The sequence below is a fragment of the Ambystoma mexicanum genome, chromosome 9 (assembly GCF_040938575.1).
Source record: "Ambystoma mexicanum isolate Mex_15411 chromosome 9, UKY_AmexF1_1, whole genome shotgun sequence".
Classification (NCBI taxonomy): domain Eukaryota; kingdom Metazoa; phylum Chordata; class Amphibia; order Caudata; family Ambystomatidae; genus Ambystoma; species Ambystoma mexicanum.
The window spans coordinates 724,823,587-724,895,675 of NC_090931.1; positions in this window are offsets into that span (position 1 = coordinate 724,823,587).

A 72,089-nucleotide genomic window follows, 5' to 3' on the forward strand; every position below is an offset into this window, starting at 1 on the left:
CACAATCAGCAATAGAAAAGAGAGTAAGTCCCTTTTTACTTCTATTGCGACGACCCTGGGGATGGAGCGCAGGCATTCAGAGGGAAGGATGCCCCAATCAGAAGCAGGTAACCATAACCAAATGAGGCAAATATGGCTGGGATGGGGGAGATGCAAGGGTCACCATTGGTGTTATGGGGCAGTGGGAGGGGGCTACAAGGAAAAAAGTGTGGTGCTTGCGTGGCTGTAAAAATGCAGGCAGTCACTGGCAGATTACTCCTGTGTTTCTAGCCCCCTGACTGCCTGATATCTGTTCCGCGGATGTAAATAAAAGAAGAGATGGGAGTCCTTGTGTTCATATGCCATGAAGCGATATCTCTCAGTCAAAATGCTCTTGGTTCCAAAAACCCTTAACTCATGGGAAATTAGATGAATTCAATATAAGTCACACCCATGATCTGCCACTCCAAGATTCTTCTTACATGCATAGTGCTGCACACTATGTAAATATTTGGAGTAGATTGGACAGAGGGGGTGGAAATGGAAGCTCTCTGCAGAAAGGAGTGGGGAATGGGCTGTGATCAACAACACAAGAGCTGTTAAGAGCAGAGGAACTCAGTTATCCAGGTCCCCTAAACATGTTTACATTTTTCAAAATGCTAGCTGTTTTGAGGTGTTCAATTCAATCTGATGTTTGTAGTTTACTTGGTGAGTTCTCACACATAGAAAACATCCTAAGTGGGGTACTTCGAAGAATGCACTTATTCCCTTTGTGCAGAGATTGGCTCCCATAACCTAGGAAGCAATTCCTGCCCCTTCCTCTGTCTCATTTTACCTGCAATATATAGTGTATTTCATGTAACAGTGGGTTGATTGTTGTTCTCACAAAACGCATCCACTGTATGTTTTGGCTGGACCCATATAAGCTTCTCTTGTATAAGTCCACTCCTTGTCTTTCCTTAGTACAGAAGCCACTCTTGCTGGCCTCTTATATGGGCTTGAAGGTTGAGTATATTTAAAAGTGTTATTTCTTCCTGGTTATGTACGTTCTGTACTCTTGCAGATTAATCTTATTTGTACTTAAACAGCATGAATATCGTAATTAATCAATACTCATTGATATAAAAAAAAATGAATGTGGATCACACCTTGATTTCACCTTGTTGTTCCAGAAGTGACATACTTTGAATTCCCACCATATTGAAATATTTCCCAGCAAAAAGCAACTCATTCATAGAGCTTGGGCTGATGGTGGACCTCATTGGTCTAATGTATAAAGACTAGCTTACTGTACGTTTTGCCAGCTGGTTTGTTTCAGCTTTCCAGTGACATTTTGTCTTCCATGTTTAAGGTATGTTAAAAGAAAATCAGTAGCAAGCAAATTCATTGAAAATCATTTCATGCAAGCATTTGTCAAATGCTGCACTCTGAAATTTGATTAAAAGGGACATATTGGGGGTCATTACGAGGTTGGAGGTAGCATGGCGCTATTAGTGCCAGGGCTACCCCCATACTGCATACCGGGTCCGGGGTCCCTGAATGGGGAAATACCGGGCCATTCCAACCTTGGAGGACCCAGTATTTCCCCATTCAGGGAACCCATCTCCATTCCCATTCGAGCCCACATAGGGCTCAATGGCGAAGGGGAGGGAGCTAACAAGGGGCCTGTTAATAACGGGCCCGTTGTTAGCTCCCTGCTCTGCTAGCGGGACATGCTAAAGGCACCTGGTTTTACCAGGCGCCCTTTGCGGTTCCCGCGAGCAGACTCGTAATAGGGCGGTAAGGGGTTAACCCCTTACCGCCCAGCTTGTAATGACCCCCATTGTGTTGTTGAACTTCTCACAGAAAACAGAAAACAGGATAAGTTTCTAATGTAGACATCTTCCACATTATTGGCCTCATTGCCAATAGCACAATGTTGTTTATTACATGTTCAGACGTGTTCAGGAGAGACAACGCTAACATCAAATGCACAGGAAGGGGATGTTCCCCCTGATCCATTTTAGAACAATGTAGTCCAAATCACTGCCTCTAATTACAAGCCTTAGCGGCAAAGAAGCAGCATTTGTTTGCAAAGCCAGCACATGTTTGTTCAAACCCAAAAATATGATTACACACTCACAATGTAAATATCATAGGGCGTCTCGCCACAATTTCATACAGATATCCTCTGTTCAACATTCAAACGGAGGCCTGTAAAGCTTCTTCATCAGTAACTATGATTTTATTATGATGGTTGATACTCATTCTTGAAAATAACTACCTCACACTTAGGATACACATGCAACTTCGGAATGAGAAAACGCAGTTACATTTGAGTGTGATTGCGAAGACATGAAAATCATCCTCGACTACCCTCAGAAAAACACAAGAAATAGGTAAACACCAATGAAAGGAAATTAACTCCAGGCAGCATAAGATAACTACCAGTGAATGCTGAACTTATTTCTAAACAACACAACACATATGCCTATGTGGCACACCTACCAGCATGCCTCCCTGAATAGGTCATGCAATAAAGCACCTCTGTGGCAAATTATCTATATTTGAGCAATGACGCTGCAACATGACAACTTCTGCAAGCTGAATAACTACAATTTACACAGATCTGTAACAAAAAAAAAAACACAAGCCACACACACAAAACATGAAAAACTCTACTAGGAGAAACCACAGCATGCCAACATATGTAGACAGTCAGTGCACACACTACATTTTTGGTGATTTGGAGCTGCTATGCCTGACAGAAACATGGTTTACTGAAGGTTCACAGACCATGTTCCATAATTTGGTCCCAGAAAAATATAACATTCAGTCTATTAATAGAGAAGATAGGAGAGGAGGGAGTATTGCTATAATTTACAAGTCTGCTATGACTATTTCACACCTGGAGAAACTAGACTGGGATGATAACACCCAGTTTGGGTTTATTTTCAATTTTGGTGTCACATACCCAAACTATGAAAGTACTGCTGGGCTACAGACCTCTACTGAACTTTCTAGAATTATTAGATGCCCACCTCAAATTATGGGGGAGCAAATATAAAGATATATTATGTATAGGAGATTGGAATATTTGACTAGAAAATGATAATTTGCATCCACTTCATGCTGCCCTGATGCAACTCTTAGACAATCATGATCTGGAGCTTATTACTAGGGAACCCTCCCACAAGAAGGGACACTGCATAGATCTTGTTGCAGCAAGAGGGGGTGTCGTTCAATTTGGGGAGACTATTCCACTCTTGTGGTCCGATCATTATTTACAACTAGCGACTATTAGAGAAACAGGACATCACAGGGGAAAAGGACAGGAGACTGCACCAATTTGGTGCCGGAAGATGTCCGATTTAGAAAACATTCCAGGGAAGGAAATCGAAGACCAACTGGCATGCCTGGATAACAATATGACATTTGAAGAATTTTTTAGTAAGGGGGAAGATCTGTTGAGGGTAATCTGTGATAAATACGCCCCACTTAGACTTAAGACAGTTAAAAAATCCAAATCTTGGTACACCCCAGCACTGGGCCTTATGCGGAAACAAGTTTGCCAGGCGAATAAACTCTGGAGATCCTCTAAATTAGTTGAAGACGCAGTGAAGGTGAGAGCCCGAATGAAAGATTATAAAAGTTCCCTTTTTGTGGACAAAAAAAACATCCTCCAAGAAGAAATTAAGCTAGCAGGTAATCAGGCAAAAAACTTGTTTAGTGGCAAGGTTCAGGAACCCAGAATGTATGGCAGTACCGACTGCCGACTCAAAGGAACAGGCAAATAAGTTCAATGATTTCTTTGAAAAAATAATCATTGACATTCAGAAAAGCATCACTGAATTTATAACTGTGGAAGAATGGGGAGAATCTGAAGAAGAGGGAGAAGTGGTAGAAAGCCAGGAAACCGAGGAAAACTTTCGCTTCCAACCCATTGACAAGGAAGATATAGAAGCTTTAATACTCAAATTAAAACCCACTAAGGACTTGGCTTTTCCCATACCAGCATGTACCGCCATTCGCTTAGCAGCCAACCTCACGCCTTTTTTAACAACTTTTGTAAATAAATCCCTATCAGAGGGCTATGTTCCTTGCTAACTTAAGCACGTGGTGGTAAAACCGCTATTAAAAAAAGCCCAAGTTGGACCCCATGATACTAAAAATTACCGTCCTGTGGCTAATTTATGCTGGCCCACTAAAACCCTTGAAAAAATTGTGTGTAACCAATTCCAGCAGTTTGTCAACAATAGAGACATCCTGGACGAACACCAATCAGGATTTCGCCAAAATCATGGGACAGAGAATGTTTTACTGGCCGGAGGCATTTGAAAGGATAGACCGGTGTATGCAAGATGTCAAAAAATGAATGGCTTGCAACCAGTTTCAGCTCAATGCAGCCAAAACGGAGGCTGATGTTGGAGGACCGTGTTAAATTCAAGGTGGCGTGTCTTGTCTATAAATGTTACCACAAACTCACACCCAGATACCTGAACACGAGAATCCACCAGTATTACCCTACCAGGGAACTCCGTACAGGAGACAAACCCTTGGATATACAACAACATTTCTATACCTCAGATGTCTGCAGCAGGAATAATGATGTAGCTGAAACAACCTGCAAGGACCCTAATGGGATCAAGAAATATGCAACAACTTAATTGTGCCATGAACCAGTGAAAATGAGCATAGCCACACACCAGGCTTTTATGTGGAAATATCCCCTGAGAACATGTTGCCAGGTAGGTGATGTTTTGCCCTGATTTGAGAAAGACCAACGGCCGAAACACGTGTCACCATTTAAAGGGCACCTTAACAAAAACAAAAAAGTATCATACTATGCAATACATAGTTCTGTGTAACATAAACATATGGCACTGGTCTTTTCTTTGAAGACTTGAAATCAGTATTAACTTTTATGATAAATTGGGGAAAAGACATTTTGGACAGAAATCACGCCAGACTCCTGCCAGAATATATGGACTTGAACCGCCAAAAGCTCCAGATGCACCACCTACAAGGAGTTTGCGAGAATGCTATGCTACAGATGGTACATGACCCCTCAGAGAATACATGCAATATCAACAGAATACTCGGTCCGTTGCTGCCCTGGGTGCACCCAGCAGGGAGACTTCATACATATCTGGTGGCAATACCCCATGATACAAACGTACTGGCAAGAAATAAAATTAATCAAAGATCAAAAACATCACTGGGGTTTCTCTTCCAATGTGCCCACACACTTTATTACTATGTGATGTGTCCAAGGATAGCAGTTGCTACTGGCTGCAAAGCTGAACCAAGCACACTTCTGGAAAACCGATGAGGACCGATCTTAACCTACTGGTGGGTTAATATTTGGGAAATCGTAGTCATGGAAAAACTTACAGCACATATGATGGGGACCATGACACTATTCTCATGCGTCTCATCCCCTTTCTTTGAGTTTGTTCAGGAAAAGGCACATATTTTTAGGCCACAAAATAATATATTGTAATATATTACAGGACTAGAGTTCTGGACAATAAAAGAGACTCTAGGGACATAGGGGGAACATTGATGATGAAGGCAGATCAGATTTATCGAGAAGGAGGCAGTAAGCGGGCCAAGATTGCCATTGGAACCAATCCTTACATTATTTACTATGTTCATTTACCTGTTAATTTGATTTATATTTTAATTTTGGGGGAGTACATGAAAATAAGAAGCACAAAACCAATGTCAGTGCTCTCACTGTAAATAATTGTTGATGTTGATTTAATGCCATGTTCATTGAGATTTCAAGAAAAACAGTATTGGAGAAAAAAAACAGGAAGCAGCACCAAAATGCATCAGCAACCATCTGACCCACCACATGACTCAAGAAAGAGTACTTTATTGAGGAGCTTCTGACTATAGGCTTGTCCAAGAATGTCTTCCTATTTACAGACTCATACTACCTGCAGACATGTGGCACTACAATGGGGGCAGGTTTTGCGCCCCTCTGGCCATTTCATACATGGTGGCATATAAGAAACACGCGTATTTGCCAACACCAATCAGTTCCACCAAAGGATTAAGCAATGAAAATGCTACAAAGACGATGTGGTCTTCATTTGTCAGGGTGAACTCAACACTCTAAAAGATTTTCCTCAGTTGCTGAATGGGAGGATGCCATAAATACAATTCACCATGTGCAGTAGCTTGTGCTCCATCAACTTCTTGGATCTAACCATTGGGGACAAAGATGGTAAACTATCATGCCCTCTCTACAAGAAAGGTATGGATAGTGACAGCTATCACCCAAGAGCCTCAAGGACAACTTGCTGTATGGACAGTATCTAAGGATTTTTCAGAAACTGTTCAGAACTTACAGAATACCAACAACACACAGATAAACTAGAAGGGAATATAAAGTCTAGAGGATTTCCTAAGGAACTCCTTTAAAATGCCAAAACAAGAGGTAAATGCATCCCAAAGGAAACGCTATTCGACCCAAGGATACAATCTAACAAAGAAGACATCCTCACATGTGTGGCAAGCTTTGGCCCAGTCACTGGGGATATAAGAGCAATCATCAAGAAATTCTGGCCACTAGTCCAACTAAGCATGCCCAAGGAAACCATGCCTAGACCTAACACATGCACAAATTGGCAAGAAAGAAACCAGAAGCTCCTTGTGGGACCTGAGAGAAATCACGGGCCACCACCATGTGGAAACTACACAGCATGTTGATTCAACAGGAAAACTAAGTAATTTGAAGTAGCAGGAAAGAATGGAGTTTGAGACACTTTTCGATTTGCAAGAGCTGCAAAGTGATATATGTGATCGAATGCCCCTGTGGTTTATGATATGTGGGGCTGACTGTACACCCAGGTAATAAAAGTTAATAATAAAAGGATTGGTGAGCATCACCCGAGAATCACGTGCAACCTCCAGACGGCACCCCTGGTCACACGTTTTACTGAGTTCCAACATGGCCCAGATGATTTAGTATTGTGGGTGATTGACCTAGTGCGAAACAATACCAAACATACAAAATGCATTAACATACAAGGAGGCATGGTGGATATACAGATTGCAAACTAATCTAAATGGCCTCAACGAGATGACACCCTCTCACTTTCATAGATAAAGGCATGGCAAACAATTGTAAAATGATGGCACTAGCACTGACCATTCCGGCACCTAATGAGAAACTTCCCTGGCTCGTGCTTCATGCAGTACATGGGGCCCACAGATGTAGTTTTAAATTTACAACTGTCTCATGCTCTCATCCTACTATTTTGACGTCCTAACATCCGCCCGTGGACTTTAACATAATCCCTATGGCAAAGGCTATACTTCCAATTAAATATCTTATCATTTGGATGGCCCCCGAAATATCTCCAACATTGTACATATCTTTGTCCACCCACATGAGTAGGGTCCTCCAGTTTTAATATTCTAACTTCACCACTCCTTTGACCCCTGCCCAGGGTTATAACTTTGTGGCTATTCAGAACACCAACATGGCTGCCACGCAGACTACACATCTAGGTCAACACAGTCCTGTCTAATGTGTTTGCACATAAAAACAGTGGCTTGAGGTTCCCTTGGCAACCTCTGTGTCTCCCCACTGAAACTGCATCTGAATTAGACAGAAAGCAACCATTCATCCTGACAGGTAAGAGATGAGCCTACCAGATCATTTAATCCCTGTGGAGATGAGACATGAGTTATGGCCAGCCCACTTTACTGGACTGACCCGCTATCTCCCCCAACGGTTGTATACGAATTGTTCGTTTTACAACTGTTCGAATTACAATTGACCTTTTCACAATTGAGCGAATTGTGAAGGTCAATTGTACCATATATGTGGGGGGAAACCCCTCACAATCCCCCACCTAACGCCAAACCCCCCAAAACCCCTATATATATATATATATATATATATATATATATATATATATATATATATATATATACGGTCAATTGTGAAAAGGTCAATTGTGACCCTATAAATTCGGTCAATTGTGCATTCGAACAATTGTAAATGAACAATTTGGGTAATACCCCCCCAACGGCACACAGTGAAACTTGACCGACCACGGCACTACACACTGACAAACCAGTCGACATGTGCACCAGCCCATTTCAGCCTTAGGACATCAGATGTTCTCAGTGTGCCCTCGATCCAGGTAATATTCCTGTGCACCAGACCGATTATACATCTGGATTGGCAATACAGGTTGGCTCCTAATTCTCCCACATCCTTTGTCCCCTCCAGGGGTCAAGTCCTAAAAATAAAAGTGGGGGGACTCATCAACAAACGCAATGGGATGTGACATCACCAGAAATTAGCAAATGAATGTGAAATATGCACATTTCATTCAATTGGCTTTGCATAACCACCCAAACTGCACAGGACGAATGGCATTTGCCTTTTATAAAATTAACACACACACAAAGGCAAGAGAGGATATTTTCGTCTAATAGTGGTTTTGAAAACATTATAAGGTGTGCATGTGTCAAACACCAAGAACAATTACAAATGTTTTCCCTGGAGCATGCAGTAACAAAATGAGACATTTCACCTTTAGTTGTTTGTTATTTTTCATCCCGTTCTATGGTGAAGTGTCCGGCCTGCCAGCCTGAATGTAGGTTTGATCCCCGAGGTCGGCTTTAATTCTTAAATTCAAGGAAGACTTTCAATGTTTCTCATTTTAGCTGGGGGGGGACTGAGTCCACCCTCTGAAAAAAGTGTGTGGACTCTGTCCCCCACGTGTACCCTCGACTTGAGCCTTGGTCCCCTCTTAGGAAACGGCATTCACTGGACCTTGAAGTGTTGCACTCCTGCAGACCTAAGGGCAGCCCCACCTCTCCAGGACACCCACCACACAAACAGTAACTAAGAGCACCGAATCTACAGGCACACATACTTACAATTCCCCAAGGGGGCACAGTAACACCATGCCCATACCTCCATGTATATGTCCCCTTCTCTACTTGTCTATCTGTATACAGTGAGCATTGGGACCCAATACTTCAGGCAACAGCCGAGCAGGATGGCTTCTCCAGCCGGGACCTTGGGCCCACGAGTCCCTCAACAACTATCAGAGTAATGAGAAGTCCCTCTGTCTCTGTCCCACTGCAATTCCACCATCACGCAGATGGGCTGTTCAGAAGAGGTCAGTGGACACCAGGCCACTACGAGGCCTTTCCTCTCCTATTTCCCGCGCTTTTTATTTTAGCTTGCTGCCGAGCAAGCGCATATGATGAATAAGCACACGTTAAATAATGAAGTGCTTACCTTTCCCACTTTCAGGGGCACCGAATGCAGTCCAGAAGAAAGCAGTAGAACTGTTTATTTCCTGCCAAAATGTCTCCAGAAAGGAACGGTATTTACGGCACCTGGTGCCGGACTCCATCCACGGCTAAACAATAGTGACGTTGACTAAAGGATCGGTGTCACAGATTACGGTAATATATATTAGTCTACAATAAATCCTGGTTTTCTGCCACTATTTAGGAGCACTAGAGGAGGACAGTTCCACCTCAACACTAATAGACCCAGGCTCCATAGGCGCAAGATAGTTGTAGAGGCCCAAAATGAACTGAATACTTTTTAGTGTCATTTATTGTGTGCTTGCATATGCAATTTGATGATGAACGTTTTTCTATGTATGTATTGTCACTACAAATGTGGGTCGCTTTCAATGTATGTGAATTGTATTGTGCCGTTATAAAAAAAAATCTAAAAAAAAAGACAGAAATATAGAGCAATAGAGAAATGAGGAGTGATAAATATTGTACTCCGAAACTCACGCCATGACAAAAAAAAAATATTATAAATAATATTGGCAATATGAAACGCCTCACCTAGCAATGTGTAATGAGCTGCTTTATTAAATTCCTGCAAATTAATTGGAGGGGAAACAAACTCTGAACACCACTTACGGGTGATTAAATTATAGAGAATTTGAATTGTCACGGAAGCTATTAGGACATTTTCATGTTACAGTAGTTTGCCTTACGCATTGACATATCAATACTATAGGATCTCAGTCATGCCCGCCTTCCCATTAGCTCACAGGCCGGGTCTGGCATATATAACAAAAACTGTGTATTTTCCATTTGGGAGCTACTCTTTTGCCACTTTCTGCTAGCTATAAGTCTTCTAGTTCATGTTGGGTGGCAGCCCTTTACACGTTTTGTCTTCCTTTTACAAAAGTTCCCTCTGCTTCTGACAGCATCGGAGCCTACAGGTATTCATTACCCCAAACAGCGGGGGCATAATGTAAAAAGAAGAAATGTCCTGCCACAAATTGAAGATCTGCCAAGCATCGCTGTAGACATGTTAAGTGATACTGAATTATCAGCAATTTATAACCAGGATTCCAGGAATTAATTGGCGTGGAAAGCTGTATTGTTGTTGTGATGGGGACTGGGTAAGCAGGGACTGACAGATGAGTATGTCTCAGCATTGGATATCCATCTGGGCAATGGCTAAACCATTGCCCCAACATATTTCCACAATATATACTTCATATTGGTATGAATCAGGGACCTCTGATTCCCAGTTTTAAACAGATTGGCAGCTAGGGTGTGTGAAGGCATCATGAAGTAAGAAACAGACAACAAATTACATTTTCTAAATAAATGGTTTATTTTTCTTAATTGTCAGGATGGAGTAAGGCCTAATTTGCCCTATGTTAAGTGGGATATTTCCTACCTAAAAGAAAATAATGATAGTCTGTGTCAGTAAATTCAACTCACAAGTCTGTCTGTGTCCAAAATCTATACTTGCCCTCATAACTAAATACGTACAATATGTTGGGATGTCAGCAACCAAAATAAACAGTGTTCCAAATAAATTCCAAGCTTTTTCCAGCTCATGGCTTATTTTCAGCTTCCCCTTTCCCAAGATCAAAACAATTGCAGAAAGGCCTCAGTGTTACCTTCCCCAAGAGTTTAACACAGTTCACAAAGCCTCAGGGTTCCCTTCCCCAAGAGTACAACACACTTTCAAAAAGGCCTCAGGGTTCACTTCCCCAAGAGTTCAACACAGTTCCAAAAAGGTCTTGGGTTTCCCTTCCCCAAGATTTCAGCTCTTCCAGCGTCAAAACTACAATCAATACAAATCTCTTGGCTTTCTAAACAGTTCTAGTTAAATTTCTTAATCATCCAGTCTTTTCAATAGTTCACATAGATGGCTCTCCTTCTCATTCACTTCTGCAACTGTTATACAATACAGCTTCTTTATGTTTTCTTTCCTTGGCTCTATTCAAAGAAGGGTCCCTTGCTCTAGGCGCCGTTGTCGGAACATAAGGTCCACCTATTACTGGTCATGCCACCGATAACCCTTGGCACTTTGTTATGCTTTTGTATTTCGGATTTTCTCTCGCGGAACCTGTGTCATTAGTCCACACTTTTCTCAGAATCTCCTGGGCCATCTGTTGGCTTTGTCATAAATTGATTCCCATACAACTCTACTTGTCTTGGCAGTCGCTTGGTTTTTAAGACACCTCATATCTCATTCAACCAGACTCTTCTTGACAGTGTTTTGGCTTTGCCATGACTGGTATCTTCACACAAATCACTCTGTGTTCACTCATTTCCACCACCTTGCTTTCACATTATTCATAAGTGCCCATCACTTGCTTTCAACTTTATTCATAAGTGCCCATCACTTGCTCTTGTCTTGTGCCGTATTCAAATATGTTTATCATATCTTCCCTTTAGTTCAGTATCAGAATTGCGCATTACACTTTCAAAAGTACATCTTACACTTTGAAGCTTGTTCGGCATTCAAAAACCCCTTTGATTGGGTTTTTAAAAGCCACTGTAATAGTTTTCAGTTTGTTCGGCATTTAGATATGCCTGCTTCTAGCCCCTGGAGTGCCCCGGTGTGAGTGTTTCCTTCCTTACACTCAGTGGTATGCTGAGGCTCCTCAGAGTACCTTGTTCCTCTTCTCCTGTATCCTTTAACTCTACTTCTGCCACGTGGGAGCTCCAGCGAGCAAAGCACACAGCCCTCAAATCTCTCTGCATGTAGTTCCGCTCTTCCTTAGCAGATGCTACCAGCGGCTTGCGGTGATCAGGAAACTTCAGTGTCCCACAGCTCCTGCTGTGGACACAGGGCATGGAGAACTGCAGCGTTCCTGACCATCTCACGGCCCGCTATGGCCTCAGTGTCTCTTTCACCATCTTGTTCAGCACAGCGTCCTGCCAGTCAGTTCCTCTCCAGCCTGCTCAACCTCTGCCAGTTGCATCCTTCTTTCCAGACTGCTTTACCCTCCCTGCTGGGCTGTCTCTCATTGTATACACCTGTGGCCTGATAAATGGTTGCCGGTGCAAGTCTTTTGCTTCTGTTGCCTGACCACAGTTAAGACAATTAGCGAGCCATGCCTGGCCATTACAATGGTAATCCTCCACAGCACTCTTCCTCGTCTCAGTACCAAAGTGGTGTGAATGAATGGAAGTGTGCATACATTTCAGTTGTCTCCTCGTCCCAGTTATAGCGTGAAATGGCTGTGAGGCATTCTGTGTGCAAGAAAAAGACAAAGACTGATATTTCGCTGTTCCAACAAGAGGAGGTTGGTGCGTGTTTAACCTGCCCAAATGAGGAGGTGTCCTCCTAATTGATCTCTTCTTCATCCTAGTTTAATAATGGCCTTTCTGTCGGTCAAATTGAACAGAGGAAAAGGGGAATGATTGACCCTATAAATGTGGTTGGAACTGAAGGTCTGTTGTGAAAAGGCAATTGGCAATATCATGTCTCACCCAAGGACATCCTCTCCCCGCTCCCCAAGTCTCCTCCACCCAGGTGATCCTCTCTTGTATATCCACCCCCATAGTCAGCGTCCAAGAGCGATTGTCTTTTCCTGGTCACCTGGGCAGAGGATGCCATGGGAAAGTAATTGAGGACGCCCTCAGGTTCCTCTCAGGTGGGAGACAGTAATCAGGTTGATGATGATGCCAGAGGTAGGCATTACATTGTCAATTGTAGGGGACAGATGATGATATAAATATTGAATCATTTGAGTACATTACATAGGGCAGATACTGTTTAAAAGATATGTTACCAAGGATGTGGAGGTGGTGGAAGAGGGCAGAGCAACAAAGGACACATTGAGGATTAAGGGAAAACATTTCCGAGCCAAACAGTGTTTACCAATACACTGGTAATATTTGTTTATCTTCCCTGTACAGAGGGAGAGTCTCTCCATTCGACATGATGGAAGGGATTTATTGTATGCACAGAAGACAATTACAGGTGGTTGTGGGTACGGGTGGAGCTAGATACAGGTATCCAGGTGACATTTCCATCCTCTGGGTAGTGAGGTGGAGAATCTGCTGTCTGTAACAGCGGAGTCCATACTCAAGGCCTCAGAGAGTTGGCTCTATGAGGTGTTGGGATATGAAAATGGAGGCTGCACTCAAACATTCAAACGATAAAGAAAAAACATTGGGAGTCATAACATATAGTTAGGCAGCTATTAAGCACAAGTGCAATGTAGCAAAAGGTTTACGCCCATGGAATCACAAGGAATACAACCAAGGGAAATGTCTGCACGAAAACCATTCAGAACGCAACTGTACACTAAATGATGAAAATTTAAAAGAATGTTACTTCAAACATTTGATCCATATTCAAAAAATCATTAGATCATAGACGATTAATTAGTGATAATTAGAACACGATTCAATTGTTCAGAGTCCAATTTAGATAGACATACAGAATTCACAAAAATCTCAATGTGCAAAACAATGTAAAGATAAAACCAGGTGACAAACAGAAATAGTGTCAAAAGAACACCAAGGGGGAAAATATGCAACAAAGTGGTCAGCCTAACAAGCTATTTAACACCTAAATGCAAGATATTTCTTTTAACAGAACGCATTTCAGGAATAAGTCCCATCTTCAGGGTGTACACCTTGCTAAGTTCCTGGAGGCTAGCTCAAAGCCACGCTTCACCAGAGACGCTTCTAAAAGCAATACATATTTGCACATCTACTGAAGTGGCAACGGTTCACACGAGAGATGTCAGTAGTGCATGCCTGCGTTCCAATATTCAGTTGCTCCTGAAATGTGCAATTCCGTAGTTAAACGATGTCCCCATAATATCCCAAATCTAACAAAATCTAACAAAATATAACAAAATCTTTCAAATGTTTGTAGTAACAAGACCTCAGGTAGTATGTGGTCGAAGGCAGTGTGGGCGCAAATCCCAGCTTCACCTCTTATTGTAAACAAAGTGTTTCAGCCTGACCCAATGATATCATTTCATGATTCCTTATCTGCCAAAATTGTGAATTGCTAGAAGTGATTATATTTGCAGCGCACACTATTTGAAAAACCCTTCACTCTTGGGTTACTAGATTACAGTCTTGGTTTACATACAATGATACTATTGAGCACTCACCTGGCAAGACCAATTGAAAACAATGGACCTCAACTGACATCAACATTTTCAGTTTTGTCTTTGTCTTATATGTATCAATACTTACAAATAAACACTATTGGATTTCTTAAGCGTCTTTCCATATTGATTAAGTGCACTTAATTTTGCTTGATTCCTTTTCTGTTATGGAGTCTGGGAGTTACTATCTGTTAGTGGGGGCAGAAGTGGGTAGTATTTTAGATGTGACCCTGGGAGCCTACCATCTTTTGATTATGGACATGGGGCCAAGTGGTAAAAAGGCAGGTGGTCCAATCCCCAGACAGTATGCATGGGAAGCCTTTTGTAATGCAAATCAAAAACAGACATTTGTTTAAGTGTTTCAGTAATAGGCATTACTACCCTAGACATTGATACTTCCTTTATATACCAATTAGAATTGTGACTGCATACTTTCACAGTTTAGTAGCGAGGTATTAGCCAAAAGGTAGCAAGGTGCACACATTTCATTGTTAAGCATCAGATAGTGCAGCAATATTTAATCTTGAAATATATTGTCATAAAGTGCATCTTAACCAATGTTACTGTTGTCCCTTACCATGGTTTCACTTCTTGAACGATCACACCCATTAATGCCCTTGAGAATCACACACCAATGTCACTTGCAGTGATGTCAGTACATATTTCACGCCTAGGAACACTTGTGTACAGGCGTGTTATAAATGACTTATCATATCATATCAAATAAGGCACCCTGCTCATATTTTGCCTCTGAGAGCCTCACAAATACTAGTACCAGGTCCAACAAAAGACATACATGTCTGAGGAGTTGCTGCGGTGGTGTGCTGCCTGGCATCAACCACCTAACCAGCAGAGGCTCATATAACTCAAAAGTGCCTGCAACCTCTGTGGATTTAGAGAGGAAACTCTACTCTTTTCAATATGATTGATTGTGTATATTGACCCATCACATTGGAATGGACAGAGTGTTTATTTAAGCAATAAACCCCTTGCTAGGGGGGCATTACCACTGCAGGTAATGCCCCGGGGGCCCATAGTTAATGAAGGCCCCAAGCATTTCCTGAAGTGGTGATGCCCCCTCCTCCCCAGCAAGGGGCTTAGGGGTACTAAAGAAATATTGTTTCCAAAAAATGGCCACCGGGAAAGGGAAAATTAAGTCCGTTTTCCCTTTCTATGGCAGCCATCGAAAGTTATTGAAAAAAAGTAAACAAATAAAATGGCTGCCTATAAAGGAGAGAAGGGACTATGTGTAGTCCTTTCTTCCTTTCCATGATGCACTGTCATGGATCGGGAGCGGACGCGTTGGGGACAGAAGTGTGCCCAGTGCATCCGCTCCCAAAATGGACAGAGAAGAAGGTAAGTGGGGGTGGGAGGGTGGGAAGGGAATTCTGTGTATGGGCGTATGGGGGGGACTTACCTCATTCCCCAGCGAGGGGAGATGGCAGCCGCCAAGCCTGAGGAGGCTCAGGACGGTGCGATTACCGGCTGGTAATGCCTACGTTCACAGCCCTCCCCAATGGCTGGGAGGCTGCCACACCCCCTCACCAGGTACTAATAGTAAATAAGACATGGTGAGACAATTCTTCTTTCTCAAGTTTCCCTAACTGTATCATCACTTCCTGCCTGCTGCAGCTGATCTTCATCACCGCAACCACTAACAAATGCTTAGATCCGAGGAGTGAGTCAGTGAGTTGTCTTTGGTATCTCTGTTTCACTCTTCCACCCAAGGACTGGTGTGGTGGGGAGCTGAGGGCTTTTGCCTTTTTAAAGAAGAGATATCTCTGCCACCTACTTGTATGAAAACACCCTGTGAGGGGGCCCTGGTTGCTCGGACTGCAGTGCCCATTTTTGTGATAACTGGCTGGGGGTGATAAGCAGGCTTCACCAGGCAGGAATTACAACTCCCAAAATGTATATTCCTCAACACTATCCACAATTGTGCATAGGTCCTGTTGCAGCGCCTTCATAAACCGTAGCTCTGGGAGCAGATGGGTTCAATGTATAAAGTGGAGCACAAGCTGGATAAGGGAATCCACTACTATTAAAATACAACCGTAATTCCTGCATCAGCTGGCTAATGCAAAAGGAAATCGTGCCTCACACTGTGCAGTATTACAGTATTACATTAATTCCTGCATCAAATGGCTAATGCAAAAGGAAATCATTCATCACACTGTGCGATATTACATTAATTCCTGCATCACCTGGCTAATGTAAAAGGAAATCATTTTTCACGCTGTGCAGAATTACATTAATTCCTGCATCACCTGGCTAATGCAAAAGGAAATCATGCTTCACGCTGTGCAGTATTACATTCAGAATTACATTAATTCCTGCATCACCTGGCTAATGAAAAAGGAAATCATGCTTCACGCTGTTCAGGATTACATTAATTCCTGCATCACCTGGCTAATGCAAAAGGAAATCATGCTTCACGCTGTGCAGTATTACATTCAGAATTACATTAATTCCTGCATCACCTGGCTAATGAAAAAGGAAATCATGCTTCACGCTGTTCAGGATTACATTAATTCCTGCATCACCTGGCTAATGCAAAAGGAAATCATGCTTCACGCTGTGCAGTATTACATTCAGAATTACATTAATTCCTGCATCACCTGGCTAATGCAAAAGGAAATCATGCCTCACACTGTGCAGTACTACAGTATTACATTAATTCCTGCATCACCTGGCTAATGCAAAAGGAAATCATGCATCACACTGTGCGATATTACATTAATTCCTGCATCACCTGGCTAATGAAAAAGGAAATCATGCTTCACGCTGTGCAGAATTACATTAATTCCTGCATCACCTAGCTAATGCAAAAGGAAATCATGCTTCACGCTGTGCAGTATTACATTCAAAATTACATTAATTCCTGCATCACCTGGCTAATGCAAAAGGAAATCATGCTTCACGCTGTGCAGTATTACATTTAGAATTACATTAATTCCTGCATCACCTGGCTAATGCAAAAGGAAATCATGCTTCACGCTGTGCAGAATTACATTCATTCCTGCATCACCTGGCTAATTCAAAAGGAAATCCTGCATCACACTGTGCAGCATTACATTAATTTCTGCATCACCTGGCTAATGCAAAAGGATATCATGCTTCACGTGGTGCAGTATTAAATTAATTCCTGCATCACCTGGCTAATGCAAAAGGAAATCAAGCATCACACTGTGCAGCATTACATTAATTCCTGCATCACCTAGCTAATGAAAAATGGAATCATGCATCACACTGTGCAGCATTACATTTAATTTCTGCACCAACTTGCTAAGGCAAAAGGAAATCATGCATCACACTGTGCAGTATTACATTAATTCCTGCATCACCTGGCTAATGCAAAGGAAATCATGCATCACACTGTGCAGTATTACATCATTGACTACATCTTCCCACTTTATGCCCACTAGGTCTCTGTTCTTTATACTCTGTGTCTATACTATTTGGCTAGTCCACGTTAAAAGAGAAAGGAGCCTTCTTAAAATCTAGGGCACGTTTCCTTATCCCTTATTTGATCACCCTACGCATTCTACAGTTCTGCACATGTTCCTGCTGCATAACATTTTTTAGCTCAGCTGTGCTGTTTAGAAGGAATGTTCCACTCTGCACAATAAGGCAGAACACATATTTACTGCTGTCTCGTCCGCAGTCTGTCTGGTCATATGGGATGGTTGTTGTTTTGTCTGTTCCATGAAATCTGTTGGCATGATGAAATTACATTCTGTAATGTCTTGGTCAGGGAAAAGCAATGGTTTGAAGGTTTACACAGAGCAATTTCCAGAAGTTTAAGATTCATTGTAAACCTTCCAGCTGTCACCTCTTTTGCTTTGTCATCCCAAGAGGGACAGTTATGCCCATACGTGGGTCTGGTGGTTGCTGGGCCTAGTGACCCAAACTTCTTCTCGCTGATGACGCCCAATGAGGCTGAAACATGCCTGGGGTTGCTTGTGCTCTCATGCACCAGGGGTGTGATGTAGTAGTTCACACTGGACGGCCCCTTTACGGATGGGAGTGAGCCTGAATTGCATACCAACTTTACCCCTCTTGTAATGGCTCAGCAGGTGAAGAAAGATGGTTTGGAGGGTTGCCCAGAGCAACTGCCAGAGGATTAAGTTTAATTCTGAACCTGCCAGTCATCACCTCTCTGTTTTGCTCGGTGCTGCAGTCTAACTGGTCAAGAGGGATGTTTGCTGTTTGGACAGCACCATGCAGTCTGGTGGGATGAAGAAATTGAATTTCCTGTTATACAGCTCCTTTTAGTAAACTTGGTTAAGGCTGGTGAAAGCTTTCATTTTGTCACATTTCATAGCGCATTTTGTTCCTACGCCACCATTTGCAATTAGGAAGATAAGATGCTTTTAGCGATATTATAGTGTCCACAGGCGTTGTGTTGATTGTGGGCCTCTATTCAGTCAACCGGAAGTGTGCTTTTGTATCACAGGCCCAATGTTAGTCACATACCACATCATCCCAAAAGATGATACACATATTCTAGGTAGCCAGTCGAGGCACCTTATATTCCAGTATAGCACACGGACTATCCAGTCGCCATGGATTCCTCCCCTGCTGCAACCAGTCAGCTTGGGTAAAGAAGTGGCCCACCCCACAGGAGGCGTGACATCATATTTCGGTATACCCTGTTATTCTATATTATGCTACATTATGCAACGTTAGGCTAAGCCCTACTATTTGATTTTACACTATGACTGGGCCGAAATTCGGGGCCTAAAATGTATAGCCCATTGCCTAGCTCCTCCCTTCAGAGTGTCTGTCCACTGATAACCTAGACACTAACGACAGCACGGCTGAGACTTATATGGAATCACAATACAGTGCTGGCACACATGCATTCTAAATTCGGAACTTGCAAAGCCAACTGCACAAACTATCACAGCTGGGGGTAACTTGCTGACACGTACCAACAAAACGCGCATGTCTTATTTAAATCCGATAATATTTTGTCACTGTGATTTTAAATGCACCGTGTGCTGCTACTTTGACACGAATTCCCAAAAACACTCTTTAGGGGAGAAAAGAAAGATGGCCTTACACAATTCATTTTGCCAAGTCCTCCCAAATTCCCTGGGTTTGTCCCTCCCGCCATGTGAACCGTTAGTCCCCAGCATCAAAGGATGGATCCATTTACACTGTAAGGTCTAAAAGGATGACAAGTTTTGAATCAATGATGGAACTGCTGCTGCTGCATCCAATGCATGAAGGACAGAATATGGGAACGATTTTTTTACTAAATCATCTTGATATTTTCAGCCCCACACATTAATTTTCTTTTCACTGTATGCCTTGTTTGTATTTTTCGTTTTTTTTAAGGAGATCTGAATGGATAATTGTAAGATCTAAATTGTTGGTGATTGTGCGGTTGTCTTAAAGTGGATCTGATTTAATAATTTTAAGATCTACATTTTTGGGGGATTTTTCGGTTGTCTTAAAGGGGATCGAAATGTATAACTGTAAGATCTACATTTTTGGGGGATTTTTGGATCTGAATTGATCATTGTAAGATCTACATTTTTGGGGATTTTTTGGTTGACTTAAAGGAGATCTGAATTGATCATTGCAGGATCTAAATGGCATGATCAAACGCATTCATTTTTTGTGTGAAAAACTGGGCAGTCCAGTATCTGAACCATAATTATTCATTATGTGACCCTCCATATATTTTGCACAAAAATTCTGATAATTCTCCACCAGTGGCTATGTTGGCTAAGGATCACGGGAGCCGAAGTCCAAAACATGTGGAGGGCCACCTTGTAAGTAACCATGTCAGATATTCAGTGTGGGCAGTCGGGCCAGCAAGAGAATGTATTAGGGAAATGCTTCATGTAATTGCTTTGCCTGAATATGTGCGGGCAATGGCTCATGGAAAGGTTTAAAGTGTTGGCTCTGGTGTAGGTCATGCTACAGAAACTAATTTCACAATTTACGAGTAGCAATGGGGTTGTAAGATAAAACAGGGATGGAACAGGTGCAACATTAAAATTTCAACTGGACACTGCCACTCGCACTAAAACTCATCCCCTATGTGCGCAATATAAAACAACTTCAACTTATCATCCCGATAATAATAATAATAATAATAATAATAATAATAATAATAATAATAATAATAATAGTAATAATAATGTTTTTATTTAGTGCTTTTGGTCAGATTCCGCTTCCTTCTAGGCACTGTAATAAAAGTTGACCATAGAAGAATGAAGGGCTGAGCCAGGTGAGCACTTAACCCTGAGCTACCCACCAGGGCTTGGAGTCCAGAAGATCAGAGAGTATTGCTGGATCATTTATAATCCATGAACACAGCCAAAGGTTTTGAGTTAAAAGTTGTGAAAGAGTAGCTTGCATTTTCATGCCTTTCTTCAAATTCCTTAACATCGTATTCCATTTGGTCAATTGAATGTTATCAAGGAAAATGTCCATTTGTTTCCTGACTGAAAAATAATCATAAAATCAAGAATCCAAATTAAAAAGGTACTCTTCTTGCATAAGCAAAATAGCCCTATGGAGCTCCTGCTGCATAGTCACTGCCCCGTCGCATAAAAATCCCCCGCACCCTCCCCCACCTCCAGGAATAAGGAAGAGGATTTACAATGAGAAATCTCTGGCTGCAGAGGGGCCTACCAAAGGCAGCCCTACTCTATCTTCTTTGCATGTAATTGGACATGAACTTTAATCCCCCTAATTCTATTTCTGCTGGCATTTCTCCTGCCATTTGGACGCTCCACCCCAGCAGAAATCTGATCAGTGCTTGACTTGAAGCCCAGGAGGGAATCCCTGGCCGCTGCCTCCATGCCCGTCCATGAAGGGGGGGGGGCTGCTTCTAGGCGTGCTTTGCTCGCATTCACATTCTGCAGCACTCGCAGTTGATATATTGCTTTTTTAAATGGTAAAAGTTGAATCATTCATATTACAGGAATGTCAGGCATTTCGGATCAGTAGCACATTTAGTACGAATAGGGATGTTTAAAGTGGTCTTTTCCAAGCTTAGCCAACAATGACAAACATGTTTTGTTTTATTTGAAATCATTTTAAAGCTGGACATTGAGTATTTTGTGTGAGGCGACATTTCCCTCTGACACAATTTCTGTTGGTCTCCATGTTTAGCAGCAATAGCTTTCGAACATTAAATACATTTTGAACATTCACATTGTTAAACTATGCTATAGACCATCCCATGTGCAGGATTTATAATATTCAGTTTGCATTGTTTTAAATTAGTTTTGGCTCACATAGGCCACCCAATGAGGCAAAACTATTGGCATGGGAGTGCTCGTGGAAACCTTGAAATTTCCTTTGGCTCCAAATCCCTCCCGCTCCATGCCAAAACACATCCAAACCGCACACACTGTGGGGGTCTCCATTATCTACAGATGCATATTGCCACTATGGAGCGCAGGGATGGTCTCAAAAGCTAGGTGATAAATCCACACAAAGGACATTCCTCTCAAAAGGCTTTTACAAACTGTCCAGAAAATAGTCCACTCTTCTATCTGTTAGAGCCTGTTCACAATGATAGGTTTGGACAATGTGTCCATATGAATGTTTGTTGAACCCACTCAGGTGCTTTAAGGCAACTGCAAGCTTGGAACGTAGCCCCTTTCTTAGAAGCTGATTGAGAAAATCCCAATAATCAAGGAGTGTGAATGCTCGTATGCGGGCACCTGTAGGCCTGGTGACCTGGAAGTTACATGGGAAGATTCTTTTTGCCGAAATCAAGACTGGGCAGGGATGCAGGAAAAGACTGATCAGCCTAGAGGCAGCATTCCACCAGCCTTTCGCCTTAACGCATTGTGCAACAGGTCCGAGTCACGGAACCAATCTGTGAACGTCAGGAACATTTCTGTAAATGAGATGAGCAAAAAGGTTTATTACTGTTATTTTTGCAAGACAGCATCCTAGCATTAGCCTATTCCCAAGCCTAACCTACTCCGCCCTCCAGGTTTTTCTCCTTTAAAAAAACTTCAGATGTTCAACCCCAAAATGTGGAAAGGCACTTAAAAGGTCCTCTGGTACAGTATTCTGCCTCCCGATGAACAATAAAGGCGTGTGTCTCATGGGACTGGTCCCTCCTTTGTGTCCATGACCATAAGGTGCCACTTGACAGATTTCTTCCTATTGAATCATGGTTCTACATATGCTTTTTCAGTGACACCTTCCTCAGGAGAGCAGCTAAGGGCTTCCATGCCTTCAAGTTCGACCCCACAATATCGAAAGGCACTTAAAAGGCCCTCCAGTACTGTATTCTTCCTCCCCGTCCATGATGACCTCTGCTACAGATGAACAGTCTTTTGTTATTACTGGTTTATACCAACGTGATCCACTTGCACGAAACCCGTGGCCTTGCCCTAGTCATCCAAGGAAGGACAAATGTCCAGTGTCAGTGATTGGAACACATGTGCTTTAAAGATTCTAACAACCCGTAATGCATGGTGCAAATAGGCGTAGCAATTCAAAGTGACTTTGCACTGCTGAATAGTGACTTTTCACTGCCGACCCAAACCCTGATTCATGGAACTGTGCAAAGTGTATTTTTGCAGTGCAATGTCAGTGCAAAGTGAGTACAATGTAAATTTTGCAGTACAAAATGACTTTGAACCATGCAGAAAATTCCATCAGTCGACCCTATGAGTATTGGTGTTAAAATAATGATGGCGCAGCACGTTTTTCTCATAAATCAACGTAATCCGTTCTGGACCTGCCCACTTATTTTCAATAACTTCCCCCGACCTCCGGATCAGCACGTTATGTTATGCAAATTTGTTGAGCGCACAAACGCTCAAAGGCACCATGGCACTGATACGTGAGCAGAGTAGATTGACACCAGACTTAAAATACAATTGTTTTCAGCAGACGACGAAAGGCAAGGTGGTCAACAGTCTTGCTCAATGAGATTGGAAGGGCGTTCCAAGCCTTAGCGGCGACAACCGAAAACGCACGTCCGCCTGTGTGCGTCAGTCTAAAACGGGGAATCACAACAAGAAATGCAGACTGGGATCGCAGACACTGAGTAGGAATAGAGTGGGGTAATTTGTTCTGGATGTATTCATCTACAGATGCAAGCGCCCGGGTCGCCCAGGCCTAATGCTGGCCCTGGCCTTGAGCACCACATAACCAGAAGTAACCTTTGCAGTTGCCCATTTTGACTTGTGGCTTGGAAACTAAGGTGCACATTTCTAAAGGGGTACTTAAACATTTTATAATGAACCTCTATAGGAACCGTGACGCTCTAGAATTATATTTAAATTAGGTGCAAGCTTCCTCTCCTACAATTTTTATTTTACCTTATTTTAGAATGTGAAAGTGGTGTTAAAATGGTGTTGTGTTAGGGTATTGCTGTGGGGTTTATATTGGAGGCTTTCTGTACAATTACCATGAAATAAGCACATAGTAAACATATGAGAAAACATATAAGTACAAATGCAAAAAACAATATAAATATAGTCTTCATGTGGTTATACATAGTTTGTTTTATTAATGCTATACTGTATACAGCTGTTTGTTTTTCATTTGATAAGAGCAAACGTGATTGCATTGCCTTTTTAAGTTAGGGATTGCACTTGGTTTTGTCAGTGTTTAAGGTTACATTAGTTCCCGTACATGGATTTTTTTGTGAGTTGTGTTCTCCACACAAAACGTGGAACTCGGCAACTGCCTGAACCCCTAGACTTAGCTTTGCATTTTTGTGAGCTTTTAATAAAAAGGATTACAACAAAACCTGTCCAGTTATCCAAAGACTCACAGGCCGATTCATGGAATAATTAGCGCGGCGCAAGTGGCCAAAAACGTGCGAATCGCAGTGGAATAGCGAAAATCGCAGTGGAATTGCGAAAATCGCACGAAAAGCAGCGCACATCGATTCATGGAAGGCCGTGCGCGAGAAAACCATCGGACGTGCGATAAGAAAGTGCGCGGCGCACGTTGGCACACAGGCCATCTAACGGCATGCGCCAGGTCACAGCGAAAATCGCACAGTCCACAGCGAAAATCGCACATAGCGCGGCGCACGCAACAAAAGTAGGCGGAACACGGGGCGTAACACTCGGAATGGGGAACAACTTGCCAAAATGTGGGCGTCACGGGGGAAGCACAGGGTAAAAGTGCGCAGAACGCCCACGCGCTCGCCTACAACACGTATTCATGGAATAGAATAGGTCAAAAAAGCGCACGCTCAAACCAGCGCACAGGCACAAACACGACCGCCACAAGAAAGCAGGCGGTAGCGTCTCAGCGGCTGTAAGAAATGTGCGCCAAAAGGTGCGCCAACAAATAGCACCCATATACTGCCATGATGAATGTCCTATACTGTGGCCCTCCAGGACAAATGAGGTGCAAAGGGGTACCCACAAACACGGACACGCTGACAAAAAATACGTGTGCGCGGGAAGTCTCACACGCGATTTGGCCGGGTACGTGGATTTCAGGGGTGCGCGGGAAGGTCCACACGCGATTCCATCAGGGTAGGTGTATTTCAGGGGTGCGCGGGAAGTTCCACACGCGATTACAGCAGGGTACGTGTATTTCAGGGGTGCGCGGGAAGTTCCACACGCGAATAGCCTGGCCGCGTGTATTTCAGGGGTGCGCGGGAAGTTCCACACGCGATTACAGCAGGGTACGTGTATTTCAGGGGTGCGCGGGAAGTTCCACACGCGAATAGCCTGGCCACGTGTATTTCAGGGGTGCGCGGGAAGTTCCACACGCGAATAGCCTGGGCGCGTGTATTTCAGGGGTGCGCGGGAATTTCCACACGCGAATAGGCTGGGCGTGTGTATTACAGGGGTGCGCGGGAAGTTCCACACGCGATTACAGCAGGGTACGTGTATTTCAGGGGTGCGTGGGAATTTCCACACGCGAATAGCCTGGCCGCGTGTATTTCAGGGGTGCGCGGGAAGTCCCACACGCGATTACAGCAGGGTACGTGTATTTCAGGGGTGCGCGGGAAGTTCCACACGCGAATAGCCTGGCCGCGTGTATTTCAGGGGTGCGCGGGAAGTTCCACACGCGAATAGCCTGGGCGCGTGTATTTCAGGGGTGCGTGGGAATTTCCACACGCGATTACAGCAGGGTACGTGTATTTCAGGGGTGCGCGGGAAGTTCCACACGCGATTACAGCAGGGTACGTGTATTTCAGGGGTGCGCGGGAAGTCCCACACGCGATTACAGCAGGGTACGTGTATTTCAGGGGTGCGCGGGAAGTTCCACACGCGAATAGCCTGGCTGCGTGTATTTCAGGGGTGCGCGGGAAGTTCCACACGCGAATAGCCTGGGCGCGTGTATTTCAGGGGTGCGCGGGAATTTCCACACGCGAATAGGCTGGGCGCGTGTATTACAGGGGTGCGCGGGAAGTTCCACACGCGATTACAGCAGGGTACGTGTATTTCAGGGGTGCGCGGGAATTTCCACACACGAATAGCCTGGCCGCGTGTATTTCAGGGGTGCGCAGGAAGTCCCACACGCGATTACAGCAGGGTACGTGTATTTCAGGGGTGCGCGGGAAGTTCCACACGCGAATAGCCTGGCCGCGTGTATTTCAGGGGTGCGCGGGAAGTTCCACACGCGATTACAGCAGGGTACGTGTATTTCAGGGGTGCGCGGGAAGTTCCACACGCGAATAGCCTGGCCGCGTGTATTTCAGGGGTGCGCGGGAAGTTCCACACGCGAATAGCCTGGGCGCGTGTATTTCAGGGGTGCGCGGGAATTTCCACACGCGATTTGGCTTGGTACGTGTATTACAGGGGTGCGTGCGAAGTTACACACGCGATTAGGCTGGGTGGGTCCTGTCACCCTCGACGGCCCCTGCAGGCAGCCCACAAAACAGGGGACTACCCTGCACACCTGCTCATGTCTCCCACCACCCCCACCCCCCCAGTCACCAGGGGTACCCTCCACCAGGCCCCCACCCATGCCTCCCACCACCCCCACCCCCCAGCAGTGCAGGGGCAGCCTCCACCAGGCCCCCACTCATGTCTCCCACCACCCCCACCCCCCGCCATCCAGGGGCACCCTCCACCAGGCCCCCAATCATGTCCCCTATCACCCCCACCCCCCCGCCACCAGGGGCACCCTCCACCAGGCCCCCACCCATGCCTCCCACCACCCCCACCCCCCACCATCCCGGGGCACCCTCCACCAGGCCCCCACTCATGTCTCCCACCACCCCCACCCCCCCAGTCACCAGGGGCACCCTCCACCAGGCCCCCACCCATGCCTCCCACCACCCCCACCCCCCACCATCCAGGGGCACCCTCCACCAGGCCCCCACTCATGTCTCCCACCACCCCCACCCCCCAGCAGTGCAGGGGCAGCCTCCACCAGGCCCCCACCCATGTCTCCCACCACCCCCACCCTCCCGCCACCAGGGGCACCCTCCACCAGGCCCCCACTCATGTCACCCACCACCCCCACCCCCCAGCACTGTGGGGAACCTGCCAGCAGGCCCCCACACATGTCCCCCTGGCCCCAGGTCCTGACGATACACAATCATGGCAGTAATGGCCAGCATACCCAGCACAAACACCCAGGCAAGGATTGCATCCACCCACATAGTGAATGCAATCACATGACACAACCCCAATGCCAAGTATGCAAAAGAACACATGTCCGTCACACACACATACACAATGGGTGCAAGTGAATGTCAAAACCCATATCATGACATGTAACAAACCAATGAGAAAATAACACAAGTGTAAGAAAATATAAAAAATGTATTAAATACCAAAAATAAGTGAACTTTTCAAACATACAACGATGTGGCTAAGTAAATAAATGGTCCATGTCCGAGAACAAAAGTGATAAACAAAAAAACAAAGGAATAAATAATAAAAATGATTTTGTCCAAAGCAATATCATGTCATAGGAAATTAATGAAAAACCATTACGTCATGGTGAAAACAATAACAAATTAAAAAAATGTATCTCCCAAAAAAACAAACTATATACAGGAATGTTCCAGGGTCCATGAGCCCAACACCAAAAATGAAACCTACCACTAACTAATGAAAAATATATGTACAAAAAAGTGGCCATTGTCCGAGCGGTCCAAAATAATAAAAATAAATAAAGGAAACCTAGCACTAACTAACTAAATAACTATATACAAAGGCAGCGGGCAAGTCCTGCGGCTCACTTGGTGATGTTGCTGGCCAGGGCATCATCGAACTCCATGTCGATGTCCTGGAGGCGGGACTCTGCCCTGGCCCCGAGGTCTCGCAGGGACAACCCCATGTCCACCTCAAACTCCCTGCGAGCTTCCTCGAGGCACTCAGCCCGCCTCAATGCCCGACGCATGGAGAACTCCGCCCTGACCATGGCGAGCCGCTCCTCTTCCGCCCGCTGCCGCTCCGCACCTATCCGCTGGCCAAACTCCTCCCACACGGAACACACCACCATCCCAGGGTTGCCCTGCCCTCCGGCCGATGCCTGCCCCTCTGATCTTGATGGCCTCGAGCCATGATGCCTCCCACGTCGAGCCCGCTGCTGCCTCCGACGCCACTGCCTCTGCCAGCACGACGGCATCCAGGCTGATGGAAACCACCGACGCCGTCGTGCACGTGCCCTGCCCGATGATGCCGTCACATCTTCCATCTGCTGGGGTCCATTTGCTGTGTTGTCCACCCCTGCTGGACCTCCGACTCCCAACTGTGGCAGGGATGGGATCCCCACCGAGCTGGCTGCATTGGTCGGGGCAGGTCCACAGGGGGCCCTGGTGGCATCTGGGCCGGAAGACGGCAAGGAGAACGATCGGTGGATAGCCTGCACAGAGGAGGAGAGGGCCGTCAGATTGGCCAACACATGCAGGAAACCCCCGAACATGGCCGATCCCAATTGGGCCACGTCGGCACGGTGCACTTCGTGATGACGTGCGTGCTCCTCCCGGGAAGCACGCACGTCATCACGAATCACAGCCGTGCGCATCGCGACCCCAATCAGGACCTTCTCCACGCGGCCAGGGGTTACCACGTCCGCAGGTGGAGGGGAGTCAGGTGACATGGACATCCCCTCTACCTGCGGACGGGCCTGGGACGGGGCATCCCTGCTGGTGCATGGTGGTGCACTCACAGGGTCAGGGACAGTGACATGCACAGGCCCCTCCACGGTGACCTGTGCTGCCTCCTGCCCCTGGCCCTGGACTGCACCACTTGCACCTGCAGGGATGCTCCCACCAGGCCCCATGTGTGCACCAGTGTCGGCCTCCTCCTCCTCTGTGCAAACCACCAACCTGGATGGCTCCTCACCGTCTCCCGCCGTAGCAGGCCCCTGTGGGGGCTCACCCACCCCTTCCGCTGCAGCCGTGGGGGCATCCCCGCCGCCTTGCTCCACAGCGCCGTCTCCGCCCTCTTCTTCACTAGCCGCTGCGTAGAGGGAGACAAAGGACACAAGCATCAGGCTACTGTACAATGGTCCCCTAGACAGGAAGCAATAGCAGATGAGCACCACTGTCAAAGTACACTTCCATCATGTCCCTCCACAACACATGGGTCAGTCCAGGCAAAACACACACAGTAACAGGCATGGTGCATGCAATGGACATTTCCATGCATGTCCAATGGACTCTTGAAACATTCAATGATATGTAACTCACATGCATCATGGCTCATGCATATCACATGCACACACTTCACCTCAGTCACATCCATCTGGCCCCAAACACACCGAACACAGGCGAAACAAGGGTAAGTTGGGTGCGTCACTGAATCTGTGCATTGTCACACACATGTGTCATGCATCCATGGCATGCACAAGTCACAGACACGCAGGTCAGGCACACAGACATGGCTACCATATATGTACCTGGCATCAGCACCCATCCTTCACCCCCATCCATGTCCAGGTACAGAGACTGGCATGCTCTCATGTCCAAAATCTGCATAGGGCTCCCCATGCCGCATTTCAACACATGCAACAACCATGTGGGTCACACATCACTGGTCGCACATGCATTACCATGATGTCCCTGCACACATACATGCATACATGGCCCATGGCACACATACAGGCAAGTATCATAGAACCAGCACACCGCAACATGCCCTGTCTCACACAGTAATGCTTGGACACATACCGCTCAACTCCAGACGGGCCTCCCTCTCAAGGACCTGGGCGTGGAGCGCTGGGCGTACGCGTTCCAGGACCCTCTTCTGGATGGAACTCATGCGGCCCCGGCCCCCCTCCACGAGGCGCCGGGCCTTCACAAGGGTCCTGGACCCCAAGTCCTCCCAGCGCTTCTTGATCTTCTGGACGTTGCGGGTTGCCACCCCCTCCGCGTTGATGGCAACCACACAGTCGGCCCAGATCCTCTCCCGTCCTTCCTTGCTGGCGCGGGACGATCCAAAGAGGGCATCATACTGCCCCAGGACATGCTCCACCAGGACACCAACTTCGGTGGCAGTGAAGCTGGTGCCCCTCTGCCCCTCTGGCCTGGGGTTGCCACTGGTGCCAGATGTGGAAGTGCCCGACATGGCAACCCCAGAGGCAGGTGTGGGTGGGCAACTGGGTCCTGGGGCTGGGCTGTGGAGCGATGTAATCCCAGTTGGGAGTCTTCAGTTCCAGCAGGGGTGGACACAGCAACTGGACCCCTGCAGATGGCTGATGTGCAGGCACCAAATGGCAGGGCACGGTGGCAGCAGGCAGGCAGGCAGGCAGCAGCAGATAGCACGTGGGAGGCTGCTCGGGGCACTGGGGGGCAGTAACTCGGCCTTCTGGGCAGGAGCGTGGTGTTCCGTGTGTTTTCGGGTGGCCAGCTTGATACGGAGTGATTTGGCACGTGAAAATCCTGCACGTCAGCGTGAAATCCGAGGAAAGGCCCTTAGCGCGTAAGCGCGTCAGCACGCATACGCGATTCTATTGGACCAGAGTCCCTCAGCGCGTAAGCGCGTCTGACGTGACCCGCACGGGCGTTCCCCACTCAGCACGTGATGACGGAACACATGTGGAAATACTGCACGTCAGAGTGTCATCGCGTGATTGGCCTATGTACGTGTATTTCATTGCGTGTAATTGGACAAAAGTGTGCGTACACGCGATTGGCCTATGTACGTGTATTTCATCGCGTGTAATTGGACAAAAGTGTGCGTACACGCGATTGGCCTATGTACGTGTATTTCAGGGGTGCGCGGGCACTTACACACGCAAGTACGTCAGCGCACCTGTATGCCTGCTGCGTGGGAATTTCCACACGCTATTGGAGTGGGAACTAGATTCCAGGGGTGCGCGGGTCACACGCTCGCCTAGAACACGCGCAAAGCATTAATTTGCGCACTTTTCAAATAACAAGCCAGATGCCAGGATGAACATACCGTTCCTAGCAGCAGTGGCAGTGGGCTACCAAAGGAGGAGGAGGAGGAGAGTCAGGGCCAGAATATTCACACCCAGAACCAGCCTTTTCGGGATGCCTGATGACCAGGTGTATGGAAGGTACAGGTTTCCACCACACATAATACTGGACCTGGTGAGTGAGTGGGAGGATGACCTCACATCACCCACCCTGTGCTCTCAAGCACTCAGCCCCCTGGAGAAGGTCCTCAATGTACTGCACTTCTTAGCCACTGGATCATTTCAGCGGACAAGTGCCATAGTGGGTGGGGTGTCACAGGCCACCCTGTCACGCTGCCTACACCAGGTCTTGGACATCATCACTGCACGCCCATCAGTCCGCAGGCACATATACCTGCCCAGAACACCTGCTGAAAGGCATGCTGCCGCCCTGGATTTTTACGGAGTGGCACGATTCCCCAAAGTGCTAGGTGCCATCGACTGCACCCATGTGGCTCTACGTCCCCCCAGGGCATCTGAGCACATCTATAGGAACCGCAAACACTGGCATTCCATCAACGTGCAGGTAGTATGTAATGCCAAGGGAATCATCACCTCAGTATATGCCAACTATCCCGGGTCCACCCACGACAGCTTCATTTACCGAATGTCCACCCTATGCCGGGACATAGATGCTGGGCGGCATGGCGATACATGGCTTCTCGGTGAGTATGTATGCCACTGCACATGCATGCATGTTGGATACTGAGCAAGGTCACAACCCCACCAATGATACCAATCACCACCTCCACAGGGGACAGTGCCTACCCTCTCAGCCCCCACATGATGACGCCAATTCGGAACCCCACCACACCACCCGAGGTAAGATATAACACAGCCCACATTACAACCCGGGGCATAGTGGAGGGCACATTCGGAGTGCTAAAGTCACGCTTTCGCTCCCTTGACCGTTCTGGCGGGCAGCTGTTATACGCTCCCCCAGTAGTGTGCAGGATCATAGTGGCAGCATGTGTCCTGCACAACGTTGCAACACGCCGGGGCCTGCCCGTGGACATGGTGGTGGCCCCACATCCCCAACCACATGCACAGCCGCTGCGCATGGGAGGGGAAAGGGCACGAGGGGAGGCAGCCCGTACACAGCTAGTGGCTAATTACTTCACGTAGTATTCACTCCCCTGTGGAGTGCACACTGGCCTGGCATATTCCATCTGACAATCAATGATGACTCAACCTGACACTGATCCTGAATGTCTGGAGATTCAACCGTGAAAAGCATATCAGCCTGAGATTGTTCACCTGGAAGTGTTACAATGTGTGCATCCCTACCCACACACAACACCAATGCAGTTTTGTGAAGGAACACATTCAAGCAGCCAAAATTAATACCCACTTGCTAAATGCAACAAGAGGACAGTGCGATGTCACCCAACCCATCCCCAGCACCGCCACACAACACACCGTGCCATGTCATGCTATGTGCAGGTAAACAAAGTAATCCCCACAACGTGACAAGTGTTGCGATGTACAGTGTCCCCAATTGAAACTTCCTACACCTGAAATGCTCACTGTAATGCAGGACAAACAACATACTTGAGCACGTACTACCATAAACATGACTTCAGTAATGTAATAAATCAGTTATCTCACCACCTGGATATGCCTGCACTCCCACCACTTCCAACTGAACAGTGTTGGTGCCATGTAGAGTTGTAGGTGCACTGCTGCCAACAAGGACCCCATCTCCAGACTAGAGGGCCTTGTGTTGACATGAGGAAGGGACCTGCAAATTGGGAGGCGGACACAGATGATGAGTTACACATCAATGCAACATGCAGTGTACAACACAACAGCAATATGCACTAGGAATGTATACACAGTATTGACTAGACTACCCACACATGTAGTGGGAGTCCAATGTCACCATGTACATCAATGTCACTTGGGCACACCCTTTGCAAGCCCATGGAAACGGGAAGCAGGAGGGGTGTGTGTGACTCAAACCCAGGCATCTGAACCTAATACATGACAAGCCTGCATGTGCCCAGCCACAATGCAGCGTATGCCCACAGGAACCACGGAAGCCAACAATTTGTCCCAAAAAAATTGGGAAAAATATAAAAATAAAAATAAAAATGTAAAAAAAATAAAAAGAAAAAGAAAATCAAAAATGGCCATTAAAGGGCCCGGGGGGGTTGGGGAGGCCACCCAGGAGGTCCGAGGTCAGGGTGCACACCAGAAACCACCTGTGTGGATCCTGGGAAAAAAAAAACACCTCCATGGGCTCATGGCCCACACGGCTACCCTATTGTGGGAGTATCACTGCTGTCGCTATTATCACCCTGTGCAGCTGCATCCGGAGGTGGTTGCACTATGGGAGGCAGCCCACGCAAGGCCCTACTCTGTTCCTCCATGGCTGCAAGCATGCGGGTGTGGTAGGTCTCGTTCTGGAGGATGAGGGTGCGGAGGTCCCCATGCAACAACTCACGGGATGCCCGGACCTCCGCCCTCGTTGCTTGCATCTCAGCTGAGAGCGTACGGGTGAGACGCTCCAGCTGCTGTTCTGTCCTTTGGTGTGTTGAAGCCTCTAGCTCAACAAGAGTCGTCCTGAGTTGATGTAGCTCCTGCCTCAGGGCTTCCCTGTGGCCCTGGGACTCTATGGAGATGGCCTCCTGCAGAGTCGCCAGTGCCGCCCGCCTGTCCCTGTTGGACGCCAACATGTCCTCCCTGTATGACTGGCAGATGGAGTCGGTTGCCTGCTCTAGTCGCTCCATCAGCCTTTCAGGGGGGACAATGGAAGTGGCCACCCTATCCATGGCCTGAGCCATCATCTCGGATGATGCTGCCTGTTGGGTAGCCATACCGTAAATGGATTGCTCCCATACGGTATTGCCAGGTGGCGTACGGCCACCACGTCGGCGGGCACCACACCTGTCTGGGGCAAGGCGGACTGCGCCTTGCTGTGCCGGCACTGCCTGAGGCTGCAGGACTGCATTCCCCCTCTGATCTGCTGGCCCAGGAACAGGATCAGATGTCGCGGAGTGTGACCCTGCATCCGTAACCACCAAAGGCCTAGCTGCCAACACTGACATCCCCATTGAGGGTTCTGACCCTGGTGCAGGTGGGTGGGACAGAACAGATTCCCTCCCTGGAACACTCATCTGCGACGGCACGTAGGTCTCATCATCCGAGTCAACAGCTGAGTACAGCTCGGGGGAGGTGCAGCCAGAGACACCCCTTGAGAGCACGACCTGCAGCACTTGTGGGTTTTCACCCACCAGCACACCACGTCCCTCACTGGTGGTTGGTCGGCCCTCGGACCCCTCCTGGCTCTGCACCATCTCCACAACCCCAGCAGTATCAGGTGCGTCTTCCCCTGCAATGACATAATGACAAAGAAATGGAAACCCGCATTAGCACCATGGCACACAATGAGGGCTGTGAAACAAGAGAACCAGTACTTGATTGACACATGTCCCACATGACTAAGACCCTCCCATGCATGCACCCTCACTGCGTATGAAGGGCAGGCAAATGGCACACACTCATTACACAAAGATGGAAGATGAACACATTTCATGCATGCTGCCTGGCAGTGGCATCACACATTGCCCTGTGATTGCCAGGTGACACACACATGCCATCACACAGATGGCATGTGCCATTGCTATTGAGTGTAGATGGAGAGGAGGGCAGCACTTATTCATTCTGTCCAGTTCCCACATGCAATAGCTTTTCTAATTCTGACAGGTCTGCTTTATCACCTGGAGCTGCCAGTCCAATATGGTCCAATTGCACAGGGACATGTGTGAACATATGATATCCAGGTAACAAAGTTACTCCACTTTACCATGGCCATGCCATACATGTGACTAGAGGACTGAGGAATGCCTAGTATAAGTGGTGGAATGCATACAATCTGTCTGATTGAACATAGGAAAATAATCAACAATGTAGTGGCAAGGTGACACTTCAAGGCCAACTTGGGTGCTGTTGGGCTAGATGTCTACTGTTGGCAGAAGGGATACTGCAATGGCGAAATGCAGCTGCGCAGGATGTGTTGCATGAAGCACATGGCTGACCCATTCGACTCAGGCGCACACACTCTCACCTGGCACACAAACAGATGCCCTCACACACACCATGCACATGGATGACACACACATGCATGTGCACTCACCGGACAATGCCTCGTAATCAGGCAGATCTCCCACGCCTTGGATCTGTTCCTCCGTGACGTAGGTCCCAGCGACTGACTCATGTGGAGTGAGTTCCATGTCTTCTACTGGAGACCCACCTCCAGTCACTAGAGTTGCGGCATGACTTGAGGCCAGCTTCTTCTTTGCCCTGCGCTTTAGGTCATTCCAGCGCTTGTAGCAATCATTGGCTGTGCGCCTCACGATTCCAAGGGCACTTACGATGTCCGCAATGGTCTGCCAGTGTGCCTGGCGTTGTGCAGGTGTGGTCTTGGATCCTGCAACAATGACCATCTCGTTATCATGTCCGGACACATACTCGACAAGTGCATTCAGTTCCACATCCGTGAAGCTGGGCTTCCTCGACGGACCGGACTGTGTAGCCGTGTCGGGGGCATCAGCCTGTGCCGGACGAGCACTCTTCCTCTTCCGCTTGGAAGGTGGTGGTAATCCTGAGTGTCCTGCGCCGCTCTGGACACTAGGGGCAGGAGCCCTGGTGGGCTCTGTATCAGGTGTGTGGGATTGCACACTCAGCATGGGAGTTGGTGCAGGCATTGGCTCAAGTGTAATGGTGTCATGGGGAATGTCAGCAGAATGGACTAGGACGGACACTGTCCTGGCTGGGTGTGTGAGAGCTGGGGTGATTGGAGCTGCAGCTGCCCCTGCAGCCTCTCCGCCCTGCCTACTTGGGGCAGCAGATGACCTTGCTGCCCCAGATCCACGTGGCATGATAGCATCAACGTGCACCAGCGCACGTGTCGTAGCCCTGCTGACCTGGAAGTCAGCCATGGAGTCAGCCAGGTCTGGTGCCACAATGGGCTGGTCCAACAAGGGCTGAGCATGGATGGTGTCAGCCACTTCAGCCTCAACGGGAGGGGGGGAGGGGGGGAGGGGGGGGTGATGGGTGCCCTTGACTGGTCCTCCACACATGGGGGGACAGGCTCACCCTGCAAGTTACGACCACGTCCCCTACCGGATCCACCACGGCCACGACTTGTGGCTCTTCCACCTTTGCCACCCTTACGGAATCCTCGCCTCCCAGCCATGGCACTGATATTAATGTGCGTATGGGAGTGGCTGTAGACAATTGTCCTGGGCAATTGGGGGTCAAAGGGGTTGGGTACCAGATGGCAATTGTACCCTAGTGCTCTAGCACGGCTGATTGTAACCCCTGGGGAAAGATGACGGGTCACGCAACGCACAGGAGGCCCAAAAAAGGGAGATGACGTGCACTCAACCCCTCCTAGACCACGTGTGCAGAAAGAAAAACCTGCACTACGCTGTGGCACCCAGTAACACAAGAATGAACGTATGCGTGTCACACGCAGCCTTGAATGACCTCTGAAGGGGTAGGCTACACACGGGGCAAGCACAGAAGTTGGATACGTGCGTGACTCACCGTCTGCCAGGTAAAAGAGCGTGAAAAATGAGCGCGTTTGGCTGGCAATACCCCCGCCAAAAGAAGATGTGTACGCTGTCTGAGAAGACAGGACAACAGTAGAAGGGGACACTGTTTGAGGGAACAGGCCCAGGTAAACCAGTACAAGAGGAAAAAAGAGAAAAAGCTGTCAGAGGTAACAGGGAGTACGAACTGGAAACGCCGTGAAGTAAATCGCGTGTGAAACGACAAGAAGTACAGAATTCACCCACTCGCTCTCCACGAAAAGCACGTACAAGGAAATGGTGTTCTACATGTACCTTATATACAGGCCCACACGTACAGCGTCACTTACGCGGCGTGTACGTTCACCAATCACACGCTTTGTCACTCCTGCGTGTAGATCCATTTTCACCAATCACACGCTTTGTCACTTCTGCGTGTAGATCCATTTTCACCAATCACACGCTTTGTCACTCCTGCGTGTAGATCCATTTTCACCAATCACACGCTTTGTCACTTCTGCGTGTAGATCCATTTTCACCAATCACACGCTTTGACACTGGGACGTGTCACGCAACAATTTCCTGCACGTGCAGGTGACTATAGGCGCGCATATGCTGTTGACGGGTTTACGCGCTAAGGGCCTTTCCTCGATTCACACGCGACGTGTGGGATTTCACTCCCTATCAGGCTGTCCACGCGTTCACACACGAGAGACCACGCTCCTGGCCAGGAGGCCAAATTACTGCCCCCCAGAGCCCTGAGCACGCTCCCACCTGCCATCTGCTGCTGCCTGACTGCCTGCTGGCCACGTGCCCCACAGTGCTGGTGGGTGGGGGTGTTGGGAGACATGGGTGGGGGCCTGGTGGAGGCTGCCCATGCACTGCTGGGGGGTGGGGGTGTTGGGAGACATGGGTGGGGGCCTGGTGGAGGCTGCCCCTGGTGGCGGGGGGGTGGGGGTGGTGGGAGACATGGGTGGGGGCCTGGTGGAGGGTGCCCCTGGTGGCGGGGGGGTGGGGGTGGTGGGAGGCATGGGTGGGGGCCTGGTGGAGGCTGCCCCTGGTGGCGGGGGGGGGTGGGGGTGGTGGGAGACATGGGTGGGGGCCTGGTGGAGGGTGCCCCTGGTGGCGGGAGGGTGGGGGTGGTGGGAGACATGGGTGGGGGCCTGGTGGACGGTGCCCCTGGTGGCGGGGGGGTGGGGGTGGTGGGAGGCATGGGTGGGGGCCTGGTGGAGGCTGCCCCTGGTGGCGGGGGGGTGGGGGTGGTGGGAGACATGGGTGGGGGCCTGGTGGAGGCTGCCCCTGCACTGCTGGGGGTTGGGGGTGGTGGGAGGCATGGGTGGGGGCCTGGTGGAGGCTGCCCCTGGTGGCGGGAGGGTGGGGGTGGTGGGAGACATGGGTGGGGGCCTGGTGGAGGCTGCCCCTGCACTGCTGGGGGTGGGGATGGTGGGAGACATGGGTGGGGGCCTGGTGGAGGGTGCTCCTGGTGGCGGGGGGTGGGGGTGGTGGGAGGCATGTGTGGGGGCCTGGTGGAGGCTGCCCCTGGTGGCGGGAGGGGGTGGGGGTGGTGGGAGACATGGGTGGGGGCCTGGTGGAGGGTGCCCCTGGTGGCGGGGGGGTGGGGGTGGTGGGAGGCATGGGTGGGGGCCTGGTGGAGGCTGCCCCTGGTGGCGGGAGGGTGGGGGTGGTGGGAGACATGGGTGGGGGCCTGGTGGAGGCTGCCCCTGCACTGCTGGGGGGTGGGGGTGATAGGGGACATGAGTGGGGGCCTGGTGGAGGCTGCCCTTGGTGGCGGGGGGGTGGGGGTGGTGGGAGACATGGGTGGGGGCCTGGTGGAGGCTGCCCCTGCACTGCTGGGGGTGGGGGTGGTGGGAGACATGGGTGGGGGCCTGGTGGAGGGTGCCCCTGGTGGCGGGGGGGTGGGGGTGGTGGGAGACATGGGTGGGGGCCTGGTGGAGGCTGCCCCTGCACTGCTGGGGGTGGGGGTGGTGGGAGACATGGGTGGGGGCCTGGTGGAGGCTGCCCCTGGTGGCGGGGGGGTGGGGGTGGTGGGAGGCATGGGTGGGGGCCTGGTGGAGGCTGCCCCTGGTGGCGGGGGGGTGGGGGTGGTGGGAGACATGGGTGGGGGCCTGGTGGAGGCTGCCCCTGCACTGCTGGGGGTTGGGGGTGGTGGGAGGCATGGGTGGGGGCCTGGTGGAGGCTGCCCCTGCACTGCTGGGGGTTGGGGGTGGTGGGAGGCATGGGTGGGGGCCTGGTGGAGGCTGCCCCTGGTGGCGGGAGGGTGGGGGTGGTGGGAGACATGGGTGGGGGCCTGGTGGAGGCTGCCCCTGCACTGCTGGGGGGTGGGGGTGTTGGGAGACATGGGTGGGGGCCTGGTGGAGGCTGCCCCTGCACTGCTGGGGGGTGGGGGTGATAGGGGACATGAGTGGGGGCCTGGTGGAGGCTGCCCCTGCACTGCTGGGGGGTGGGGGTGTTGGGAGACATGGGTGGGGGCCTGGTGGAGGCTGCCCCTGCACTGCTGGGGGGTGGGGGTGATAGGGGACATGAGTGGGGGCCTGGTGGAGGCTGCCCCTGGTGGCGGGAGGGTGGGGGTGGTGGGAGACATGGGTGGGGGCCTGGTGGAGGCTGCCCCTGGTGGCGGGAGGGTGGGGGTGGTGGGAGACATGGGTGGGGGCCTGGTGGAGGCTGCCCCTGGTGGTGGGGGGGGGTGGGGGTGGTGGGAGACATGGGTGGGGGCCTGGTGGAGGGTGCCCCTGGTGGCGGGAGGGTGGGGGTGGTGGGAGACATGGGTGGGGGCCTGGTGGAGGCTGCCCCTGGTGGCGGGAGGGTGGGGGTGGTGGGAGACATGGGTGGGGGCCTGGTGGAGGCTGCCCCTGGTGGCGGGGGGGGTGGGGGTGGTGGGAGACATGGGTGGGGGCCTGGTGGAGGGTGCCCCTGGTGGCGGGAGGGTGGGGGTGGTGGGAGACATGGGTGGGGGCCTGGTGGAGGGTGCCCCTGGTGGCGGGGGGGTGGGGGTGGTGGGAGGCATGGGTGGGGGCCTGGTGGAGGCTGCCCCTGGTGGCGGGAGGGGGTGGGGGTGGTGGGAGACATGGGTGGGGGCCTGGTGGAGGGTGCCCCTGGTGGCGGGGGGGTGGGGGTGGTGGGAGGCATGGGTGGGGGCCTGGTGGAGGCTGCCCCTGGTGGCGGGAGGGTGGGGGTGGTGGGAGACATGGGTGGGGGCCTGGTGGAGGCTGCCCCTGCACTGCTGGGGGGTGGGGGTGATAGGGGACATGAGTGGGGGCCTGGTGGAGGCTGCCCCTGGTGGCGGGGGGGTGGGGGTGGTGGGAGACATGGGTGGGGGCCTGGTGGAGGCTGCCCCTGCACTGCTGGGGGTGGGGGTGGTGGGAGACATGGGTGGGGGCCTGGTGGAGGGTGCCCCTGGTGGCGGGGGGGTGGGGGTGGTGGGAGACATGGGTGGGGGCCTGGTGGAGGCTGCCCCTGCACTGCTGGGGGTGGGGGTGGTGGGAGACATGGGTGGGGGCCTGGTGGAGGCTGCCCCTGGTGGCGGGGGGGTGGGGGTGGTGGGAGGCATGGGTGGGGGCCTGGTGGAGGCTGCCCCTGGTGGCGGGGGGGTGGGGGTGGTGGGAGACATGGGTGGGGGCCTGGTGGAGGCTGCCCCTGCACTGCTGGGGGTTGGGGGTGGTGGGAGGCATGGGTGGGGGCCTGGTGGAGGCTGCCCCTGCACTGCTGGGGGTTGGGGGTGGTGGGAGGCATGGGTGGGGGCCTGGTGGAGGCTGCCCCTGGTGGCGGGAGGGTGGGGGTGGTGGGAGACATGGGTGGGGGCCTGGTGGAGGCTGCCCCTGCACTGCTGGGGGGTGGGGGTGTTGGGAGACATGGGTGGGGGCCTGGTGGAGGCTGCCCCTGCACTGCTGGGGGGTGGGGGTGATAGGGGACATGAGTGGGGGCCTGGTGGAGGCTGCCCCTGCACTGCTGGGGGGTGGGGGTGTTGGGAGACATGGGTGGGGGCCTGGTGGAGGCTGCCCCTGCACTGCTGGGGGGTGGGGGTGATAGGGGACATGAGTGGGGGCCTGGTGGAGGCTGCCCCTGGTGGCGGGAGGGTGGGGGTGGTGGGAGACATGGGTGGGGGCCTGGTGGAGGCTGCCCCTGGTGGCGGGAGGGTGGGGGTGGTGGGAGACATGGGTGGGAGCCTGGTGGAGGCTGCCCCTGGTGGTGGGGGGGGTGGGGGTGGTGGGAGACATGGGTGGGGGCCTGGTGGAGGGTGCCCCTGGTGGCGGGAGGGTGGGGGTGGTGGGAGACATGGGTGGGGGCCTGGTGGAGGCTGCCCCTGGTGGCGGGAGGGTGGGGGTGGTGGGAGACATGGGTGGGGGCCTGGTGGAGGCTGCCCCTGGTGGCGGGGGGGTGGGGGTGGTGGGAGACATGGGTGGGGGCCTGGTGGAGGGTGCCCCTGGTGGCGGGAGGGTGGGGGTGGTGGGAGACATGGGTGGGGGCCTGGTGGAGGGTGCCCCTGGTGGCGGGGGGGTGGGGGTGGTGGGAGGCATGGGTGGGGGCCTGGTGGAGGCTGCCCCTGCACTGCTGGGGGGTGGGGGTGCAGGGGGACATGAGCAGGTGTGCAGGGTAGTCCCCTGTTTTGTAGGCTGCCTGCAGGGGCCGTGGAGGGTGTACAGGGAACACCTGTGAGGACCCACCCAGCCTAATCGCGTGTGACTTCCCACGCACCCCTGTAATACACGTACCCAGCCAAATCGCGTGTGATGATTCCCACGCACCCCTGTAATACACGTACCTGGCCAAATCGCATCCCTGTAATACACGTACACAGCCAAATCGCATGTGATAATTCCCGCGTACCCCTGTGATACACGTGCCCTGGCTAATCGCGTGTAAAACTTCCCGCCTACCCCTGTAATACACGTACCCTGGCCAATCGCGTGTTAAACTTCCCGCGTACCCCTGTAATACACGTACCCTGGCTAATCGCATGTAAAACTTCCCGCATACCCCTGTAATACACGTACCCTGGCCAATCGCGTGTTAAACTTCCCGCGTACCCCTGTAATACACTTACCCTGGCTAATCGCGTGTATAACTTCCCGCCTACCCCTGTAATACACGTACCCTGGCCAATCGCGTGTTACACTTCCCGCGTACCCCTGTAATACACGTACCCTGGCTAATCGCGTGTATAACTTCACGCGTACCCCTGATATGCACGTTACCCGCTTTGCGTTCCTTGTTTGCCAGCCCTGTAAACTGGTCCAGGGTTAGCGCAGCCCTTTGCGATGATTTAGCGATTTTGATGGCTTTTCCTTGCGCGAGGGCGTTCTTGGGGGCGTTACTGGCGCTGCTGCAGGGTCGCTGCGATACTCTGCGCCACGGCTGGTTTGGGAGCCTAAAATCCATGAATACGCTGTGCGCGGAAATCGGTTTTAGCGCACGTGCCTGGCGCAGGCAATCGCACGCGGACACTCTGCGCCAGCCGCTTGCGACACTTTTCTGCGAAATTCTATGAATTACCCTGTCAATGTCTTCTATTAAGAGTGCAAGATTATCCCCCACTCTCCGGGTTCTTCTGTTTTGTTCCTTCCCAACCAAGACATAATTTAGTAGGAGGTGAAGATTTATTTAATTTAAATTCCGGTTCAATGCAGGATGAAAACCCACAAACTATCTCTCCTCTTACAATTCCGCCATCACATGTTTCTAAACCCCATTACATCTGTGACTCAGGATTTTTTGTATTCAGGGGGATTGGTATAGGAGGTGTTCCTGTGGGGATATAAGGGAAAGGTTCTCGCAGTTTTTGGGAGAGGTTTGCTAGTGTTAGGAAGTGTGGCATGCATTTAGACCTTTTGCATTGCCGGTCTGCATTTTCAGCTTGGTTGGTTGATACACTGTTGTGGTGAATAGTGTGCTACCCACTCCTGCCATATATCTGAATCCGGGTAAGGGTGACTCAGTCCCTGATTTGGTGATACTGAGTCTTCTTGGTCCAAACATCACAATCCCCAACCTTCACTTCAGCAAGTCCTGGTTACCCTATGTCATAATCCCATCTATCAAAATAAAGAAGTTGCCCACTCCTTTGCATATACATTTCATCTACCCTCCCCTACTCTCACCATCTTCCAAACCTTGCCAGTCACACAAACCACTATCGCCTACCTGAGAGCTGGGAAATCATGCAGCAATGTGCATTGAAACACCTGAGAAGGTCTTCATCTGAGAGATTGCAGAGAAGTGCACAGCTCCACAAGTCACCCTCACCCATCCTTTCCCTCCCGCTCGCAAGACCACCAGCGCCACACAGAACACCCCCATCCATCCTTCTGCTCCAGCTTCAAAGATAACCAGCCCTAAACACCACACATTCACCCATCTTTCCCTCCAGCTTCCAAGACCACTAGCCCCATGCAAAACACCCTTACCCATTCGTCTCATCCAACCTCCAAGACCATCAACCCCATAATAGAAAACCCTCACCCATTCTTCCCATCCAGCTTCCAGAAACAGCAACCCTACACAGAACACCCTCACCAATCCTTACCTTTCAGCTTTCAAAACTACCAGATTTTCTCCACCAGCTTCCAAGACCACTAGCCCCACAAAGAGCACATAAAACTCTCGTCCCCCAGATTCCGAGACAACATGCCACACACAGATCATCCTCATCCTTCCATTTCCTCCATCACAAACCTCAACCGGTCCCAAGCACAACACCCTCACCCATCTTTCCCCTCCAGCTTCCGAGATCACCAGCCCTAAACATAACAGCCTCACCCACCCTTCCACTCTAGCTTCCAGGACCACCAATCCCACACAGAACACACTCACCCGATTTTCTCCACCAGCTTCCAAGACCACTAGCCCCACTAAGAGCACATAAACCTACCTTCCCCCAGATTCCGAGACAATATGCCACACACAGAACACCCTCACCCTTCCATTCCCTCCATCTCAAACCTCAACCAGTCCCAAACACAACACCCTCACTCATTCCTCCGCTCCAGATTCCAAGACCACCAGTCCCAAACAGAACACCCTCACCATTCTTCCACACCAGCTTCCAAGACCACCTGCCACATGCAGAACACCATCTCCCTTCCTTGCATTTCAGTTTTCAGGACATCAAGCCGTCCCAAACAGAACACCCTCACCATTCTTCCACACCAGCTTCCAAGACCACCTGCCACATGCAGAACACCATCTCCCTTCCTTGCATTTCAGTTTTCAGGACATCAAGCCCCACTCTTAGTGCCCTCACCCACCTTTCCTTTCCAGCTAGCAAGAACGTCAGCCCATCCAGAACACCTTAGCAGGGACCCTGGCTCACCAGGAACATGCATTTGCATGGCCTTTTGCACAATGTCTGTATTTATGGTTATAAAAATATAAAGTATTTTTCCATAATTAATTAAATTGTAGGCTAATTATAGTTTTAATGAGTTGCAAGACTGAAGTGAAAGTTGCTCTAAAATATTTTGGATTATGATTTATTCAGGTGTGATGGGGCAGGCAAGGCCAGTGATGCGTAAGGCCATGCCCCCACCTGTTCCCAAATGACAGCAAACATATAAAATAAGGAAATTAGAATAAGGTGTCATTTGCATATGCCACCGCCATGCAGAAAGTAACACAAATAGCATTCGAGTTCGTTTTTTCACACTGTGGGGAGCTAGTTGACACAGTATAGGGAAGGCTATGTTGCTAAACACACAGAGAGGGAACATAGTAAATGGCGGTATACACAATTAGGTAGGTGTGGCAAATCCTTCAATGTCGTCCCTTCTTCCGCAGGAGAGGACCCTTTCCATGTGACCAGGGTGGTGTGGCCACCATCCAATAGTCCCTCTGGGGGTGGTACAGTGTGGGAGGATCATATGGGGAGGGAAATCCCGTGTGTGGTAAGGGCCAACAAATCAGGGAAGATGGTGTACATACCTGACATTTTCCCATTTCCCTCACTCTTTTATCCTCTGCAGGGTGACTTAATTCCCCTGGCTCCCATGTACTATTGTAAAGTACTCATCAAAGTGAACAGAAAAACTGATTACCCCTCTCTCTGCCCTTTTCATGGTGACTGGTTAACCAGAAACATTGTTCAACAATTCTCCGGAATTAGGCATAAGTGAAACAATATAATATAGTCAAAATAATAAATGTTTATTTTTCACATATTGTTTTTTATGTAAACAGCACCACAAGAGTGGTTTTAATTAACAATGATTTAAAAACTGACAACAGAACAGATGTCACAAATTAAGAAAGAGTCCCAATTTAAGAAAATGCAATCAAGGGATAAAACAAACCATTAAATGGGGTAGACAAAACAGAGAAAAGAAAAATGTTGTGAGATATCACTGTTTTCACAATTTCGAAAAAGGTGTCTATTAGTTAGAGCTTACACCAATTAGTACATATTTCTCTCTCAAAATCTAATCACCAATTCCTGTGTCATCAAACACAAAACTTGTTTTATTCCAGTCTTACAAGATTGTCAACATGTTTCGTCCAAATTTCTAAATGAGGCACTATCTGTAGTGTCTTTTCCAAATTGTTCTACTGGCCTTCTTCAGGACAAGGATATTTCTTATAACTTTGCATTCATCTTCTATACCCCCATGGTGTAAGGTTGATCGCACTAGAAATCACATAAAAACAATAGAAACATTGTATCACAACTTTGTGGTTCATGGCGTGATTAATTTTCTAATACTAGTTGCAAAAGAAATGTCTTTCTTTCCTTGGTAGATAGGAAGAGATGACATACAGTGGCTGTATGTGGCCAGTCTCTTTTTGTCATGCGCCGCCTCACCTGGTGCATTTGGCCACACAGACGAGTGTATTCCGTTAGCACTTTCCCTTTCTTCCGGGTGCGGGTATGGGTTTAGTCTTTCTTTGTTTACTTCTGCTCTTAAGCCCGCCTTTCCGGGCTGACACTGCGTTGCAACTCACTGCTTTCCTCGTGAGTCTGATGCTGTGTTGCTTTCCTCTTACCTTCCGTTTTTCCTTGCCTTCCGTTCCTTCTGTGGTTTCCCTTGTCTTTCTCCCTTCGCCCCCCCGGCGCCGCTTCCCGTTCTTTTCTCTGGTTTCTCTTTTCTCCCGGTTTTCTACCGTTCACACGGCCCTTGTTACCTGCTTGCTGGGACTTCGGCTGGTTTCTGTCCGGAGCCTATTCCCCTTTTGGCTCCCACCTTGGGTCTTCCCATTTGTTTAGCCATTCCTCTGGACATTTTGCAAGTTTCCACGATCAGCCTTCTCTCCTGGTTCATACTTACTTCTGCTGCTGCTGCATTCTGGGAGTCATAGTCCTTCACCGCCAATCCACAGCGAATTCCTTAACTGCGATCTTCAAGAGGTTTTTTTTGCCGGCTGGCTTTTTTTCCTCGTGTTGGACTTCGTCAGAAGGGGGCTCCTCCTGCTTGCCATCACAGAAAGGTAGCAGAGTGGCTTCCGACCGAGGGAGACCCTTTCTCTTCGATCGAAGGTCTAGGAGCAAGAAGAAGAAAGAAGGACAAAGACCGGACACCACCGTTACCTCAGGTGAGAAGGAGGAGGAGGAAGGGGATATTGATTCCTGTTGTGGCTCAGAGCATAGCACTGACTCAACTCCTGAGACCAGTTCCGAGCATTCTGAGACTTTTTTAGCATCTGTAAATCACAACACTCACTGACTAGACAAAATAAATATCACAAGCTCCTACATGGCAAATAACAAATATTATAATTATTTTGAGGGCAGGTTGCGTGGGTCAATGTCTAGGAGTCAGTGTATTCAGTTTATATACCTGAGTGTGTTGTCTTTTAGCAGTCATACCAAATTTTTGTTGCAGAGAAGACTTCTTAAATTATGTGGTAGTCATGAAGTGAATATTTTCAGTGTTTACTGTATACGTTGACTTTTAATAAGCATACTAAATACTAGTAAGTAGTTTCAGAGAAAAAGTCTTATAATTATTGGTAGCAGAAATAGATTATTTTCAGTGGCTGTATGTGTCTGATTAATCCTTTACTTTACTCTACTTCATTTTATTAATTTATACCATGCTGTCCATGGACCCGAAGGCCTGAGGGCACCAATAACAAAAAACAAAATCAAGGACACAAGACAAACAAACAATAGAAGTGCAGCATGAACATATCCTAAAGCTAAGAAGAGTTAATTAAAATGGCATGTTTTAAATTTTTAAAAAAACATTTCTGCTGATTTCATACCACTTAAATCAGGGGGTAATCCATTCTAGGCTCTTGGAGCCACATGCAAGAAAGCCCCATTACTAGCTTTGACCTTATTACAATTGGGTGTATTGAGCTGGTCAGAATTATTGGACTTGAGACACCTAGTGTAGATCTTTTCTGTAATCAAGGTCTGAAGATACTCCGGCATCTTGCCCAACTGACATTTATGAACTATTAAAACAAGATGGTAAAGCAGTCTGGATTCCACTGACAGCCAGTGGAGGCCACGGCGAGCCTTTGAGATATGTTCTCTGTGAGCGGTTCCTGTAACCGTGCTGATTGCGCTAATCTGAATAACCTGCAGTCTCTTGAACTCTCCCTTGTTAATGCCTGACTGAAGACTGCAGCAGTAATCTATTTCTGCGTCCACTATCACCCTTTCAATAGCCTCTGCATTCTGTTGGGTAATAAAGGGTCGCAAATGAGTCAAAGGTTTTATAGAATATGCAGACAACAACATTAAAGAATAGACATGAGCCTACATGTTGAGATGTTGATCCAGCATGACACCAAGTGTTTTAACCTTTTTTATGTAACAATCTTAACATCTTCTACACTAAAGTTCTCATACACTGGACCAAGTTTTTTTAATCATGTTCTGGGAAACCACAACCATTAACTCAGTGTTTTCCCTGTATAAGGCAAGGTTATTCTGGACCATCCAGTTTTCTATAGTGTTAAATACCTTATTCAGATAAGGTTCGTCCTTATCATGATTACCAGACAGTGGGATAAGGCACTATGGCCCTCATTACAACCTTGGCGGAGGACCATGGTGCTATTAGCACCATGGTCCATGCCGCTAAGGTTACAATTCCGCCATGGTGGATGGCGGAATTACCGCCCCATTACAAGGTGAGTGGGGCGGTAATTCCCCATTCACCAATGGCCCCTTCCCCATTCCCATTTTTGCCCCATAGGGCATAATGGGAATGTGGAAGGCGATAATTACGGCACCGTAAATTACGGTTGCCGTAATTATCGCCAAGGTCCCTTAGCGGGTTGGTTTTTAACGCCTGCAAAAAGCAGGCGTTAAAGTCACCATCCCGCTAAGGGACCTTGTAATCAGGCGGTAAGTGTTTAACGGCGCCGACGCTCTTTACGGCGCCGTTAAACACTTACCGCCTGGGTTGTAATGAGGGCCAATGTATTGCCAGTGTAATTGGTAAATTCGATAACATTAAGCTAGTGGTGCTTAAGAAGCAAAACAGTAAATATGTTATAAACACAAGTGAAAGGCATGCTTCTTGTGGTATGCCGAACGCTAATATTACTGGTCAGATCTAATCCTACCAAGTAGTTTCAGAAAAAATGTTTATAACTTTTGGTAGGCAGGAGGAGATTGTATTCGCCAGCTGTAAATAAGGGTGCATTCTTTTAGTAGGTATCCCAAATACTAGTCACTTCAAATTTGAAAAAACAAACCTTTATTTAATGTCTACATTATTTAGTATCAAGAAAGTGCATTCAGTGTCTGTAACTGAATGCCTTGTCTTTTTGTGGACAGCATTCCCTCCAATGTTTTGTATTTGAATGCTAGGGTAGGCACCACTGTTATTGCTTGTAATAAATATAAATACATATGCATAAAGAGAACATCTATGCAGTTAAGGTATGGAGCACTACAGAGAAACAGTCCCTGGTCTACGGACTCAAAAGAATATATATATATATGACCAAAGAGTCTCCCTGGGAAGTTCATGCTCACCTAATTGATCATACTTTTTGAGAGGCTGATGAATGTGTCATCAATAGTATCTGCCCCTCCCCCGGCACAATAACACACAGGTAAGAAACATTACTCACTAAGACAACCGTACCGACCATACCCCAGGCAGGTACAGCAGGAGATGGACACAATTTATGCTGAAGGTGGCAACACTAAATAAACTAACAATGTAACAATACATATGCATGCATCAGACATGAAGTAAATGTGCACTCAACATGAAAAACATGTACACTAGGCAACATATGTATTTATACATGAGGAATATTAGCATAACATCCATAAGACATGAGAATACTAACAAAACCAATGTATAAACTGAATGCTCACTAACATAGGAATGCAATAGTAATGGGCAGCCATGTTTTCCGAAATGGAAGTCGCAACATGCTTCTAATTAAACAAAAAGCCTCAAGGCTTCACGAGAACTCAAAATACTGAAACAACAGAAATTCAGATCTGTGTAGAGCTAAGACAGTAGCCGGCAACGAGAGCCAAGGTTACAGCAAAACAAGGGAGGGTCATAATGTTGCAGAGAAGGCACGGGATAGGAATTCCCAGGACAGAAAAGTATACTCCTACTGTACCTGGCTAGCATATGGGTAGTACGGCCGTCTTAGTGAGTGAGCGATTTTTATGAGCGAGAAAGTATTTTAGAGTCTAATATCAAATGCAAGCACAATCAACTAGTGTGTGCAACAATGCCTTCTCCAAAGAGCGATAAGGTACAGAACCTTATTTTACAAAATAGGCATATTTTACAAACATATGATCCCACTTTTTCTAAACCATTGTTCACCTTCAAAAGGGTGGTGAACAGAAGGCAATCATTAGTGCACTCCCTGCATAAGAAAGAGCAAAAGGCTACAGACATACATACCTATATCATTGTAGAACCTGTGAGAAGGCACCTTCCATGTGGAAATCGGCTGTGTGTCTTTTTCTACTCAAATCACATAGTTTCAGGTACAAAGTATGGAAACGGAACAATCATACTAACTGGAAATCATCTAATGTGATCTATATGATTTAATTTCCTTCCAATGAGCATTATGTTGGTAATACTCAGTGGCTTGTTCATCTCAGTATAATTGAATATCGATCAAGAATTGAACATTCTTTTTTATCAGCCCCCCTTGGTACCACATTTTCAGAAATTCAAACATGATCCGGAGGACATTAAATGGTTCATGTTTTAAAAGTTTCTGTTGGACATAAGAGCTGGTTCCATTAATTTTAAATTAACTGAACATGAACATTATACTCTAAAGACCTACCTTGAAGGGTTTAATGATCAATTGAAATGCCAATAATTATTATAGTACAGACAGTATATATGCATATTTCTCCATCTGTTCCTATTGTTATCATTTGGTAGTGGAATGCTAGAAGCAGCTGAATTGTGTCAAGTAAATAGTAGGCAGATAATGTTCGCTTGTGGCTTTGTCTTTTGACTCTCATAATGACCGTAAGCACATGCATGTATAGAATATTTAGTCTGAGTTCAACATCTGTAAATGTCTAGATTATGTAACACATTCTGTTATTTCATCTATGAGTGATTATAATTAGGGATTATTTTAATGACCACAATGTAATGCATCTAGAATACCGTACAAAATCGGTCAAATTGTTGCTGGTTCTGCCGTGACCATGTGATATTTCACATCTTCTTATGCCAACAAGTATGAATGAGAGTAGAATGCGAGCAAACATAAGTACCGCGTAGGACACATGCGTTATGCCTTGCTGAATCGTGTCAAACCATAACAGTCGTGGAATTTGTTTGTGTCCAGAATTAAGTAATCTGAATTTGATTTGAATTTTTATGACTAGGGCTAGTTTTAGTATTTGTCATAATATTGTAGATAGTCATTACTCATTAACAAAGATGCAATCTGTTACTACATGCTACTCTGTAGTAAAACACAGGCTTTGCTCATGTGGGGGGAATATGGAGGTATTTTCACCAATGTACATTCAATGAATTGCATACAAGAAATTAGTTTCATTTTAAAAGCATGCAACGCAAACACATATTTTTTGATGATGCAGGGTTTTGGAAGATAATTGAGGAAGATGAAGATAAGATTATATCACTCCCCTATGATTAAATAGGTAATGTCAATGCATTAAATTAGCTTATCTGCAAACTTAATGTTTCACAAAAAAGGCAGTGGTTCAAAGGTAATGTGTCCTTTCTTACAGAACAATGTGCTGCCCTGAAGAAGTCGAGCATGGATAATAAATTCAGACCATCTAGTCGTCCAAACTAGTTTAAAACAGATTAAGGGTGTGACCATGGAATAACATGCCACAATATTGAAATTGGTTGATTTTTTATTATTCAATGAGTGGCAATTATTTCAGCATGTTCACTGTATGTCTCATATGAATTCGATTTTATTTGTGTGTCATTTTTTGTATGCTAGTTGGAATTTCTTTAGGCAATTTATCGATATCAGCCCCATTTAAAAATCTTTAACAGCACTGTTTGAAGGCACATTGTCATCATCATTAAAAGTGGTACTTGGTTTAGCACTTTGGCACTGTTAAAAGAACATTTTATTTAATATGTTGCACTTTATCATTGCCATGACCATTTGCGGGTTTATATCTTTGCTTTGTGACAAGAACTTTGCTTAGAATATACTGTTTAAAATGTTCAATAATGATGTTTTTCTATAAAGTAATGTAGTTTGTATTGTTTGGGTTCATTCTTTTATAGTGTGTTTTATAAATGCAAGTAAATTAACAAAAATAAAAAAATAACTTGTATGATGAATGTTTAAACTATAAGATATATATTGCATAACGATGAGTAGTTGAGTAATAGACACAACGTGATGCTATTTTATTGAATCTACCATCAGCAGGACCACAGAGCAGTCTGCAGATCACTCCTGGACATAATCTATTGCATTGTTCCTACCTTCAGCAAGACTGCAGTGTGTTTCCCATATCAAGCCGGCACTTGAGACACTCTGTTTTGTCCTGATACAAACATTGGAATTGCCTGTATTCTAAGCGGGCCACCATTACTGAATGCCAATGGACCTGTATGCGAAACGATGCAGGACTTGATGCCGGCCATGTGTTTGCTTACCTGTAACCCAATCCTGGGTAGAAGGAAGATCGTATTTGGCCTGCAGAACCAGCTGAGGGAAATGACCAATGGAAGGGGAAGAATAAAAAGGAACGTGGCAATCAAGACAGTGTTTGTTGTTCGGGTGAGGTCAAGAAAGGAGAAGAACCAGTGGAGAAAGGACTCTGCAGCAGAGCATGGAGGAGAATTCTTGAAAGCATGTGCAAGGTGAGGTATTGATTGGTGGGTGATAGTGGTAGTTGGGTGTGAGAGTGCTTGCAAGGTGAGTGGGTCAGGCTATTAGAGGGAGAGTAGGGTGTGAATGAAAGTGAATGTGAAAGTGACTGGGAGAGTGGTAAGGATGGTGACTGTGAGAGAAAGCTTGTATGGCGTGTGTAATAGTAGTGTGGAGAGGTGAGAGTAGTTATGTGGAGTGAGGAGAGTAGAAGTGTGGATATGGAAGAGTAGTAGTGTGGCGAGGAGAAAGTCATAATTACAGAGAGGAGAGCAGTAGGTCAGAGAGGGGAGAGGAGTGGCAGAGAGCGCAAAAGAGTAGGAGTGGAAAGAAGAGCATGGAAGGAACAGTGAAAGGGAAGAGAGAAGGAGAGAGAAGGGGAGTGGGTTGAAGACAGGAGATAGTGTGACAGACAGGGAAGGAAGGATAGAGCGCTAGGGCCGGGGGAATAAGAGCATGCAAGAAAAGAATTGAGTGAGACCTGGGTGAGTGAAAGACACCTCTTCTTGATAAGATTCTTAACATGGGACATAGGTTAGGATTCCCCTAGAACAGGTGTCTGCAACAACAGCTGGAAGTTGCAGACCTCTGACCTAGATCGTTCCCAGAGGAAGTAAGATCAATAAGGTATTTGCCTTGCTGCCATAACGAACAGTTAGCAAATTAAATAGACATAAGGTGTTATCAATCTCTAATAGCTATCTTGGAGAATTGGGATGCCTGGGTGGTGGATGTAACTGCCCAAGGGAGATGAGTGAGGGATGGCCAATCCTGAGCCTCTTCACATTTATTACAAGAAAAAACATTGAACTGTCTTTGAGAGTTGGTGTGTTGTTGAGGCTGTCTGCAGAACAGTTAAATTTGATGTAAACATCCTGCATTTAATAACTTGTCTATACGTTTCTCCAGTTTTACGGATAAGAGAACCGAGGCCTCTAGATATAATGGAAGTTGTCCCTAATAACACAATGAGGAGAAGTTGGATGCCTGGTTTAGAGCCTGATAACGTAGATATAATGGAGGTTGTCATAGATCACACAATGGAATGAAGTGGGATACCGGATTTACACCCTCGGCCTCTCATATTCATTTCATATCTCATTATATAAATACTAGATCACTTTTCATCTCACAGGGAATTGATTGAATATTATCCCACATAATATTGAATATCTGTGCAGAGACAACCGTGTGGAGCTTTTTCTCAAATCCTAACCAATAAAGGAAATTATACAAAGGCATCCACTATGCTGTGTCTTCTCATTTAACCGGAGCGTGAGAACCTCTGCTCCCTCATCAACCTAATCGCCCTCATGGAGGTTGTGCTGCTGGCAGCACCAATCCTGCATAGAGGTAGGAGTTGAAAGGGAAGAACTATCGCAACATCCTTTTCGTATTTTGAAAAAAAAAAGAAAAGAAAAGAGAATTTTAACTTTGAATCCAAAATCCTTTTTATTTCCTGCGCGTTTTTGCCGTGCTGCCTCTTGTGCCCAATTAACTCTCTGGGGCCTTGAGACTATAAGACCTTCACTATGTGTGCTTTTTTCATGGCCGTTTCACAGCAATTCCATGATGGTGGATGCCTTTTCCCTGATGTGAATGCTGCCCGACTTCATCCCAATCCTGCCCTCTGGAACACCTACTGGACACTTGCAACTTCAAAGTGTTCTGTTGGGGACTGGAAGACTTTAGCCATCCCACTCGCCAAAGGCCAACTTCCTAAGGCCCCTCTCTGCTCCCTGTCCACTATCTGGACAGCCTGGGGGGCCCCCACCAGATGACCTGGGAATTGATCCTGCACTTCTTGATGCTCGCTGAACATTTTGTGACACCTCACTTCCTTGTGGGTTAGTCATAACATCACCTCTCACACCTCTGACTGTCCCTCCCTCATTCTGTCTGCATTGCGTTTCTATCTGCTCCTGAATTTAGCTGTGCTCAGTGATCACTGTGTTTTTACCTGCCTTGCTATATCATTTAATTTAACTGTGCACATTGACCACTGTGTTTTTACCTGCTTTGTTATACCTCTGAATTTAGCTGTGGGTTGTGACCACTGTGTTTGTACCTGCCTTGCTATATCTTTGAATTTAGCTGTGCCCAGTGACCACTGTGTTTTACCTGCCTTGCTATATCTTTGAATTTAGCTCCGCTCAGTGACCACTGTGTTTTACCTACCTTGCCATATCTTTGAATTTAGCTGTGCCCAGTGACCACTGTGTTTTTACCTGCCGTGCTTTTCCAGTTGAGTTCGGTCTCTTCTGCTTGCACTGACCCTGTATTTACCCCCTGTGTCTCCATCCCTCCCTCCATTCTTCTCTCATTTCCCACCCACCTCCCTCTCTCTTCCCCTATCCTCTTCACCTATGGTTCTCTCTGGTTATCCTATCTTCTCCAACGGTTTCTCTATCGACTATCCTATCCTTCTCACTAAGTCTGGTAGGAAGAACTTCAAAAAGGATATCCTGGTCTCCTACCGAGGCCTCCCTATTGCCGATCACCAGCGCTTCCTCCAGACAGACCCTCACTAATATCCTCTTTGTCGTTCCTTCACCAGACCCATGGACTCTTCATATGGTCTCTGTGCTTTCACCTTACTCCTCCCCTCCCATTAATGGTGGCATCTTGTGGGAGGCATTCCTTGCTTCCTTCCACTCATCTAAGGTCATCATTAGTGTTTACTTCAATGGCGCCCTCTTGGTCCAAGTCACTCAGGCCAACCTCCTCCTTCCGTGCCTTATCAATTTCCTCTCCTTTCCTACTGTCCTTTCTCTGCCTTCTTCGGCTTCCTTCCCCGCACCCTCTGCCACTTCCCTGGCACCCTATTGCTCCTCTGTGGCTACCCTGCCCTCTCCTCCCACCTCCTCTGCCCTCCCTCAGGATCCTACTACAACTTCACATGGAGTACCTCTGATTTGTACCTCTCCCCTGAAGTCTTTCAAGGTTGGCAAACTTCTCCACCTCGCTACTCTTAACTCTTACTCTGCTGTCAAACAATCCCCTGACATCTGCCACCTGGAAGAACATGACCTGGATGACCTTGGTCGCACAGAGACATGGTTCAAGGCCAGCTCAGTCACAAGCTTTGACACTCTCCTTCCTGATGGCTACAAGATCCTCTCCACACCCAGATCAGACCATTCTGGTGGGGGTGTAGCCTTGATTGTGCCGGAGTGGATTTCTGCCTCTATCATTCCTAGGCAAGCCTACTCCTCCTTTGAATGCGTAGTCTGTAGGCTTTCTCTCTCTCCTGGCCACTCTCTCACAGTGGCAACTATCTACCGGCCACCTGGTCAGATCACCCCCTTCCTCTCCAAGTGGGCAGACCTCTTGTGCTCCCTCATGGCCTCAACCACTCAACTCCTCCTCCATGGAGACTTCAACATCAACTTGGATGCTTCCTGTCCTGCCATGGGACTCTTTTGCAACCTTTGCAATTCTCTCTCTCTATATCCCTCCACATGGCACGACTCCCTCTGCAGGGCACACTCTTGATGTTCTGATCTCCTCAGACCTCCCCCTCTCTAATCCTCTCACCATGACTCTCTCCTGAAGTGACCACTTCCTCCTTTCCTCTCATCTCTCCCTCTCTCTACCCCTCAGTGCAAGCCTACCCCCACACTGACATCCACCTTCTCAGTCATTTGACCCATGAAGCGTGTGTCAGTTGAGGCTTTTGCCGCATCTTTCTCTCCCCCTCCTGCACCTCTGGCTGACTCACACCCTGACATGGTCCTTTCCATGATCCACTCTGCTATCTCTGACACTCTTGATGTACTTTCCCTATCATGAGGATCTGCATGAAACCTAAAATCAAATGCAACTCTTGATACGACTCAGACCTCATCACCCTTAAATACAAGTGTAGGGTGGCTGAGAGTTAATGGTTGGCATCATGTACATTCTCTGACAAACTGACCTGCCGCCTTCTCCAAAGGCAATATCGACCCTCTATCCTCCCTAAGAAGAGATCTCACATCCAAGCCCGCAATTCTGCGGCATCCAACAACTCGGCGGAATCTTTAAAATCTGCAAGGAGCTGGCCAATCCTGCTGCAGTCTCTGCCTCTCCTGTCCCATCCCAGGCCCTCTGTACGGCCCTGGCTTCTCACTTAATCTCTAAAACCTAGGACATCCTGTCCATCCTCTCAGTGTCTCCTGCCTCTCCCTCCTCTCTCTCCTCTTTCTCTGGCCCTGCTGCGGCCACCCCCTCCCTTCTCTGCCTTTCCTATCTTCTCCCCCGATGAGGTTTCAAGACAAGTCTGATCGATGAAAACCTCTTCTAAAAGGTTCTTCCCCGTTCTTCCAAAACCATCAAGGACCATATTAACACCCTCGCTCCAGCCCTGGCTGACTTCTGCAAGTACTCTTTCACCTCCGGGACCTCCCCCTTCAGCTGAAGCTCTCTCTTGTGCACCCTCTTCTCAAGAAACCATCAGCCGACCCTTCCCTTCCGGCCAACTATCGTCCGATCTCTATCACTCCTTTGCTGGGCAAACCCTTGGAAAATCCGGCCATCTACCTGCTTAATCTTCTCTCTGAATCTCTTGGTTTTCTCCATGACCATCAGTCTGGCTTCAGAGCAGCCAGAAACACGGAAACTGCTCTGCTGAAGATTGTGAAGACCTGCTCGCCAACCTGGATTCTAATCTCCCCTCTGTCCTCATCCTATTTGATTGCTCTTCTGCCTTTGACATGGTCAACCATGCAGTCCTGCTCAACCAGCTCTGTGATTACCTGGGTATCACTGATCAGGCTCTGGCCTGGCTGACTTCTTTCCTCTCTCAACCTGGGTCCATCCTCGCCTCTATCTCTCTCTCCACCTGTGGTGTTCCCCAGGGGTCTAGCCTTTCTCCCTGGTTGTTTAACCAATATCTGGAACCTCTTGCATACCGAATTGCCACTCTCTGCTCCAATTTCCAGTGCTATGTGGATGACACCCAGCTAGCCTTCAGGCTCCCCTCTGCCGCCTCTTCTCCCTCTCTTATCCAGGATTGTCTGCCTGCAATCCAGGAGTGGTGCACCGTCAATGATCTCTGCCTGAATGTAAGCAAGACGGAGATCCTCCTCATCAGCACTCCTGCACCTCTATTTCTTGGCACTCTCTGGCCAGCTCTCTGGCCATCCTCCTGCTCCCACCTCTGAGGCTAAGAACCTCAAGGTTATCTTTGACTCCTCTCTCTTCTTCTCTCCACATATGTTTGATGTCTCTTAGAAGTTAAACTACCAACTGCATCCCCTCAGAGGTATTCTTCCTTTCCTCTCCTTCCCGCAGAAGCTCACTGTATCTAGAGCTCTGATTCTCTCGAGGCTTGACTACTGTAACAGCCTCCTTTTAAATATGCATGCCTCTACTCTCCGTCCTCTGTAACTCATCCAGAACATGACTGCAAGACTAGACATTGGCCTCAAGGCCGGGGATCATATCTGTGCAGCACTGAAATCTCTCCATTGGCTCCCAGTGGCTGCAAGGATCAAGTTCAAGAACCTTTGCATTGTCCACAAGGCCTACTGGGGCCTGGGACCAAAATATCTCCAGCTTTCTCTTCTGAAGTATCTTCCCACGTGAGCACTTCCCTCTTCCTCCTCCTCCAACTCCTTGAGGGTCAGTCGCTTGTCCAAGCAATGAGTTGGGGGCAAATCTCTCTCTTCGGCCGGCGCTCCCTCTGGACCAGCCACCCTGCCTCTCTGAAACTTGAGCAGAACCATCTCCAGTTCCAGAAGCAGCTCAAGACTTTCCTCTTTGCCTTCTCTCTTCCGCTACCCTGCTGATCTCCTGTCTGATACTGCAATGGTTACCTGGCTGCCATCTGTACCACAGACCCAGGTGCCTGCCCTCCCAGTTGCACACTTGCACTGCTCCCTGGCAACACTGCACTTGGGGCTGTATCTGCAACCCTACAACCCCCGTTACTGGCCCTTATCTATCTCCTGTTTTTCTGCAATCAACACTTGCACTGCCATCTGCTGGCCGCACTTCTTGTTTTTCAGTGTTTGATCATATGTCTTGCACTTGCTCCTCCTCCCCTTGCCTGGCACTTCTCCCCTTAGATCATTGTCGTGTTCCCTCTTGTTCCCCTCCGTCGCCTTGTCCCACCTTGTAACACTTGTATATAAGCGCGATATAAATAAAATATCATATCAAATATCATATCATTAAATGCAAGGTTACATGGGGCATCTACAGGATGTGGGAATAAACTGACAGTCTGATAACTAAATTTCTCACCAGAAGTTTTATGATAACGTCAATGTCCATATGGCATTCAAATAATTGTCAGGACATTTCACCTGGAAAGACATCTGTGTTATCAACATTATTTTCACACATAACAGATACGTCTGGAACATTGTGCGTGCCTGCATACAATGTATTTTTTAAGGGATCACTGTTTTTAAGTGGCAATGCGTTTATAAAGCAAGCAATAATTGCAGTAGGTGAGTTATACATTGTATTTACACTCAGAACCGTATCTGAATTAAATATCATACTTCATTCTTGCCAGCATATCAAAGAATGAATGCAGAGAACAGTGCACACGTTTATTGTTCACAGCGCACACTTGACTGCTAGTGGGTACTTAAGAAAAAGATGTATTAGCTAGCAAAATGGTACGCATTTCGTCTGCTTCAGTATGATGAAATACTTGGCTACACCTTCTGGGCTTTGAATCACATGATGTGCCGCTTCTTGATATAGCATTATTACTAGATACTTTAAATATGCTTGGAAACATGCCAATTATGTCTGGTAATCAATGCAATTTAAAGGCGCTTACATTGGCGCATAGCTCATTACTGTGATGCGGGAGGTTACCCGCACCTCCACTCGTTTGTGTGACAAACTGCTTTGATTTCTGCAGGGCGTGGGACTTACACGGTAAGGATCCTGTGTCCGTCTCGCTGGATCCTATAATATGCTAGTCTTCTCCAACTGTGGGGATGCTTCTCGGGTGCAATTAGAATACCAATCTGCAACAGTCCAATTATTAATGGCATGTGTGAAGTTTAGTATTTTTTTTATTGATGTTTGGTGCAACCGTTCGCCCTAATTCTGCTCGAATCACGGTCTGTATATACTATTTCCCCCCTCTCTCACTCTGTCCTCTCTTTTCCCCTTTCTCTTTGACATACAAACCCAGTTTTTCATTCAATCTTAGCTCTTTCTTTCATTCTTTCCTTCTCTCTCTGTCCCTTTTCCATATCTCTGTTTCATCTCTCTTTCTCTTCTTTCTATCGACCCCACCTCTTCTCTTATCTCTCGAGCAAATGCTCCCTCCCTCTTTCTTTGAATATTTTCCTCTATATCTTTCTCCCTTGATCTCTGTTATAATCCATCAGTGGCCCATAGCTGTGTGGGCAGGGGGTTTGCTGGAACCTTTTGCTCAATATTTAGACACTATTTTACAGCCTCTGATTTAAGAGACAAGTACTTTTCTAAAGGACGCTGGACATTATCTATGAATATTAGATTCCACAAGACATTGCTAAAGAACAGTTTACTCTTCACCATTGATGTATAGTCTGGATACCTTGATTCCCCAAGAGGAAGTCATACATGCAATTACATGGCTTCTATTAAAACATGAGTCATTACGAACAGAAAAAGATCTTTGTATTAAAATTATTCAAGATAATCCTAGATAATAATGTCTTCATACTACTTACAGATCTCTAGAACATCGATGTGGTCAGCAGCAGCACCACATATGGTAATATATTCCTGTATTGTTTTGAATCAACAAGTGTATTACCGAATAATAACAGGAATTTTCATATAATAATGTGGTATCATTATATTGACCATATCTTTGTCATATGGCATTCTTACAAGGATACATTTGAGTAGGTCTTTACCTAGTTAAACAACACTGATCCAAGATTAAAATTATAAATGATTATTGCTGACCCTTATGTAAATTTCTTAGATGTAGGTCTCACCTATTCCTACAATTTATGTGGTTTCATTATGAATATTTATTGCAAGTCTAAAACGTATCAAACAGGATTTTTCTTACAGTCAATTTCTTAGACTCAGACAAATGATGAGCGTGAATTGTCCAAGCAATTAGACATCATGACAAACTTATTTGTGGATTGAGGATATGACAGGACTGTGAGGGGTCAGAAATGTGAGGCGGACAATTTTGTGATGAATTTTCAAAAGATGTAATTTTGTTAAATGGGCCGATTGGATAAATGCCTCACTATCCATACCCTGACGAGGATTTCCTGGGCTAAAATAAACTACAGGAAAGACTCTAAAAAAGGATATCTGTCCCTCACAAATATACATATAAGGTATTGCATGGCAATTCAAAAACAATAAAAATAACATAACAATTGAATTCATAAAATGGCAACGGTCTGTCCTTATAATCTGGGTGACTTCCCATTCCCCTGATTCAAGCAGGATTCTGCTCCACAGTTTCCAAAAAGAAATAAGGAAATCCTGGTTTGTAACACAATTCCAACATAGTTCTTTGTGACTCCACTTGACAACAGAAAGTTCCAACACAGTTCTGTGTGCCTCCAATTGGACAACAGAAAGTTCCAACACTCCAGTGATTCAACAAAGAAATAGAAGGTTCTTTCTCTAATTTGAGCAAGAGTATGATTCAGAATTATCCCCTTAACATAAAGAATATTTACTTAGTTTGTCAATAGCAACAATTGTCTCTATCAGGAGGATTTGCCACAACTGAGTATTTCTAAAGAAATGTAATTCCACTACTACAGTTCTTTCTTCAGCACCATAAACAACATACATTGTCTTTGTCTGGACGCTTGCCACAACTGAGTATTTTTGAAGAAAGATAACTCCTCTACAGCAGTTTCATATAATACTTTCTTCAGCCCCATAAGCAACATACATTGGGCCTCATTACAAGGTTGGTGCCCCAGTAATAACGATACCGGTAAGGCAATACCGGCATCCATTACCGGACCGGTGTATTACAACCCTTGATGCCGGGACCCGCTGTGGCTGTGCTCCACCATACCGGCATGCGCACGGGGATGCAGGCGCCATGCCAGTAACACCAGCATGCCGCAAGGAAGAGGACATCACGAGTCGAACCGACATGCACATAGCGGCAGCCAGATGCCGGTAAGAAGGGCCACCATGATGCCAGCAATGCCGGCATCGCAGATCACCCGTTAATAGCAAACTGCTGTGTTCCAAACTGCCACAGGTGCAAACAATCAGCACAGGTGGAGGCAGGCACAGCAAAAATGGAGCAAACCCACACACCACAACCCTTGCAAGTCCAAAATGATACCACTAGCAGTTGCCATACAGGGGCTGGAGGCCATGCCTGCACTGCCACTACTCCAGAAGGCACTAAACCAGGGGATGCAGGGGAGGTGCAGGAGGAGAAGGAGGGCAAGACTGGACCAGAGCTTACAGCCAGTGCAGGCAGTGGTACCCCGCAGGCAACCACCAATCCTTTGCATAAGAGCCAGTCCATTTGATCCCCACCCTGTACTGCCTGGACAGGGACAGAATACACACAATTGTGGATCTCATTCACGATGACCTGGTTAGCCTGATCAACATCCATGCCACCATCCCCCCTCTGCTGAAGGTAGTGGCGGTGTTCCACTTCCTTGCAATGATGCTGCGCAACTCCACGATTCCCCGCTACATGGAACGTCACGCTGCATGGGGTGCCTGGCTTCTGGGTAAGTCCAACCACAAGGCCATGGGAGTTGTTGTTGGGGGGGACCACAAGTGCATGTAACCTGTCTGCTGGCTGGGCCATGGGGGTTGTTGTTAGGGGGAGTACACCGTCCTGGGTGGCAACCACTTTGACCCCAATTAATATGACGGGATGTGTGAGACTGACAATAAATGCAGACATGCCATGACTGTGTCAATGGTAGCTAAGAACACAGCACCCACCCCTGCACATGCACAAGGTACATCATCAGACCTCAACCACATGTATCACAATGCACCAACCTGCAGTCACAATGCATTATTCAAATGAGCGCAGCAAAGTACAGCGCAGGTCATGCAGACATGACTGAGCCTAATCCAACTGCCTCTCGGGCAATCCCCTGTCACTGCCCCTGCCCAACAAGAACACAGCACGCCACCATGACATACACAGCACCTGAAAGGACACCCAAAACTCTAATGCGACATGGTTGTACAGATTAGATTGCAGCAAGTGGTGAACACCACTGACACATGTGCGACTGCTGCAGGACCAATACACAGCACCTCATTTCTACCATTGCAGTTGACACCCAGTGCCATCACAGAACTGTCTCCCTACACTGGTGGACCATACCACCAATTTCATTGTGCCATGGTCACATGGGTGAAGGCATTGACGGACATGTACATGGCGTCATCATGTGTATGAAAGCATGAAAACCATCATCCTGTGCCCTACATGCATACTGGGTTTACCACTGCAACGCAGCCATCACATGTGAGCACATCATGGGCCTACTGACATCATCTGTGTGAGTGCTGCATCAGGAGTCAAGGTCCCTCCAACCTGTACTTTACCCATGCTCCCCTACCATGGACCAACATCGAGTGCACCGAACTGAGTGTTGCTCTAATAAAATGGCAATAGCTGGCAGTAAAGATCCCTTGCATCTGACCACGAACAATATATAGCCAGTGTACACAAGGAATTCCAAAAACCCTCACAATGAAAATAACAATTGCTCCCATACAGGTGATGCTGAGTATCCCCTGAATCTGTGGCTCCTCACCTCTGTCAGGCATCCAGTCAACAAGCACGTAGAGGACTACAATTGTGTGCATGCACGCACTCGTGTGATGATTGAGCAGACATTTGGGCTGTTGAAGGCACGGTTTCACTGCGTCAGCAGGTCTGGTGGGGCACTCATACACAGCCCTGAAAACGTGGGGAAGATAGTATTGGTATGTGCCATGCAGCACAACATGTGCATCCGGCACAATGTACCCCTGCCACCTGACATGGATGTAAATCCACCAGAAGATGAAGAGGATTATGGGGAAGATGCTGCATATCGGCCACAGCAGCATGTGCCTGAAGGACGTGCTGTACGCCAATCTTTGATTGAGCAATGTTACTAATGTACTCGGTAAAATATGGCACTTTGAATGTTGGACACTGGGCACTGTTGACAAATAAATTGACACACACTCAGTGATCAATATCCAGTCATGAGTTCTTAGTGTGCACACCAGTTGTATTAAGGAAATGTGAACTATGTACAAAAAACAGGTATAAATGTGAAACAAACACCTTTGTTGTTCTACAAAGTGGCCATCACCCTCCATCCCATCCCTCAACTAACCCACACACCCCCCCACCCACCCCCCATCCCTCAACTCCCCCACACACCCACACCCCAACTCAACACACCCCATCCCTCAACTCCCCCACACAACCACGCCCCCCACCCACCACCCATCCCTCAACTCCCCCACACATCCACGTCCCTGCACCCAATACAAGTCCAACCAGACTCCCTCCTGCATGTATGTACAGCTACTGATGGCCCCTTTTGGATGGAGGCTGTTGGTCCCCTGGCTGGTGCATGCTGCATAGCGACCTATGCACCGGGCTTGCCGGGGAAGTGCTCGCCGATGGTGGGGGTTGTGGCTCGGCCGGTGCAGCATGATATTGGGCCACGGTGGCAGCCAACTGTGTGAGCACCTGCGTCACAGATTCCATGCCCTCGTGCACCCACCTGGCCACGCGGTACATAGCATCGGTGAGTGCCTGGTTGTTGTCACGGTGGACCTGGCGTGTGGCCTCCTCTTCTTCCAGGTATTGTCACACCATATCGGGCATGGCCTGCTGGCACTCCTCCATGCTGGTCATGCGGCCCTCTAGGTCCTGTATGTTGTTTCCAGCTGGTGGTTGCATGGAGCTGGAGTGGGACTCTTTTGAGGGCTAAAAACGTCTCCAGACATTTCCTCACAGGAGCTGCGACCACCAGACCCATGTCCCAGGGAGTGCTGTGGTGTGGGCGGCAGGGATGGTGTTTGCTCAATGTCCTCTGACAAGCATTGTCCTGCTGTGTCAGCCTCGTCCTGTTGGCCGTCCTCCTCTGCGCTATGTAGGGATGATTGAGCCGCCTCCCCTAGGTCACTTGCGGTCACTTGCGGCCACTGACTGCGGCCCCTCAGCATCGCTGCCCGCTGGTGAACCCTACTCGTCCGCATGAGGTGGCTGCAGTGGGGCAGGGGTTGTCTTGTCCGTGTCCTTTGGGGCCGGTGTGCCTTGTGGCATGTGTGCCATAATGGCACCAGTTTTCCCTGGCTGGGGCACATTGTCAAGTGTCAGAGCTGGCTGCTCCTCAGGTTCTCCGGCCTGTGGGACCTGTTTGCCGGGCTTCTGTGGCTTGGGGGTGGTGGTTCGCCTCGGGCCAGCCCTTGACATGGACTGCCTGGTGCCATCATCATCCCAACTGCTCCTTCGCCTTGGTTTTTGTGGTGGGCCCCGCATCAATGTCTAATCCTGTGCCTGTGGGGGATGGAGAGGCAGGGCATGAGTCATGGGTGAAGATACATCCTATATAATTGATGTCTGTACATTTTGGGTTCTGTGCATCTGTGCATTGCTGTGTGCATGTTCGAGGGGCGGACATGGTGCTTACAGGAGTTGGGGGTGGGGTGCAGTGTCTGTGCATCCTTCTAGCACAGCCATGTTGTACATGCTGTCTGGTGGGTGGCCTAAGGCTTTGTCATGGATTGCGTGCAGTAGGCATGCCTCAGGGTCTGCACGCCATGTGCTGTGTGGTTGGGGTTCAGGTGTGCACTCGGTGGTGGTGATGACAGCACCATGCAATGAGATGTCACAGTGGTGAAGCCTGCATCTCTACGGTGATGCATGTGTGTGTCTGCATGAAGTTGGTGCTTGTGTTTGAAATTGGGGACTTATGTGGTTTGTGTCAGTGGGGTTGGTTGTGTGTCACTGTGACAGGGATGTGGCATTTCTGTTGGGGCAGACTTTACGTGGGAGGTGATGGGCGATCTGCTTGCTGTCATCTACTTGCCATTTGGAGTCCACTATTGTGTTTGGGTGTTGTATGTGTGTTCACTTTTGTATTGTGCTAACAGTCACTCATCTTCATCAGCCGATGATAGAACTCCCGGCTCGGCATGCCCAATCCCTTTGATGGCATTCATGTGAATCACAAGCTGCACGTTTCTTCCCACCATGCTAGCTAAATGGGCGAGAATGGTCCGCCACCTGTTTCCTGGGCCTGTGTACGGTTGGCTGACAATATGTTGCAGACACGCAGCCGCAGATCGTCCCATCTTTTGCGACAGTCCTTTACACTGCGTGGGGTTGTCCCCACTGCAGACAACTTCTGGGCCACCTCCTCCCAGATGGGTTTCTTCTGCGTTTGTGTGGTATGGCGCAGGTCTGTGTAGAACACCACATCCGCATGCTGGACCAGGGTGTCTGCAAGCATGTTTGCTCGTTGTCGCTAAACCGTGGTTTTTGCTGATGTGTTGCGCCTTTGCGGGTGGATTGACTCATTCTCTGGCAGGAAGGGTTCACAGTTTCCAATTCCAGGTCCTGTAGGCAATGGATTGCAATGGATTGTGTTTTTCAAGATGTCCGCCGGAGCATTTCCCGTTACGGCGCGATGACGTTGCTTCCAGTGGCGGTAATGCCGGTACCGGTATTAGCGATGTTGGCGTGAACTGTGCCATTCATAGAGGTTTCTACGATGCCGGTGGAGGTCTCTGCGCATTTGATGAAGCCACTATCGGGGGCGATATGGACCTTACAGGCATGGCATTGTTGCCATTAACGGCATGCCGGTATGTGCGTGCACGCGGACTCATGATCTCTAGTTCATTACGGGCGCAGTGCAACACGGACACGTTCATACCGGCATGCCGGTAATGAAGGATTTTTACTGCCAAACTCATAATGTGGCCAATTGTCTTTGTCAGCACCTCTTTATAGCACTTTTTCCACTTCTACCTGGTTTACTCCCATACCATGCCTACTACTTCAAAGGTTTGCCATAGGAGTATACCCAAACAGTATTTCACAACAACACGTGCTTCTGTGGTTAAGATCAACTTAGAATAGTTTTGCAACAACGTCACAATGTTCATTGTGTTCTGACATCAAGTTTTAGCAACTCTTCAGGGAAAACAATATTGACATTGGTGCTCTTTTATACTCTTCTGCAAATTATGCCCCTCTCCTTCTGAATAACCTTTTCCAGAAGTGCAGCCATTTTGCCACTCTTGTTTCCTCACTGCCTAAGCATCCGAATACTGAAATGGATAGGGTCTTCTTCTGCTTCTTTGTTGTCTTTGGCAATGTGGGTTCATGCCAGCTTTTGTATATGCTTTCCACAATATGGGCCACAAGCTTCACAACCTTTGGACCTTACATTAGTCCCCTTCTGCCTTTGGCAATATCTGTTGAATTTGGATTCCCTTAATATGGGTGTCTTTTGGCTTGGGCAATGGCTGTATGTATTAGCTAATAATATTGCCCCATTGATTTGCTGGCTTCTCAACAAACTCACACGCTTAGATGTGCAGTCATTTGTTTTTTAACAAGTATTGCTTTTGTTGTTTTCTTCTAGTTTGGTATTCAAAGATACTCTTTATATCACTTCTACTCATATGCAAGTGCTTACGGTTTAGCCAACGCCTGCCTTGAGCATACGAGCGGGCTCAGAGCACTCTGTGGACACTAACTGTTTGTGAGCTCACTGGATAAGGCATGTGCATCGGTTCCCCTTGCTGCTCGTATGTGTTCTGCTTCTGTGGCTCCTTGCAACCCGGCAAACTGCTACATCTGGTCCTCCACCACCCATGCCACTTGTTACAGGAACTTTCTTTGATCCTGAGGCTCTCCGGTGCTCACTAGCCACCGGAGAAAGCCTTTTGGAGAGGAACGTTTCCCTAATTTTTGCTTCCCATTATGCAGGCTCTGCAAAACAGTTCTTCAGAGGGGAAGCTTCCCTCTTGCACACTTCCCACTGCAGGACTGCTGCACTTGTGGCTTCTGAACTCACAGACCCTGTCAGTATTGGCTACTGTTCTCTGCCTAGCAGTGGTCCTGGCATCTCCCCCCTGATCCAGCTTCTGTGTCGGCTGCACACAAGATACACACTGCTTCTCTTGCTTGTTCTGCTCATTCTGCTCGCTTCGCTCCATCATGACATGCACCTGAGGGGGCCTTTTAAGCTTCCCAGTCTCCCTCAGGTGTGGGTAATTTCTATTATTAATCTGACCACTCCTGAATCATTGTTCCTCTTTAGCCCTCTTCCTCGTCCCAGTACTTAGGGAATAATGGGACTTGAAGTCCCTAATGGCAAAGTTCGTTTTTTTGGCTTGATTTTCCTTTTCAAGCGTGGTTCCATTTCTCATAATACTATTTAAAGAAATATTATAAGGATCAGTCACCAGACTTGATTGTGAAAAGGAGTAAAGTTCTTTGGAGTTTGGAGTTTGAACCGTTATTATTCACAGATTTCCTTTTACTGTACCTTTGGGAGTTAGAAAGTTTTTAGTCTTGTAAGTCTCCAGGGTTTTGGAAGGATTTTTATTTCTCCTGATGCCTAGGACTTTCTACTGCATTTACCCACATGTATAGGTTTAATTTGTGGAACAAAAAGATTGTTATGACAACAAGCCATTACATACTTTGGCATAGGGGAGATTAATTCCTTAGAGGGAGATAGATATTGTGTCTCACCCCACTGAATACTCTCATTTCGCTGGGCCCTTTCTCCAACTAGTTGATCCTCCCGCAGAACACAATCCCCAAGGTCAAGACCAGGAAGCGTCTGCCTTTCCCATGCCACCTGGGAGGTGTAGGTATGTAGGTTTCATCACATACCCTTTCCCTAAAGGCCTGACCTCCCGGTACAGGTTCCTTTTCCTCTTCGCTACCATTAGCCTTCCCCACATTCATAGGGGATTCACATGTTGTCCAGTCCCAGATGGGATCCTCTATGAATAATTCTTCTTGGGTCCAAGAATCTTGGGGAGAATATGCGGAACCTATGGGTTTATTCGTATTTTGATGCAATATCTAAACATTTCGGAAATCAGTGAACATAATTTGGTTTTTTCGGGTAACCCTGGGATAACAGCAGCATTATGTCTAGTGCAACTTCCCTGAATCCCAATGATAAATGTGGTCTTATAATACATGTTTTGGTCCCCATGAACACACATGACTTTAATAGGCTGAACTTTCTTAGGATTTTTCAAGGAAATATAATTGGGTCTTATGGCTGTTTGTTTAATACCTGAGTCAATTAGGGCTTGAACTGGAATTCCATTTACCAAGGCATTATCATGGGTTTAAATGCCCAGCCTGACAACATGAAAAGTGGATTTTTCCTTTCGGGTGTCTTCCGACTTTGTTTCACCTTTTTCTTCAATATGTTAACTCCTCCCTCTACTGCTATAGTGTCTTTAAATATTAATTTGGAGAAATTCCTTGATTCTTGGCTTTGTTACCATATAAGGAGAATGGATTATAATTTAAGGATCTCTCTTAACCTCTTTGTCTATATGAACATTTCTTACATGTCTACTAGCTTGTAAAACATTTTCAGGGTAATTCATGGAATTAATGTGCACTGAAAAGTGGAACGCAAGCATGAACATCGCAATGCACGAGTGCTAAAGCCGCGCACGCAGCCGTTTGTTGTGCTGCGCATGGCTTACATGAGAGTTGCGCTGAATTGGCATGTGGCGCACACGTCATTGCAACATCCTGAAGGCTGTGCGCGAGACGCCCAGTGAAGGCGCATACAGGGCAGTGCACATACCTAAAAAGGGGGCGGAAAAGGCGGAATGGGGAACAACACGTGAAAATGTGGACATTACGGGGGAAGTACCACTGCTAAATCCTCACAACGCCGACACGTGTGCTATCAACACGTATTCATGGAATCGAACAGTGGAAACCTGCGCGCCACAAAAGACGCGCTAATCCAGAAACACGTACGCCAGCAGGAAGCAGGAGTAAGCAGCCCTGCGCAGCATAAAAGTGCGCGCAAACAACAAAGATGCTCATACGCTACGATGAATATACCGTTCCTCGCAGCAGTGGTCGTGGCACACCGCAGGAGGAGGTGAATAGCCAGGCCCTGCATTTTTTTTACCAAGGACCAGTTTTTTTGGGATGCCTGATGCCTGATGACCAGGTCTATGGGAGGTACAGGTTTCCACCCCAAATCATCCTAGAACTGGTTGCTGAGTGGGAGGATGACCTCACATCACCCACCCTGTGCTCCCAAGCACTGAGCCCCTTGGAAAAGGTGCTCAATGTACTCAATGTACTGCATTTCTTGGCTACTGGGTCATTTCAGCGGACAAGTGCCATAGTTGGGGCATCTCACAGGCCTCGGAGTCACGCTGCCTACACTAGGTGTTGGCGATCGTGACTGCATGCCCCTCAGTCCGCAGGCAAATATACATGCCCAGAACACCCGCAGAAAGGCAGGCCCGTGGTCCAGGACTTTTACGGGTGGCACACTTCCCCAAAGTGCTAGGTGCCATTGATTGCACCCATGTGGCTCTACGTCCTCCTAGGGCAACTGAGCACATCTATCGAAACCGCAAGCACTGGCATTCCATCAACGTGCAGGTTGTATGTGATGCCAAGGGAATAATCACCTCTGTATATGCCAACTATCCGGGGTCCATTCATGATAGTTTCATATCCAGAATGTCAACCCTAAACCAGAACCTGGAAGCTGGGAGGCATGGCGACAGGCTCATTGGTGAGTAGAAATGCCTCTGCACATGCATGCATGTCAGACACTGACAAATTCAAGACCCAACTAATGAAAACCATTATCAGCTCCACAGGGAACAGTGCCTACCCTCTGAGCACCTACATGATGACGCCAATACAGAACCCCACCACACCACCCCAGGTAAGATACAACACAACCCATATTGCAAACCGGGGCATAGTGGAGCGCACATTCGGAGTGCTCAAGTCACGTTTTCGCTCCCTTGACCGCTCTGGTGGCCAGATGCTATATGCTTCCCCAGTAGTGTGCAGGATCATAGTGGCAGCATGTGTCCTGTACAACGCTGCAACCCGGCGGGGCGTGCCGGTGGACATGGTGGTGCCCCCACATCCCCAACCACATGCACGGCCGCTGCGCGTGGGAGGGGAAAGGGCACATGGTGAGGCAGCCCGCACCCAGTTTATGGCACATTTTTTCACCTAAAATCCTACCCCTGTGGAGTGCACACAGGCCTGGCACAGCTGACAATTGATGATGATGACAAAAGGGAGTGTCAACTGTCACAACCATACCACCCTGAGATTGTTTTCCTGGAAGTGCTACATTGTGTGCATCCCTAGCTACTTAAACAGACCCAATGCTGTGTCAGTAAAAGTCACACATTCATGCAAAATGAAGGACTACCCCCTTGCAAGATAGTACACCCAAATAGTGGTATGTCACCCAACCCCTCCCAAACCCCATCTCAGCTGCCCAACAGACCATGGCATGGCATGCAATGTCAAAGCAACCAAATGAATGTACAACACATGACACAAGTGTCACAAAGTGCACCGTCCCAAATGGAAACAAGCCAGAGACAATTCCCTCTCACCAATGAAAAAGAAACAGCACACATGAACAAATACTTACCAGCAAGACAAAACATTAATACAGGATCCAACAGTGGCAAAGTATGACAGTAAGAAATCATAATAGTGCACGTGTCACAACCTGACAAATGCAGCACATCAACCCCTTCCATCTCCAGTGTGTTGCTGGTAGGTACATGTGGCAATTTACTCCATACAACATGAACTGCATCTGCAATGGAGACAGGCAAGACATGAAGAAGCCACATGCAAACATGCATAATGGACAGTATGGTATACAATATACAAATCAACCATGCAGTGGAGAAATCATCAGCATTGCCCACTAGGGGTGCATACACAGTTTGGACTACAGACTACCACCACAATTTATGGAAGCCCAATGCCTCTGTTCAAGTTACTGTCACACGGTGACACCCTTGCGAGCCCATGGAAAGGGGAAGCAGGAGTGGCATATGTGTCAGGACCCCAAGTTTCAAACACAAACACAGGACAAGCCTGCATGGGCCCAGCTGGAACACACAGTGGATGCCTACGGGAGCCAAACAAAGCAACACACTGTAACATGAAAACAAAAGGTATCAACAAAAAAGGAAAGGAAAATAAAATGATAATGAAAAGTAAAACTAAAAAATTCAAACGAAAAATAAAAATGAAAAATACTAATTCAAATGAAAAAATGAAAATGAAAAAAGAAAAAATCAAATGAAAATGAAAAATTCAAATGAAATATGAAAAGAAAATGAAAAATAAAAATAAAATTGAAAATGAAAATTGAAAATAAAATTCAAATATGAAAAATGAAAAGAAAAAAAATTAAAAATCAAAAAGAAAAAGAAAAAAAAATGCCTATGGGTCGACCAGGGAGGGGGGACCACCCAGGAGGGAGGAGGTACAGGGTGCACCCCAACACCCACATGCATGGATGTTGAGAAAAAAAAACCTCCATGGGCCACCCTATCCACGGCCTGAGCCTTCATCTCACACAATGTCCCCTGTTGTGCTGCAATAGTATACATGGAGTTCTCCCACACAGTATTGGTGGTGCACGGCCACTGTGTTGGTGGGCACCACACCTGTTTGGGCCATGGTGATGTGCACTATGCTGTGCTGGCACTGCCTGAGGCTGCAGGACTGCATTCCTCCTTTGATTTGCTGGCCCAGGAACAGGAGCAAATATAGTGTGACCTTGCATCCGTAACCGCCACAGGCGGACATTCCAACACTGAATGGCCCATTGAGGGGTCTACCCCCAGTGCAGGTACGTTGGACAGAACAGCATCCCTGCCAGAAACCCTCACCTGCAACGGGACATTTGTCTCAATATCTGATTCAGCACCTGAGGCATAGAGGTCACCGGAAGTGTACCCAGAGACACCCGTGGACAGGATGGTCTGTAGGACTAATGTATTTTCCTGCACCACCACCCCACATCCTCCACTGGTGCCTGGTTGGGGCTCTGAGTACTCCTGCCCCTGAGCCATCTCCTCCTCCTCAACAGCATCTAGTGCCTCATCACCTGCACAAACATAAAACAAAATTAATAAAGACAGGCATGAACAGCATAGCTGACACACATAGGGATCACAATCTACACATCGAATACATTAATGAGACATGTCACACATGACACTAACTCTGGCATGCATGCACTGGCAATGAAGTGGAAGGGGAACCTAAAAGCAGACACTGAGGACTCCAAAATGTAAAAGCAACACATGTGCTGCATGGTGCATAGCACCTGCATCACACATGAGCCTGTGAGTGGCAATGACAATCCACAAACATGACACATGCCAGCACACAGATGGCATGTAGCATAGCCATGGCAGAATTGACAAGGACACCCAGTTTGTAGTAAATCAGTACTGTCCCCCATCCATGTGAGACACACATCATGAAATAGAACATGCAAAAGAGTGTAACAAAACACACATGTGTCACACGCTGTAACAAAGCCAGTGTTTACTAATACAGTGATGGTAGGCACATGGA